We start from the raw sequence: 70,563 nt of genomic DNA, 5'->3' as shown, positions 1-70,563 counted from the left end.
TGATAGGCCCCCTGAAACGAGCCCTGGGAATTCACCATCGGACCAGCAACATGGTCATTGCTGGTGACTTAGGAAGAGCCGTGTGGTGAAGTTCTGGGAGTGAGTCTGGCTGATCGGAATGTGTATCAAAGTCCCAGTGGAAAAGAGGTGGGCCCGTCAAATTGTAACTCAAGGAGACTTTAATAAAGGGACTTTTGGCAAACATGTGGGCAGGTGTAGGGAAATTTGTTATGGTGGGGTAATTGTTCCCATGGCCGCATCTGAAAAGTCAAAGTCAAAGTTACTGGGCCAAGAGAGAGGGTGAGGGTCGGAGCCGGGGGTGTGGGCTTCAGTGGAGAGGGGCACACCCAGCCCACAGAGAGGGCCCCAGGGGAGTAAACACCCTGACCTCACTCTCCGCCCTCCCCCGATTCTCTTGCTGGTCCTCCCCGGGGCCAAATCCAACAGGAAGCAAGGGGATCTACTGATGCAGCCATGAAGGTCAGCCTCCCAGGAGGCAGGCAGGACAGGGAACAGAACTGGAAGGGCAAACAGAAAATTTCCAGGACGGAGCAGTTTTGAGGAAGTAAGATATGCTGTGTTTGTGTTTTCCCAGCATGTTTAATTCACTTGTGCCTGATATTTTCAATAGCTGTTAAGAGAAAGAATACCCTATGATTTAAATTAAAGGGAAGAGCTTTTCGAGGACGACGACCAAGTCTGTGGAGCTGCCCCAGGAATCAGACATGCTGTGTCCCCTCTTCCACTTCCCGTTGCAAACAATAAAGGCTATTGGTACCATAAAAAATAAATAAGTGAAAGGAAAGAGACTTTTTAAAGTTAAAAGTGATGAAGTCATGAGAAATGTTACATGTTTCTGTAGAGTGAATCTTTCAACAGAAGGTTTTTTGAAAACAGAAAGCAAATCAGGCAACAAGAGAAGGACACAGTAGCTCTAAACAGAAACAGATTATCATCTTTCTTGAAACTCTTTCCTCCAGTATGAACTATGATGTCCTGGTTTTTCCTCATCTCCCTGGCCACTCCTCCATATCCATTGCAGGCCTCCCCCTTGACTTGATAAGAGTTCCCCCAGGTTTGGTCTTAGGCTTGTACGTGGAACCTGGACATGATGGCTGGCACTCAAGCAACCATATTTAACCATGAGACACTACAGTTAGAATACTGGAGCAGCAAGACATAGGAAGCTCAGTGCCCCTTGACTGTGGACTCACTTTTACACTGAGGACTGCCTACTTCTGAACTTCTTTTCTGTGAGAGAAAAATAAACTTCCGTCTTGTTTAAGACACCATTATTTCACAGCTGAACCTAATTCTGATACATCACCCCAAAACCAAAGCTGAAAACCCATTTCACATTCTGCTTCCCATTCCATGTTTAGCCTCATTGTCTAGCATAGAATATGAGAGGTTCTGAAGTGAGCTCAAATGACATCAGAAAGATATTCCAATAACAAATTCCAACCATAAGATGCTCGTCATTTGAATATAAATCCTCTCCCATGATCAAATTACCAAGAAGAAAGTAAAATCTGAAAACTACCCAATTCTAAATTTATTCTAAAATGCACATTTCCCCCTTCATTTAAATGCATCTGGATTTAAGGCAATTCAGATACACCTTGAGCACAAGCTGGAATCAAGATTGCCAGGAGAAATATCAGTAACCTCAGATATGCAGATGACACCACCCTTTTGGGAGAAAGAAAAGAACTAAACAGCCTCTTGATGAAAGTGAAAGAGAAGAGTGAAAAAGTTGGCTTAAAACTCAACATTCAAAAATGAAGATCATGGCATTCAGTTCCATCACTTCATGCAAATAGATGGGGAAACAATGGAAAGAGTGACAGACTTTGTTTACTTGGGCTTCAAAATCACATGACTACTGGAAAACCCATAGCTTTGACTATATGACTTTTGTTGGTAAAGTAATGTCTCTGCTTTTTAACATGCTGTCTAGGTTGGTCATAGCTTTTCTTCCAAGGAGAAGCGTCTTTTAATTTCATGGCTGCAGTCACCATCTGTAGTGATTTTGGAGCCCAAGAAAATAAAGTCTGTCACTGTTTCCATTGTTTCCCCATCTATTTGCCATGGAGTGATGGGACCAGATGCCATGATCTTAGTTTTTTGAGCGTTGAGTTTTCAGCCAGCTTTTTCACTCTCCTCTTTCACTTTCATCAAGAGGCTCTTTAGTTCCTCTTTGCTTTCTGCCCTAAGTGTGGTGTCATCTGCATATTAGTGCCTAAAATTTTCAAATTGCATAGTTTTTATTTATCATCAGGATCTTTTCCATCTTCTCTTCCTTCTATATAATTTACTTTTAATTATATTTATTCATTCACTGTCTCCTCCCTCCTACCCATCCCCTCATCCCAGAGCAGGAAGCTTGGCCAGACATCTCTTTTATCTGGTGTGAGCTGAGCATGTGAACAGTGCTGGAACATAGCAAATGCTTAAGAAATGTTCACTGAATGACTGTACCAAGAATCTAGTAGATCTGATTCTATGCCCAATAAACAGAGGTTATTCTTCCTAGTCCAGTATGTGTGGAACGCAAACAAAAACTGATCATATGTTAGGTGCCAAAGAAAACATCGATTAGGGACTTCCCTGGTGGTGCAGTGGACAAGAATCCACCTGCCAATGCAGGGGACACGGGCTTGATGTCTGGTCCAGGAAGATTCCACGGGCTATGGAGCAACTAAGCCTGTATGCCACAACTACTAAGCTCACCTGTGCTGTAACTACTGAAGCCCATGGGCCTAGAGCCCGTCCTCCACAACAAGAGACGTCGCTATGGTGAGAAGCCCATGCACCGCAGCAAAGAATAGCCCCTGCTCGCCAACTAGAGAAAGCCCTCGCAAAGCCACGAAGACCCAGCACAGCCATAAATAAATGAGCAAACGAAGTTTAAAACATCAGTAAATTTTTTAAAAAAGTAGAAATAGTCTGGATTTGGTCTACAACACAATAGGAAGCAGTAATAACTAACAAAAGAAGAAAGAAAAGCATCCAGTCACTGGGAAAGGGAATTCTTCTAAATGACTCTCATATATATGAAGATATTCTTAATATTGCAGAATGCTGGAAATAATAATGAAAGCAGCATTTCATAGCTACCGGCTGCAGATTAAACTGTACACAGAAAATGGATAGCCTTAGATGCTTTCGTAAGTGAGGAAGAATGAAATGAATACATTAAGCATTCTGTGCAAGAAGTTAGAAAAAGACAAAACAGAAAGAAGTGCAGGAAGGATACAACAGAGACAGCAGACTGTAATGAGTAAAAAAGAAAAACAGTGGAACTGACAAGTCAAAGAGCTGATTTAAGAGGGGGAAAATATCTAATGATAAAATCTGTGCGTTTAATAAAGACAAAGGGTGTGTGGGCTTAGTCGCTCAGTCGTGTCTGACTCTCTGTGACCCCGTGGACTGTAGCCCACCAGGCTCCTCTGTCCATGGGATTCTCCAGGCAGGAATACTAGAGAGGGTAGCCATCCCCTTCTCCAGGGGATCTTCCCAACCCAGGGATCAAACCGAGGTCTCCTGCATTGCAGGCAGATACTTTACCACTGATTCACCAGGGAAGCCAAACGGGGACAAAGACAAAACAGGATCGAACAAATATGTACAAAGTCAGAAGAGCGAGGAAGTAACCATGGACAAAGCAGCAGTAGGTGTACCTTCTCTTCCCTTCTCCTAGGGCTGGGGGCTGGGTACCATTTGCCCACAGACCAGTCACCACTGACTCACGGCTGAACCACTGAGATGAGGTTGTCCAGCTTCTCAGGGGTCAGTTGCAACACTGGGGGTATATCCCGTTGTCCCCTGCAGGCAGCTGCGTGTGGCTTCCCCACGTTGAACAGCAAACCTGCGCCCTGCTTTGTCGTTTCTTCCACGGTCAGCAGTGGTCTCATTCTGGTCTTATACAAGGGCTCAGGTCTGAAGTCTTCTCCTTAAGGTCTGAGAGAGGCTTCCTGATTCCCAGGACAACTGAGCAGATGTCACTGGGTTTCTACCATGGTGTCGCCTCTTCCCTATGACCAGACAGGATCCTTCCACCCACCACTGCCTCCTGTCCTTGAGTCAGGGGGCAGGTAGGGGTCCTCTCTAGCCTGGCTGGGGGTTTTCCTGCTGCCCAGCCCTGGCTGTTTCTGTCTTGGGACTGGGTAGATTCTCCTTAGTTCTTTGGCCAGGTGATGGAGGATGGCTGAATTGGTCTGTGTGGTGGGGAGGAGATGTAACAGCTAGGGTGCAGAACACAGTGAAATTCACCGCTGCCAGCTTTGGGTGTTGGGGAGTCTGCTTAGTAGCCCTGGGAGTCAGGAAGTCTTTCCTCAGCCCTTGAGGCAGAGGAGTCAGAATTTGAGCCCATCCAAGACCAGACTGAAGCCAATGGTGACAGAGGAAGAGGAGGCAGAGCAGAGGTGGGGGCAGCGTCCAGGTGAACTTTGAACGGTGGCAAGAGGATTGGTCAGTCTACCACCAGCCATGGTGATGCTGTGTCCCCAATTCTCTGCACGGCCCAGTCTCTGGACTGCCCATCCAGGAAGCTGCCCAGGTGCCAACACCACCTCTCCTCATGCCTGCTGTTCTCGGTGGCAGTCAGCAGGCTCTGAACCACTGGGAACTGGCCTTTTGTTCAACCATCCAAGGCCTGCCATAATGCCAGCTGCCAGACAAGCACAGGGACCTCCCATCTCCTTCTTGCTCCTTGGGAGCTCTCTGTTATCTGCCTCTGTTTATCAGTCTCTGTATTTGCTTTCCAGTCCATCCTAAAGGAGATCAGCCCTGGGATTTCTTTGGAAGGAATGATGCTAAAGCTGAAACTCCAGTACTTTGGCCACCTCATGTGAAGACTTGACTCATTGGAAAAGACTCTGATGCTGGGAGGGACTGGGAGCAGGAGGAGAAGGGGACGACAGAGGATGAGATGGCTGGATGGCATCACTGACTCGATGGACGTGAGTCTGAGTGAACTCCGGGAGTTGGTGATGGACAGGGAGGCCTGGCGTGCTGCAATTCATGGGGTCGCAAAGAATCGGACACGACTGAGCGACTGAACTGACTGACTGACTGACTGATGTTTGCTCTCATTTCCTATGCCTGCTTGAAAATTACCACAAACTTGGTGGCTTGAAGACACCACTTTTTGTGGCATAAGATGGCAGATAAGAAGGACGTGCACTCATCTTCTCCTGCGAGAACTCTAAAACTACAACTCGCCGCTGAACAACCGTCCACTGGAGAATGTTGGATCCCACCAATAAAGATACCCCATGTCCACAGGCAAAGGAGAAGCCCCAGCAAGATGGCAGGAGGGGTGAAATTGCATCTAGAACCAAACCCCATACCCACCAGAGATGCTCAGAGGGCTCAAACAAACCTTGTGCACACCAGGACCCAGAGACCACAGAGAAACTGAGCCAGAACTGTGTTTGGGTGCCTCTTGTGAAGGTACGGGTCAGCAGTGGCCTGCTGCAGGGGCAGGGGCTCTGGGTGCAGCAGACCTGGGTATGGCACAAGCCCTCTTGTTGGAGGTCACCATTAACCCCGCCATAGAGCTGCCAAAACTTAGTCAGGAATGGGGAAATAGACTCTTGGAGGGCACAAACAGAACTTTGTGCGCACCAGGACCCAGGAGAAAGGAGCAGTGACCCCCCAAGAGACTGACCCAGACTTGCCTCTGAGTGTCCAGGAGTCTCCGGCAGAGGCATGGGTCGACAGTGGCTGCTGCAGGCTGGGGCACGAGTGCATGGGACCTTCTGAAGGAGGTCGCCTTTATCTTCATTACCTCCACCATAGTTTGGCTTCAAATCAAACAACAGGGAGGGAAACAGCCTTGCCCATCAACAGAAAATTGGTTTAAAGATTTACTAAGTATGGCCCCGCCCATCAGAACAAGATCCAGTTTCCCCCCCAATCAGTCTCTCCCATCAGGAAGTTTCCACAAGCCTCTATCCTTCTCCATCAGAGGGCAGACAGACTGAAAACAACAATCACAGAAAACTAACCAAACTGATCACATGGACCACAGCCTTGACTAACTCAATGAAACTATGAGCCATGCCGTGTAGGGCCACCCAAGATGGACGGGTCATGGTGGAGAGTTCTGACAAAACATGGTCCACTGGAGAAGGGAATGGCAAACCACTTCAGTATTCTTGCCTCGAGAACCCAATGAACAACTGAAAAGGCAAAAAGATAGGACACTGAAAGATGAGCTCCCCAGGTCAGTAGGTGCCCAATATACTATGGGAGATAAGTGAGAAGTAACTTCAGAAAGAATGAAGAGATGGAGCAAAAGCAAAAACAATACCTAATTGTGGATGTGACTGGTGATGGAAGTAAAGTCTGATGCTGTAAAGAGCAATGTTTCATAGGAACCTGGAATGTTAGGTCCATGAATCAAGGAAAATTGGAAGTGGTCAAACGGGAGATGGCAAGAGTGAACATTGACATTTTAGCAATCAGTGAACTAAAATGGACTGGAATGGGTGAATTTAACTCAGATGACCATTCTATCTACTACTGTGGGCAGGAATCCCTTAGAAGAAATGGAGTAGCCATTATAGTCAACAAAAGAGTCCAAAATGCAGTACTTGGATGCAATCTCAAAAATGACAGAATGATCTCTGTTCGTTTCCAAGGGAAACCATTCAATATCACGGTAATCCAAGCCTATGCCCTGACCAGTGACATGGAAGAAGCCGAAGTTGAACGGTTCTGTGAAGACCTACAAGACCTTCTAGAACTATGACCAAAAAAAGATGTCTTTTTCATTATAGGGCACTGAAATGCAAAAGTAGGAAGTCAAGAGATACCTGGAGTAACAGGCAAATCTGGCCTTAAAATACAAAACGAAGCAGGGCAAAGGCTAACAGAGTTTTGCCAAGAGAACATGCTGGTCATAGCAAACACCCTCTTCCAACAACACAAGAGAAGACTCTACACATGGACATCACCAGGTGGTCAACACCGAAATCAGACTGAATTATCTTTGCAGCCAAAGATGAAGAAGCTCTATATACAGTCAACAAAAACAAGACTGGGAGCTGATTGTGGTCAGATCATGAACTCCTTATTGCCAAACTCAGACTTAAATTGAAGAAAGTAGGGAAAATCACTAGACCATTCAGGTATGACCTAAATCAAATCTCTTATGATTATACAGTGGAAGTGAGAAATAGATTTAAGGAACTAGATCTGATAGACAGAGTGCCTGATGAACTATGGACAGAGGTTCATGATATTGTACAGGAGACAGGGATAAAGACCATCCCCATGGAAAAGAAATGCAAAAAAGCAAAATGGCTATCTGGGGAGGCCTTGCAAATAACTGTGAAAATAAAAGATGCAAAAGGCAAAAGAGTAAAGGAAAGATATACCCATTTGAATGCAGAGTTCCAAAGAATAGCAAGGAGAGATACAAAAGCCTTCCTCAGTGATCAGTGCAAAGAAATAGAGGAAAACAATAGAATGGGAAAGACTAGAGATCTCTTCAAGAAAATTAAGAGATACCAAGGGAACAAATTCATCCAAAGATGGGCACAATAAAGGACAGAAATAATATAGACCTAACAGAAGCAGAAGATATTAAGAAGAGGTGGCAAGAATACACAGGAGAACTATATAAAAAAAGATCTTCATGACCCAGATAACCACGATGGTGTGATCACTCACCTAGAGCCAGACATCCTGAAATGTGATGTCAAGAGGGCCTTAGGAAGTATCACTATGAACAAAGCTAGTGGAGGTGATGGAATTCCAGTTGAGCTATTTCAAATCCTGGAAGATGATGCTGTGAAAGTGCTGCACTCACTATGCCAGCATATTTGGAAAACTCAGCAGTGGCCACAGGACTGGAAAAGGTTAGTTTTCATTCCAATCCCAAAGAAAGGCAATGCCAAAGAATGCTCAAACTACCGCACAATTGCACTCATCTCACACGCTAGCAAAGTAATGCTCAAAATTCACCAAACCAGGTTTCAACAGTATGTGAAACATGAACATCCAGATGTTCAAGCTGGTTTTAGAAAAGGCAGAGGAACCAAAGATCAAATTGCCAACATCTGCTGGATCATTGCAAAAGCAAGATAGTTCCAGAAAAACATCTGCTTTATTGACTACACCAAAGACTTTGACTGTGTGAATGACAACAAACTGTGGAAAATTCTTCAAGAGATGGGAGTACCAGACCACCTGACTTGCATCCTGAGAAATCTGTATACAGGTCAAGAAGCAACTGTTAGAACTGGACATCGAACAACAGACTGGTTCCAAATTGGAAAAGGAATACGTCAAGGCTGTATATAGTCACCCTGCTTATTTAACTTTTATGCAGAGCTCATCATGGGAAATGCCAGACTGGATGAAGCACAAGCTGAAATCAAGATGCTGGGAGAAATATCAATAACCTCATATATGCAGATGACACCACCCTTATGGCGGAAAGCAAAGAACTAAAGAGCCTCTTGATGAAAGTGAAAGAGGAGAGTGAAAAAGTTGGGTTAAAATTCAACATTCAGAAAACTAAGATCATGGCATCCAGTCCATCACTTGATGGCAAATAAATGGAAAAACAATGGAAACAGTGACAGACTTTATTTTCTTGGGCTCCAAGATCACTGCAGATGGTGACTGCAGCCATGAAATTAAAAGAGGCTTGCTCCTTGGAAGAAAAGCTATGACCAACCTAGACAGCATATTAAAAAGCAGAGACATTATTTTGCCAAGAAAGGTCTGTCTAGTCAAAGCTATGGTTTTTCCAGTAGTCATGTATGGATGTGAAAGTTGGACTATAAAGAAAGCTGAGTGCTGAAGAATTGATGGGTGTTGGAGAAGACTCTTGATGGTCCCTTGGACTTCAAGGAGATCCAACCAGTCCATCCTAAAGGAAATCAGTCCTAAATATTGATTGGAAGGACTGATGCTGAAGCTGAAACCCCAATACTTTGGTTATCTGATGTGAAGAACTACTCATTGAAAAAGACCCTGATGCTGGGAAAGATTGAAAGTGGGAAGAGAACAGGACGACAGAGGATGCGATAGTCAGATGGCATCACTGACTCGATGGACATGAGTTTGAGTAAGCTCTGGAGTTGGTGATGGACAGGGAAGCCTGGCATGCTGCAGTCCATTGGGTTGCAAAGAGTCAGACATGACTGAGCGACTGAACTGAATGGGTGGCTTAAAATAGTACACACTTGAATGAAAGAAGGCCATTTGCAGCAATGTAGATGGACCTAGCTATTATCGTATTAATCGAAGTAATCAGAGAAAGACAAACATCACATGGTATGTTAGTCACATTTGCTGCTCTTCAGTCGCTCAGTCCCCTGAGAAGGCGTTCCGAGTCTCTGAGAGTCACGCAGAGTCCTCTCCTGCTCAGTTTATTTATCTCCATTTCATTAGGGCTTTTTTTTTTTTTCCCCTAGGTTTCTCACCTTGTTCTTTCACTTTGAACATATTCTCTGTCATCTTATTTTGTATGATTGCTCCGTTTGTGTCTGTGAATTTTGGAGGGCCAGTTTACTGCCTGAGTCTTGAAGGAGCGTCCTTGTGTGAGAGAGTCAGTCTGCAGTCTGTGTGTGCCCGGTGGCTTTCGTGGGGTCTCAAGAGAGCATGGGCAGTGTCTTCTCATGGGGGGCACTGGTGGCCAGCACCCTGGTGGGAAGTGGGGCTGGCGCTGGAGAGACTACAGGTGGAACTTAGTGCGAGATGCGGGAGCTTCTCTCAGGCTCAGAGACAGCGCCTGCCCTGTAGGGGGTGTGTTTGAATGGTCCCTGAGGGTCTAGAGGAGGAGCCCCAGGGAGATGAACTTCTCCCTGGAAAGATGGAGATTTCTGCTTTGCCTGGAGGTGGGGTGGGGGCGGGGTCCTAGGGCTAGAGCAGCAGTTCTGAGCTGTACCCCTTCTCCCTGGGCAGGTGATGGCAGTCTTTGCCTTGGCTGAGAGGGTGGGGGTAGCACCAGCCTGGGGGGCTAGAGCTGTACTTCTGAGCTGGCTCTCCATCTCTCTGGTGTCTGTGATGATGGTTATTGCCTGGATGGGGTGCAGGGCTGGCATAGGTGGGGCTGGAGTAGGAGGCTGGTGTGGGCTGGGGAGGGCACTGGCCTGGTCCTGGAAGGCTAGCCAGAGCACTGAGAGTTTCCAACCTGCTGCCTCTGTGCTGGGCCTGGGAACAAGCAGATCTGTGTGCCCAATCTTTAAGAGCAGCGTCTCAGCTTCTTGTAACCCTCGGGTAAGCCCCACCAATTTTCAGACCAGCCTAAAGAGGGTTCATTTCCCAGGGCCAGACCCCAGGGCTAGGATGCCTAATATGGGGCTCGAGGGCCTCAGTCCTTAGGGAGGGTCCCCAAGCCTCTGACACCTCCGTCCTGTTCTGGGGTGCTCATTAGGGGTGTAGGTCCTGACTAGATTATCTTCTCCCCTCCTACAAGACTCTGCGTGATTCCGTATTTATAACCTTGATTGTGGAAGAGCCATTCTGCTAGTCTTCAGACTGTTCTCAGAAAGAGTTTCTTTGTGTGCAGATGTAGTTTTGATGTGTTCATGGCGGGAGGTGAACTCAGGGTTTTCCTACTCTGCCGTCTTGATCCCTCCTTTGTTATTGTTATTCAGCCGCTAAGTTGTGTCTGACTCTTTGTGACCCCATGAGCTGCAGCACGCCAGGCCTCCCTCTCCTTCACTGTGTCCTGGAGTTTGTTCAAAGTCGTATCCGTTGAGTCAGTGATGCCATCCAACCATCTCATCCTCTGTCACCCACTTCTCCTCTTGCCCTTAGTCTTCCTCACCACAATTCAAAAGTATGAATTCTTCGGTGCTCAGCTTTCTTTATGGTCCAACTCTCACATGACTACTGGAAAAGCCATAGCTTTGACTATACACCTTTACTGGCGTTTCTGCTTTTTAATACGCTGTCTAGGTTTGTCATAGCTGTTCTTCCAAGGAGCAAGCATTTTTTTATTTCCTAGCTGCAGTCACTACCCGCATTGATTTTAGAGCGCAAGGAAAGAAAATACGTCACTGTTTTCACTTTTCCCCTTCTGCTTGCCATGATAGCCTGACTGGCTTTTGTTAAATCCTTAGTGCCTGGTTTTATGCCTGGAACACTGAACGCTCAATAAATGTCTTATTGAATAAATGGATGAAAAGTGGAAATAACAATATTATCTACCTCATAAGGTCGCTAAGGGGACTAAATGAGGAAATGCAGTTAAAACGCTTGGCCGAGGATGTGACTCAGAGTGAAAGGCAGGGAGTGGGAGCTGCCGAGACGCGTTGCTTTTGCTGCCCTTGTCACTGTGTTGTAGCATCCTGGCTTCTGAGCACCTTCCTTCTCATCACGCCCTCCTTCAAATGGAAACCGCTTCCAGGCCGTGACCCAGTTGCAAGGCGGGAAAGTCCCTCTGCCAGTCAGCTGGCTCTTTCAGCTCCTCCAGGCCGCATAGTGCGGCTGATGTGACTTCTTTCCTTTAGGGAATGGAATTCATCATGGAACGAAGCTTTGCCCTTGAAAAGTTTCCTGGGCTAGGCTTGAACTAAATGAGGGAAGCTCAGATGGTCTAGACTTGATTTTCTAGGTCTTCAGAGACCAGTACGGTCACCACTTCATTGGCTAAAAAAAAAACCAAAAAAAACATGGAAATATAGTAAAGACGTGTTTTGGGGAAGGTGACTAGAAAAGGGGCTGATTTTTTTCCTAAATGTTCAGCCTCTCCCGAAAGAGCCTCTTCTTTGAGACAAATCCATTTCTCTGAGTCCATTCTCAGAGTTTCATGAGCCAAGACAGGTAGCAGTCCCATTATCAGACCTGTGTAGACCAAGCCCCCCTCTTTGGGATGAGGACTCGGCAGCCAAGCCAAGTGCCTGCCCAGAGCCTATGGTCGTCCTTCTAGATTATGATCTGAATGCCCGTGACTCTCGATTTCCTTGCCCAGGTGGCCCTGGGTCACCTCTAGGATCAGTGGGTTGCTTGCTCAGGGTTATCCTTTTGAGTAAAGGTGACATTTGCCACATGAGCAAAAATAAGCCAGAGAGACTGAGGAATATCTGAAATGGGTGCAGGGGAAGGGCATGACGGGTATCAGTTACGATTTTAGAAGTAACTGCAGCTGTGGCTATTTCACTGACCTTTTGGAAACTGTGAACGTCTTTTTGGCTTCTCTGGGTGTGTGTCGCTGCACTGGGGCGGTCATCAGCTGCAGTGATCGTGCGCTCCTCTCTGGTTGCGGGGCGCTGGCTGCTCACTGTGGCGGCGTCTCCTGCTTCAGATCACAGGGTCTGGGGCACTCGGGCTTCTGTAGTTGGGGGCACACGAGTTTAGTTGCTCTACGGCATGTGGCATCTGCTCAGAGTGGTGAGTGATGGAACCCATGACCCCTGCATCGGCAAGTGGATTCTTAACCACTGGACCACCAGGGACGCCCTTCATTAACCTTCTTAATGAAAATGTTTTAGGAGATTTGGATTTGAAGGACTCTGACCCACTGGCCTTCTGCCTCCCTTTCAGTGTAGAAGTGGGGCATCTTCTTATCACAGGAAAACAGGCCACATGCTGTGGAGGGAAAGCTGGATATAGAGCAAGGGCTCAAGTGGATCTGAGTGGCCCAGGGTGCTGACTGTGGTCGGCACCTTTTATGTGTCTCCCTGAATTCTTGCAGCCCCACCCGTGTCCTGGACCCTCTGCGGTTGCTGCATGCAGGCCAGGCCCCTAGCTAACAGTGGGCCAGGAGAGGTTTCTATTACCATTCACTCACTTATTCACCTAATTAATGGCCTGTTACAATATATATAGACTATTTTAAGTCTCAGATGGTCACTTTTCAGCCACTCAGCATGAACCTGACTTTACTTACTATCCGGCAGCGTGTGCCCATTTAATTCCATCTTAAAACTGAAGACAGATGTCAAGAACAGACTTTTGGACTCTGTGGGAGAAGGTGAGGGTGGGATGATCTGAGAGAATAGCATTGAAACATGTATATTATCATATGTGAAATAGATTGCCAGTCCAGGTTTGATGCATGAGACAGGGTGCTCAGGGCTGGTGCACTGGGACGACCCTGAGGGATGGGATGGGGAGGGAAGTGGGAGGGGGGTTCAGGATGGGGCCACACGTACACCCATGGCTGATTCATGTCAATGCATGGCAAAACCCACCACAATATTGTAAATTAGCCTCCAATTAAAATAAATTAAAAAAAAACCCAAACTGAAGACAGAATCAAAAGAAGAATGAGTTTTGAATTAGGTACAATCTGTGTTAATATAACCAAGAGATAGCAATACTTGAGAAATGGGTGTTTATGCTGGTCAGATGATATAAACTAGGACCCAGGGGCCCAGCTGAGCTGTGTGCCAGCAGGCACTCACACCAACACCCCAGGAAAGATTAAATTATCATGGACAGTGGACAGAACAGACTTTGGATCAAGATAGCTCTGGGCTCGAATTCTCATTCTGTCACTTACATGCTGCTCAGGCATCACTCCGTGTGTGTGTGTGTGTGTAGGTATGTGTGTGTATAGGGGAGATTTCCAGAAGCTGTTTTGCTGATCAAAGGATTAATGCTTTTATAATTGACCATGGTTTCTCCTCATAGCACATTGGTTTGTGAAACACCAGTTTTGTTTTATTTGATTCCTTTCCCCCATTTCTTCTTCCATTTCCACCACCAAGTATCCTTCATATATTTTCTTTTTTAGATCTATGGTTCCTTGAAAAGTATTTAGTGTCTCTGTGTGTGTGCTTTTAAATTATACACAAGAGAGTGCACTGTATATTTCCCCTTTTCTTCTGCCAAGATTGAGAAATGGCATAGGCTGCTGGCTTCCTTTGCCAACACTAGTCTGGCAAAACTACAGATCTGAGGGAGAAACGTGGATTTGAAGAACTAACAGAACTGACGCAGGGTCCTGCGAGGAGGCGTGAAGCTGATCTCGGCTACTCAGCGTGGGTGTGTGGAACTGGCCAGCTCTGCCCTGGAGCAGGGGATGCCTAGTCCTGGCAAGGACCGGGATGGTTCCTAAGCTCTTCCTCTCCCTTCGCCTCTTTACCTCAGAAGCCAGAGATGAGGCGCTCCTGTTCTGGAGGTCATAGTACGTGCGTGCTCAGCTGCTCAGTCCAGTTCTTTGTGACCCCGTGCACTGTAGCCCGCCAGGCTCCTCTGGCCATGGGATTTCCCGAGCAATAATACTGGAGTTGGTTGCATTTCCTTCTCCAGGGGATCTTCCCGACCCAGGGAGGTAATAGAAGGGCTGTCCAAAAACCCTGCTGGGGTGCGAAACTGTTGAAAACAATACAGGCTGCTCAGCGACCAGAGAGCATTCATTCTTTCATCTCATCTTTCACTACGCCCTCCTCCACCGCATCGCCCAATCCCAGGGATGGTTGACTTCAACGTCAGGACGTGACTTCCTGCCACGGCTGCTTTTTCCCAGGTGTTTAATGAGGAAAGCACCTGAGCAGAGCACCTTCCGGGGTGGTGGCAAATAGCGACCATCAAAACTAGGACTCACCCCTCCTCTTGCCCTAAACTCACCTCGAGGCACACAAAGCCACACCCACTGAAGAAAAGGATCTGAGGAGAATTATCAGGATGCATGAGCAGAAAATTAAAATGAGCATGTTAGACATATGTAAGTAGATAAGGGAAGATATTCACACTGTAAGTCAAGAACAGGAAATCATTCAAACAAAATCTAAGTGTAAATGTTAGTTTTGAAGAATATAGTGGTGGAAATGGGAGAACCAGATGAAAAATGACACAGGGTTTTTTATTTGCTTATTTTTAAAGTGTTTATTAAATTTGTTACAATATTGTTTCTGTTTTGTTTTGTTTTTAGCCACAAGGCATGTGGGACCTTAGCCCCCTGGTCAGGGATTGAACCCCGGTGAAGTCTTAACTGCTGAACTGCCAGGAAAATCCCTGACACAGGGATTATAGATTGAGCAATCCTCCTAGGAAGAAATGCAAAGAGAAAATATTGAAAATAGAAAATAAAGTCCAAGAGATGTGGAGGATAGATGTGTCAATATTCAGATAATAGAAGTCTCAGAAGAAAAGAGGAAAAATGGAGGAAAGGAAATATTCAAAGAAACAATATAAAATTCTTGTACTTAAAGGTGAAAGGACCTAAGGATGCATATAGGAAAGATAAGGGAGAACTGATAAACCGACATATTGCAGTGAAAATTAAGACCATCAAAGACGAAAAGGGAAATTCTTTTTCTTAATTGTAGTACACTGTGTTGGCTCTAGGGGCACCACCTGCTGACTTGATATCACTGTACATGACTAGATGAGCACCATCTACTCACCATCTGTGCCCACAGTTATTGCAATATTACTGACTGTATTCTCCATGCTGTGTATTTCATCTGAATGACATTTATTTTGTAAATGGAAGTTAGTTTGCACCTCTGAGCCCCTGTTCTATTTCACTCATCTCCTATTGAAACACACTCCTGCCCTCTGGCAATCTTTGTATATAAGTCTGCTTCTGTTTCTATTATGTTTGTTCACTTGTTTTGTTTTTAGATTCCACTTTCAAGTGAAATCACATGGTATTTGTTTTTCTCTGTCGAACTTATTTCACTTAGCATAATACCCTCTAGGTTCATCGATGTTGTCAGAAATAGGAAGATTCTTTCTTAAGGCCAAATAATATTCCATTGTATGAGTAAACTGTATCCTTTTTATCCACTCAACTCTTGATGGGAACTTTGGTTGCTTCCGTCTCTTGGCTATTGTAAGCACTGCTGCAATAAACATAGGATGCAAGTATCTTTTCAAATTAGTCTTTTTGTTTTCTTCAGAAAAATACCCAGAAGTGAAATTTCTGGATTGTATGGTAGCTCTATTTTTAATATTTTGAAGAACCTGCGTACTATTTTCCATAGTGGCTGCCCCAGTGTACATGCCCATCAGTAGTGTACAAGTGTTGCCTTTTCACTACATTCTCACCAACGCCTGTTATTTGTTGTGTGTCTGATAACAGTCATTTTGCAGATGTAAACTGATATCTCACTGTGGTTTTGCTTTGCATTTTTGTGATGAGTAGTGATGTTGGCTGTCTGTATGTTTTCTTTGGAAAAATGTCTATTCATGTTATCTGCCCATGTTTAAATCAGGTTGTTTTCTATGACATTGAGTTTTATGGGTTCTTTGTATATTTCGGATATTAACTCCCTATCAGGTATGTCATTTGCAAACATCTTCTCCCATTCAGTTGGCTGTCTTTTCATCTTGTTGATAGTTTCCTTCGAAGTGCAAGAGCTTTTCAGTTTGATACTTATTTATTTTTGCTTTTGTTTTCCTTCCCCAAGGACACAGATCCAAAAAAGTTGCTAAGACTGATGTCAAAGAGCATACAGCCTATGTTTCTTTCTAGGAATTTGGTTTCAGGGCTTACATTTAAGTCTTTTATTCATTTTGAGTTTATTTTTGTACATGGTATCAGAGAGTAGTCCAGTTTGATTATTCTGCACACAACCGTCCAGTTTTCCCAGCACCATTTATTGAAGAGTCTTTTTCCCCATTATATGTTCTTGTCATCTCCACTGTGGATTAATTGCCCATATAAGCGGAAGTTCACTCCTAGGCTCCCTGATACATGAGTCTGTGTTTGTGCCGTATCATATTTTGGGAACATATGGTGTTTATCCTCTGTAACTGTAGTATAGTTTGAAATCAGTGAACCTGACTTCTCTAGCTTTGTTCTTCTTTCTCAAGATTGTTTTGACCATTCAAAGTCTTTGTGTTTTTCGTAAATTTTAAAATTATTTGTTCTAGTTTTGCGAAAAATTCTATTGGTGTTCTGATAGGAATTGAATTGATTCTCTGTGTTGCCTTAAATAGTATGGTCATTTTAGTAATATTAATTCTTCCAATCCAGTGGGCACCACATATTTCCCCCTTTTTTTGTATCACCTTCAATTTCTTTCATCACTATCTTATAGTTTTATGACTACAGGTCTTTTACCTCATTGGTTAGATTTATTCCTAAGTATTTTATTCTTTTGATGCAATTGTAAATGGGATTCGTTTTAATAATTTCTCTTTCTGATAGTTCATTGTTAGTGTATGGAAATGCAACATATTCCTGCACATTAATTTGTATCTTGCAACATCACTGAATTCATTTCTTAGTTTTGATGTTTCTTTTTGTGGGATCTTTAGGGTTTTCTAGATATAGTATCATGCTATGTGCAAACAGCAAAACTTTACTTTTTCCTTTCCAGTTTGAATTCCTTTTGTTTCTTTTTCTTGTCTGATTGCTGTGGCTAGAACGTCCAATACTGTTTTGAACAAAAGTAGTGAGAGTAAGCATCCTTGTCGTATTCTTGATCTAAGAGGAAATACTTTCAGCTTTTCACTGTTGAGTATGATGTTAGCTATAGGTTTGTCATTGTTCTTGTTGTTTAGTTGCTAAGTCCTGCCTGACTTGTTTGTGACCCCAAGGACTGTAGCCTGCCAGTCTCCTCTGTCCATGAGATGTCCCAGACAAGAATACTGGAGTGAGTTGCCATTTCCTTCTCCAGGGGAATCTTCCCAACCCAGGGATTGAACTTGCATCTCCTGCATCAACAGGCAGATTCTTGACCACTGAGCCACCAGCGAAGCCCTGTAGGTTTGGCCATTATTATGTTGAGGTTTCAGTTAAGTTCAGTCACTCAGTCATGTGCGACTCTTTGTGACCCCATGGACTGCAGTACACCAGGCTTCCCTGTCCATCACCAACTCCCGGAGCTTGCTCAAACTCATGTCCATCGGGTCGGTGTTGCCATCCAACCATCTCATTGAGAAGATAACAGGCAGGAAGGCTTGCTTTGCTATGTTGTTGCTAAGTCGCTTCAGTCATGTCTGACTCTCTGCAACCCCATAGACGGCAGCCCACCAGGCTCCCCCATCCCTGGGATTCTCCAGGCAAGAACACTGGAACGGGTTGCCATTTCCTTCTCTAATGCATGAAAGTGAAAAGTGAAAGTGAAGTCGCTCAGTCGTGTCCGACTCTTAGAGACCCCATGGACTGCAGCCTACCAGGCTCCTCTGTCCATGGGATTTTCCAGGCAAGAGTACTGGAGTGGGGTGCCAGTGCCTTCTCCAGGCAGGAAGGCTAGGAGCCCCCAAATGGAGAAAATAGGCTGCAAGTGTCAGATTTTTTTCCATTCTCTATACAAAATTAAAAGGAAGTTTCTTTTAAAATTCTGTGTTGCCATGACAACACTTGGTTCCTCCTGAGCTTAACTTTTTTCAAACCTTGCACTAAGCAATAGGCTTTTCTTATGAAATGCTTTTCTTAAGCTCTGTTAGTGAGCTATGTATTTACCTTAGATTCTGTCTTTCTTCAGGTTGGTTGCAACTAAGACTCAGAATTGACTTGACAAACCAGTATGTTTTACTCAACAAACCAGTACGTTTTACTCTTGCAAATGTTCTCTTTAGCTATGTTAGTGAGACTATGTATTTGCTTAGATACCTGCCTTTCTTCAAGATTCATGTCAATCATTTTATGGCCCATGATGACTCACCTTGTGCCAATTTTATCTCAAAATGCATGTTGTTGGTGAGGGGCCTGGTGCCACTCTCTGAGTTTTGAGACATTTCCTTTCTCTAATTAGCAGCCTGCTAGTAGGTATATAACTTCCTGCTAAAGACTAGTAGGGCACTCTTTCTACCCCCTTCTGGTGTAGACGTCAGGAGCTTTCTCTATCTCTTTTATACTTTAATAAAACTTTATCACACAAAAGCTCCGAGCAATCAAGCCTTGTCACTGGCCCCAGATTGAATTCCTCTCCTCCGGAGACCAAGAATCCCAGCATCTTTCACGGCTCAGCACAATCTTTCATCATCCTCTGTCGTCCCCTTCTCCTCCTGCCTTCAGTCTTTCCCGGCATCAGGGTCTTTTCTAGTGAGTCACTTCTTTGCATCAGGTGGCCAAAGAATAGGAGCTTCAGTTTCAGCATCAGTCCTTCCAATGAATATTCGGGACTGATTTCCTTTAGAATGGACTGGTTAGATCTCCTTGCAGCCCAATGGACTGTCAAGAGTCTTCTCCAGCACCACAGTTCAAAAGCATCAATTGTTCACAGTCAAAAGCATCAATATGGTGAGGTATGTTCCCTCTATGCCCACTTTGTGGAGAGTTTTTTTTTAAATCATCAATGTTGACTTTTGTCAATAGGTTTTAATGCATCTATTGAAATGATCATATGATTTTTATTCTTCAACTGTTAATATGGTATATCACCTCCATTGAATTTCAAATATTGAACTATCTTTGCATCCCTGTGATAAATTCCACTTGATCATTGTGTATAATCTTTTAAATGTTTTATTGAATTCAGCTTGCAAATATTTTGTTCAGGATTTTTGTATCTATGCTCATCAGTGATATTTGCCTGTAATTTTCTCTTTTTGTGATATCGTTGTTGGGGTTTGATATCAGGATGATGCTGCTGGTCTCATAGAATGTGTTCAGAAGTATACCTTCCTCTTCAATTTTTTGGAATAGTTTAAGAAGGATAAGTACTAACTCTTCTATAAATGTTTGGTAGGATTCACTTGTGAAGCTATCTGGTCTTGGCAATTTGACAGAGGAATTTTATATTCATTGGGTCAAATAGTAGAACATTTGGGTTTATATTTTGTAAGTGTTTTATTTTGTGAAAGTAGTAATCTGGGCAGATCAAAGACCAAAAGGTCTGGTCTTTCACCAAAGATAGTTTGGGAAGCACCAGGTTTGACTAAGGATTGGCAGGCTTTTCCTGCAGAAGGCCACACATTCTCTGTTGCAGCTCTTCAACTAAGCTGTTGTAACATCTAAGCAGCCATATGAAATGGATTTTGGAAAAAATGAAACCAAACGAGACTATTGCCACTAAAATTTAAATTTTATATCATTTTAATGTATCACAAATACTATTCTTCTTTTGATGTTTTTTCAACCATTTAAAAATATAAAAATCATTCTTTGCTTGCAGGCTGTATAAAAACAGGCAGTAGATAGATTTGGCCAGGCTGTTTTCCAATCTCTGGATTAGACTATATTGTCTCTAATAATTGGTGTTTGTCTTAGGGAAAGAAATGTTTGTATGTGTTTGATGATGCTAATTTTTAAATGGGAAATACATTCATACTGCTAACAAATAAAAAAATATGAAAAATTATATACTGAGAGGTCTCTCCCCTCTGTGCCCACCACATTTCCCTCCCTGACAGTGCTGCTCTTTACAGGCAAGCAATGAAATTAACTTCTGGTCTTTTCTTTAAATGTTTATGTCAATATTAGCAAACCCATATTCATATTCCCACCCTTTCCTACATAAATGTAGCACACCATTTATATTCCCCCACTCTGCTCTTTTTGCTTGCCACCATATCCTGGAGATTTTCTGTATTGTAACAGAGGAAATGCCTGTCATTAAACAGGTATATTGTATTCCACTTGAAGCTGTACCCTTGTTTATCTAACTCTTCCTGTCTACGTGGACACTTGGGGGTATTTCCAACCCAATTAAGAACAATGTAGAAATGATGAAAGTTGCTCACAAATTACTGTGCGTGTGCTTGTGAACCTTCATAAGGTATATTTCCAGAAGTTCTTTGCTGAGCCAGAGAATAACTGCATATCTAATTTTGATAGATACTGGCAATTTAGTCTCTGTGGGCATTGCACACTCCCACCAGCCATCCATGAGAGGGCTGATTCCCCACACAGCCTTGCCAATAGAACATTGTCATACTTTGTGATTTTATCCATTCTAATAAATAAAAGTAGACCCGGGAATGGCATAAGCCCTCTTGGAGGAGGTTGCCGTTAACCCCACCATAGAGCCGCCAGAACTTACACAGGCCTGGGGAAACAGACTCTTGGAGGGCACAAACAAAAGCTTCTGCATGCCAGGACCCAGAAGAAAGGAGCAGTGGCCCCTAAGAGACTGACCAGACTTGCCTGTGAGTGTCCAGGAGTCTCCGGTGGGGGCATGGGTTGGTGGTGGCCTGCTGCAGGGTTGGGGTCACTGAGTGCAGCAGTGCATGCTTGGGACCCTTTGAAGGAGGTCACCATTATCTTCATTATCCCCAATGTAGTTTAGTCTCAGGTCAAACAACAGGGAGGGAATACAGCCCTGCCCATCAACAGAAAATTGGATTCAAGATTTACCGAGCATGGCCCCAACCATCAGAACAAGACCCTATTTCCCCCTCAGTCTCTGCCATCAGGAAGCTTCCATGAGCCTCTTATCTTTCTCCATCAGAGGGCAGACAGACTGAAAACCATAGTCACAGAAAACTAACCCAACTGATTACATGGACCACAGCCTTGTCTAACTCGATGAAACTATGACCCATGCCACAAAAGACAGATGGGTCATGGTGGAGAGTTCTGACAAAATGTGGTCCACTGGAGAAGGGAATGGCAAACCACTTCAGTATTCTTGCCTTGAGAACCCCATGAACAGTTGAAAAGGCAAAAAGATAGGACACTGAAAGATGAACTCCCCAGGTCGGTAGGTGCCCAATATGTTACAGGAGATCAGTGGAGAAATAACTCCAGAAAGAATAAAGAGACAGAGCCAAAGCAAAATCAGCACATAATTGTGGATGTGACTGGTGATGGAAGTAAAGTCTGATGCTGTAAAGAGCAATGTTTTGTAGGAACCTGAAATGTTAGGTCCATGAATCAAGGAAAATTGGAAGTGGTCAAACAGGAGATGGCAAGAGTGAACATCGACACTTTAGGAATCAACGAACTAAAATGAACTGGAATGGGTGATTAATTCAGATGACCATTATATCTACCACTGTGGGCAAAAATGCCTTAGAAGAAATGGAATGGCCATCATAGTCAACAAAAGTCTGAAATACAGTACTTGGATGCAATCTCATAAATGACAGAATGATCTCTGTTCGTTTCCAAGGGAAACCATTCAATATCACAGAAATCCAAGCCTGTGCCCTGACCAGGAATGCTGAAGACGCTGAAGTTGAACGGTTCTGTGAAGACCTACAAGACCTTCTAGAACTAACACCGAAAAAAAAATGTCCTTTTCATTATAGGGGCCTGGAATGCAAACGTAGGAAGTCAAGAGCTACATGGAGTAACAAGCAAATTTGGTCTTGGAGTACAGAATGAAGCAGGGCAAAGGCTAATAGGGTTTTGCCAAGAGAATGCACTGGTTATAGAAACACCCTCTTCCAACAACACAAGAGAAGACTCTACACATGGACATCACCAGATGGTCAATACTGAAATCAGATTGATTATATTCTTTGCAGCCAAAGATGGAGAAGCTCTATACAGTCAGCAAAAACAAGACTGGGAGCGGACTGTGGCTCAGATCATGAATTCCTTTTTGCCAAATTCAGACTGAAATTGAAGAAAGTGGGGGAAAACCACTAAACCATTCAGGTATGACCTTAATCAAGTCCCTTACAGTCATATAGTAGAAGTGAGAAATAGATTTAAAGGATTAGGTCTGATAGAGTGCCTGATGAACTATGGACAGAGGTTCATGACATTGTACAGGAGGCAGAGATTAAGACCATCCCCAAGAAAAAGAAATGCAAAAAGGCAAAATGGTTGTCTGAGGAGGCCTTACAAATGGCTGAGAAAAGAAGAGAAACTAAAGGCAAAGGATAAAAGGAATGATCCATTTGAATGCAGAGTTCCAAAGAATAGCAAGGAGAGATAAGAAAGCTTTCCTCAGTGATCAATGCAAAGAAATAGAGGAAAACAATAGAACAGGAAAGACTAGTGATCTCTTCAAGAAAATTAGGGATACCAAAGGAACATTTCATGCAAAGATGGGCTCAATAAAGGACAGAAATGGTATGGACCTAACAGAAGCAGAAGACATTAAGAAGAGGTGGCAAGAACACACAGAAGAACCATATAAAAAAGATCTTCACAACCCAGATAACCACGATGGTGTGATCACTCACCTAGAGCCAGACATCCTGAAATGTGATGTCAAGAGGGCCTTAGGAAGCATCACTATGAACAAAGCTAGTGGAGGTGATGGAATTCCAGTTGAGCTATTTCAAATCCTGAAAGGTGATGCTGTGAAAGTGCTTCCCTCAATATGCCAGCAAACTTGGAAAACTCAGCAGTGGCCACAGGACTGGAAAAGGTCAGTTTTCATTCCAATCCCAAAGAAAGGCAATGCCAAAGAATGCTCAAACTACTGTACAATTGCACTCATCTTGCATGCTAGCAAAGTAATGCTCAAAATTCTCCAAGCCAGGCTTCAACAGTACATGAACTGTGAAATTCCAGATGTTCAAGCTGGATTGAGAAAAAGCAGAGGAACCAGAGATCAAATTGCCAACATTCTGGATCATCAAAAAATTAAGAGAGTTCCAGAAAAACATCTACTTCTGCTTTATTGACTACGCCGAAGCCTTTGACTGTGTGGATCGCAAGAAACTGGAAAATTCTGAAAGAGATGGGAATACCAGACCACCTGACCTGCCTCCTGAGAAATCTGTATGCAGGTCAAGAAGCAACAGTTAAAACGACATGGAACAACAGACTGGTTCCAAATAGGGAAAGGAGTACATTAAGGCTGTATATTGTCACCATGCTTATTTAACTTCTATGCAGAGTACATCATGGGAAATGCCAGGCTGGATGAAGCAAGCACAAGCTGGAATCAAATTGCCAGGAGAAATATCAATAACCTCTGATATGCAGATGACACCACCGTTATGGTAGAAAGCAAGGAACTAAAGAGCCTCTTGATGAAAGTGAAAGAGGAGAGTGAAAATGTTGGCTTAAAACTCATCATTGAGAAAACTAAGATCATGGCATCTGGTCCCATCTTCATGGCAAATAGTTGGAGAAACAATGGAAACAGGGAGAGACTTTATTTTTCTGGGCTCCAAAATCACTGCATTTGGTGTCTGCAGCCATGAAATTAAAATACGCTTCCTCCTTAGAAGAAAAACTATGACCAACCTAGATAGCATATTAAAAAGCAGAGACATTACTTTGCCAGACTTCCCTGGTGGCTCAGACTGTAAAGCGTCCACCAACAATGTGGGAGACCCGGGTTCGATCCCTGGGTTAGGAAGATCCCCTGGAGAAGGAAATGACAACACACTCCGGTACCCTTGTCTGGAAATTCCCATGGATGGAGGAGCCTGGTGGGCTACAGTCCATGGAATTGCAAAGAGTTGGACACGACTGAGAGACTTCACTTTCACTTTACTTTGCTAACAAAGGTCCATCTAGTCAAAGCTATGGTTTTTCCAGTAGTCATGTGTGGATGTGAGAGTTGGACCATAAAGAAAGCTGAGCACCGAAGAACCGATGGTTTTGAACTGTTGTGTTGGAAAAGACTCTTGAACGTCCCTTGGACAATAAGAAGATCCAACCAGTCCATCCTAAAGGAGATCAGGCCTGAATATTAATTGGAAGGACAGATGCTGAAGCTGAAACTCCAATACTTTGGCCATCTGATGTGAAGAACTGACTCATTGGAAAAGACCCTAATGCTGGCAAAGATTGAAGGCAGGAGTAGAAGGGGATGACAGAGGATGAGATGGTTGGATGGCATCACTGACTTGATGGACATCAGTTTGAGGAAGCTCTGGGAGTTGGTGATGGACAGGGAGGCCTGGCGTGCTTCAGTCCATGGGGTCGCAAAGAGTCAGACACTACTGAGTGACTGAACTGAACTGAATAAATAAAAATGATGTCTCAGTGGAGACTTCATTTGCCAGTCTCTTATTATGAGTGAGAGTAAACAGCATCAGGGCTACAACTAGCAAGGGTAGCCTCTTTCTGCAGAATTACAAAAAGGGTCCCATTCTTAGAAGATGTATTACAGAAGGCAGTCTCTCTGGGTGAATGCAGAACTTGCTAAAGTTCAGCTCCTATCCATGCCCCATAAACCCGGTGCCTTTGTGGGACCCACAGCCAGCAACTCTGATGATGATTATTAAAGAATTAGATGTGTCTGGGTCCAGGTGGGAATATCTCAGAGGAGCCTTGGATGACAAGAGGGGATGTAGCATCCAGGTGAGGGCAGGACCAGCTACGTAATTTGTGGGTCCCCGTACAGAATAAAATGCTGGATTCCCGTCATTAACAATTTTGCAATGGCTGGGACAGAGCTGTAAAGTAGGCGCAATGCCCACTGGGACTCTGCCTGGGTCACAAGCCCAGGAAGCCAGCCCTGGGCGAGGGAGCAAGTGCCCTGAGAGTCGCACTGGTGGCCAGCGTTACACTGACCCACCTCTGGGCGGCAACATAGAAGAACGTACCTCACAGGAGGCTTGGACTATAGACCCCAGACACCAGGAACAACACTTCTGTTCTTTCCCAACAGGCCAGAAGGGCTGCTCTTATCCAAGGTGGGAGAGGTGGAAGGCTGGGTTTTACTTGTAATAATAAGGACAGATGGAGACAAGCTAGATCTGGTACTTTACACCCATTATCGCTTTTGTTTTTCCCTCAAGCCCATGAACTTGGGACCAAAGTGATCTCCATTTAGATGAGGGTGTTAAGGCTTAGGTGGTGGTGGTGGGGATTTGACTCAGCATGTCTGGTACAAAGTCTGTATTTCTAAGCCTGTATACTCCACTCTCTTGTACTAGTTTGTTCTTACACTAGAAGCACCTGTGATCACCCCCACCCCCACCCCCCCCCCCCACACACACACACACAGTTTGCCAAATGAATTGCTTTATTCAGAAGAGCCAACCAGGAATGCAGCTCCTGCGGTTAAACATGGCGTTGGACTTGATTCAAGAATAGGAGTTGGGAAAAAGTCTCTGGCTGCCCAAGGAGGCAGGGGGAAGGAGCCAGCATCATGCCAGAACTTTGAGCTTCTCATTCTGGATAGAAAGCTTCAGTCTGGGGAAGAGATGGGCTCCTGGCTGGTCTCTAGGGTGGGAGAGGGGTTTTCTGTCATTTGCTGGTGAACGTGGCTAGGGTAGGAAGTGGGGTGCTAGAGAAGGAAACTCGGCATTGGTTGGCAGGGCTTCCAGGATGAAGGCTTTTCAGCACTTGGGGGTACTCCCAAAGCACAGAAGGTTGTTGTAGTATTGGAGATTTTTATTGTAGGTCTTCAGGTTTCTATCTAAACAATCGGCAGCTCTTTTATCACATTGACACAGCCGACGCTTACAGTAGTCCTGATCGCCTGAAATCACAATAAAATAAATGCAGGATGGGGGTTTGTTAAAATTCTATGGATTCTTGTGTGAATTCTAGGGGAGAAGACACAGCCCCTGTTTTCCCAGTTTCTAGTTTGAGACAAGCACCGATGTCCAGATATTTCTGACTGATGGGGAGACAGAACTCCTGCCCTCAGGAAGCCCACACCCCGTCTCGTGGGGACACCAGAAGTCATGCACTGGGATGCTGTGAAAAGCCTTGCTGTTAGACACTGTCTCTTTCTTCTCCCCAGCAGATGTGTTCAGGTGCATAGCCCCTGGCCCCTGGGGTCTGGGAATGGGTCTTGATGGGTGAAAGCCAGTCATAGTCATCTCTGTTTCCTCTGTAGTGATGAGTGTCCGGGGAGCATGTGCTCTTGCCCTGACCAATGAGCCACAAGGGAAAGTCTGCTGGACACTTCCAGGAAGGATGAATTTCCTCTCTCAAAAAGAAAGATGTACAAAAGGAAAGCCTCTTCTGTAGAGTGAAGCAATAACTCTTGGAGCCCTAGACTGTGCCTTGGAATCACACAGCCAATGTGGCAGAGCAGAAGGTTGGGAAAGGACTGGATCCCTGGCAACACAGCTGAGAAGCTGCCGTCGCCCTGGCACTGCCCTCTCCCAGACTCTGTTACAGGAGAGTCAGATTTCCTCACTCTCTGAGCCTCTGTTGGGTGGGCATCTTGTTGCTTGTCACCCAGAGCCTGCTAAAGCCACAGAGCCCTGTGGAAGGTCATGATGGGAAGACATGATTTCTGATCTTAGAGACCTCAGGCTGTTGAGGAATAGTCTGTGGTTTTTCAAAATCTCACTCATGGGTCAGTAGGTCTGGGGCACTAGGCAATTCCTTCTAGCCACCACCCATCTCTCTCCTCCCCTCCACAGCCAAACTTGCTCCAGAACTTTGTCCACACTCACGATCTCTCTTCACTTCCCACCCACCTTCCAACCCGCTCTAATCTGGCTTTGCCCTCACAGATCCATGGGAGCAACTCCCACTGAGGTCCTCAGTGGTCTTTCTGCCTCTAAACCCAAGGAGCCCAGTCAGCCCTCATCCTGGAGGACCCCTCTGTTAAACCGGCTGCTGTTAATCCTCTCCTCCTGGCCCACTCCTTGGCCTTCTTGTCTCCCCCCTTCCTTCTCTGACTGTTCCTCCTCTGTCTCCTTTCTGGGACTTTAAACACCAAATGAGTGGGTACTTCCAACTCTCCTCTCTCTGCGGCCACCTCCTGCATCTGTATCCAGACTCTCCCTTGAACTGCCAGTTCCTTCATCCAGCTGCCTTCTGCCCATCTCCCTGGATGTTCTGGAAGCTTCCAAACTCAACACACTCCAAATGGAATGCCTCCTGCCCTCTTCTACCAGGCCCTCCTTGGTAGAACCATCCACACCATAACCAGTCCACCACGAAGCTCTACCAATCCGATTTCAAATGCATCTCGATGGCACTCTCCCCCCCTTGCATCCTGACCCACCATTGCTAAAGCTAAGGGCTTCCTGTCTCTCCTCTGCATTATGACAATGCCTCCCCGCACCCCCCGCACCCCGCCAGTTTCATCTGTCAGCATCTACCCTCAAACAGAGCAAGTGTGAAATGCAAGTATGATTATACCACTCCTTTCGTTAAGAGCTCCCTAATTCTTTAGGACATAATCTAAATACAATATGGCCTGGAGACTTGACCTAGCCCCTTCCTGTCTCTCCAGCATCATCACTCACCACCCTGTCTCATCCTCACCTTTTCCTTCAGCAGCACAGAATTGTTGCAGTTCCCTCTGGCCCCTTGTCCCTGATGTATCCTCTTGTAGGGATGCTCCCAATGCTCCTTCCTCCGACCCCTCTCAGCCTTGAAGACTCAGCTTGGAGACCACCACTTTCAGGAAGCTTCCAGGCTTCCATGACTCTCAGGCTGTGTTCAGAGCCCTGACCTTTTTCTTACTTCCCATCTGAGACTATCATGTTAGATTTTGATTTTCTTTTCTTCTCAGTCCACTATGAACTCCTTGGGGTAGGGACATGGTCCCTTTTTTCTAGCTTGGGTGCCCGGCGCAGTGCCTGGCCCAGTGGACACTCAGTAAGATGAACAGGGGAGGCTGGGTGGTGTTGTAGGTCTCTTTTCTTACCACAAACGATTTGGCCCCGTTGGAAAATAAAGTTGTAGCTCTGGAAGCTCGTGCGGCATCCACGTTTCCGTAGGTTTTCATAGCAACAGTCATGTGCCCTGCAGCACCTGTGACAAGCCTGAGCTACTGGGGCTGCCTCCCAGAAGCTCCAGGGAGCCCCGTGCCCTGTGGTCCCAGCCCCTTGGCTCTGGGACATTGGAATAGTTTACAGCAGAGTTTCCAACAAGCTGGCTGCTTTTTAGGCGGGACTTCCTGGGTTCTCTGCTGATGGGACTAAAGCAGGAGGCTTTAGCTCCCACCCACCTTGGGGCCACAAGTGGGCAGAGGGCAGGGAGGGCTGGGGTGGCCTCACCAATCTGTCGCATCCTTGGGGGCTCCTCTGTGACCCGCACCACAGTGGCAACCGTAGAAGCCATAACTGATCACAGGTTCCTTTCCTGTCGTGAACTTAACCATTTTCCAGAAATCTGCCAAACCTCCATGGACCTGCAGCAGGCCTGGAAGGACAGCAGCTGGTGATGGGGCCTGGGACTCTATGAGCTCCTCCTTCTGCCTCTCCCTGCCACCCCTTGCCCCCACTTCTGAGAGAGGGCCAGATGCGGTGGGAAGGGAAGCTGGGGGAGGAGGGTGCCTCCCTCCCGGGGCTGTGCCCCTCATGGCCAGAGGTCAGGTTCAACTCTTACCGATGGCCATGATCACTGCCAGCAGCAGGAGGGTCTTCATGCTGAGGGTTCTGTGGGGGAGAAATGCAGACAGACCAACCTAGATCCTTTAACAGGCAGTCCAGCCTCTACCCTGGCCCCTGCTGTCCTGCTCACATTCAATGATCTTGATGAAGAGAGTCTTTAAAGGAGATCACAGACATGCTCTTCCATCCCAGGTGAGGTCCAGCATGACTGCCTTCATCGGGCATGCAGGACACATGCAGGGGGTGCCTCCCAGCTTTGTTACACGACTCACTGGGCGAGACCACCTCTCTCCCCATGGTATGCTGCTGAGACCTCCGTGCTCCTCACCCTCCTGAGAGTCCCTGGGAGGCTGTGACCAGGCCATCCCACCAAACTGGGAGATCCAGAGGTCGTAGGCTGTGTCCCCCAGTATACGTACCTTACTCACCCCCACACTGGAGTCAAGGCTTGGGAATTCCACCCATGGAGTTGGATCTGAAGTGTTTTTCTCCAGAACTAAAGCAGCACCATCTCTTTTACCCTTACACTTGTATATGCACAAACACACACTCACACACACTTCATGAATACACACACATATACTCTGTGCTCATCTACTAGTGTGGGCATTCTTTAAAGAATATATTCAAGTTCAAACACAACACACCTGTGCACACATACCCTCTTGTCATACCAAATCAGGCACGTGCAGGCCTGTGCTCATGGGTGCCTGCATGTGCATGCAACACCTGTACACACACACACACACACACACACACACACACACACACACACTCACACACTATAGCCACTCTTGAACTTAGCCAGTGATCAGGGACTGAGTATTCATTTCTGGCTATTTACTTCTCAGAGGATTCCAAGTTAAAATCGCCTTGTTTATTCTGAGCTCCAGTTAAATAGCTGATCCCTCTGGAAGCTTGGGGGTTGGTTGGGTGGGAAATAGGGTGGGTGTACAGCCCATTATTGGTCTCAGAGTTTGGCATCTCCCTCCCCCTAGAGAACCCTCTGTTTTTCCTCTCAGTTGGCCTTATAGAGCTGAGGTTTTTCCATTCTTATGTGCCATTAGCTGATGCCAAAATTGTGGATTATTTTGTCATCTTTCCTGTGGGTGTCCCTCCTGAGTGAATAAATTCCCATAACCAGGTCCAGGTGTGACCCTCCTGAACCCACTTCCAGGAGAGGGCAACGGCCATCTGCTGCTGACCAAGGATTTTTCCTTTCTGCTGCTAAGCCAGCCGTCTGGGGATAAGAAACACGGTATGTACTGGTATTCATTCATTCCATAAGCCAGTCATTCACAGGAAGTACGTACTAAGGCTCTTCAAAGTGGGAGGAATCATGTAAGCCTCTCAGGAGGCGATGAGAACTTGTCCTGTGACCTGGGACCCTGGGGACCCCGGGGACCCCAGCAGGGAATGGACTGCAGGGGAGCAGGCGGTCCCTTCCTCCGACTGGGACCAGCGCCTCCACCCTCTCCTCTCGCTTCTCTATATTCTCCCCCTCCACCCCCCCACCCATCTGGAGAAAGCCAGAGGATTTCCCCTCCACACACAGCTGCCACCTTCTCTCCTGTCCGTACCTGTTTGGAGATGGAGCTGGTTGAGTCTCCTCGGATCTATTGCTTCTTCTTTTTCAGTCTTAGGCAGACAGTGACTCTAGTTTTCACTTCTGAAACTCTTTTCCAGCCCTTTCATAGTGCTTGAATTCAGCTCCCAAGGCCTTCAGTTAACACTTTCCAACACCCATCCCCTCAAAAGCCAGTGTGGCACGGCTATGTTGCCCATCATCGTTCTGCCTGCTCCCCGCACCCACACATTCCCCAGGTCCCCCTCCAGGTTGGGCCCAGGAGACTGGATCTGGCTGAGAAGATACGGGCATCAGTGCTGAGGGCCACTGCCAGGCTGCACTGAGGTAAATATGGGCACCATGCCCCAGTGTTTCTGTGCCCCCCAGGATGGGACCCGAAGCTGGGGGCAGCTTGGGTCCCTGGGTCACAGCATGGGGGACACCCATCAGAGAAAGGCCCGCAGACCCTCAGTGGTCTTTGTCTGCATGAGAAATACAAGTTTCTTGTGTTAAACCACTGGTCCTTAAGATCAGTGACCAGGAAAAACTGTTGCGTGGTGATCTCAACCCCTCAATAGCTAGGGCCGTGGCTGGACAAGACCGTAGGGTTGTTACTACTGCAAGATGCCCTTCAGCAATAATCATCAGACAACTTTGAAAGAATAAAGGTTTATTACTTACAGGACCTGGAAGTTACACGGCGCACCTGGGACCCCACAGGGAGGTCAGAGTAGAGAGAAAGCTGGAGATCTTGGGTCTGGGGTTCTGTTTTTATTGGGATTAAAGGCGGGGCCTAGGGTTTTGTTTGCTCACCCTTTATTGGTGAATCTAAACCACGTGAGCATCAGTGTAAAGCATGGGAAGAGGAACAGCATGTGGCCCAAAATAGTCAAATAACCCAAAATCTCCAATACAAAGGCGCCTTAGTGAGGGGAGGTATATGGCTCTTTATGTAGTCATGTGGCTGGCAAGGTGTTTATTCTAGACAGTGGTCTTTGAAGTGGGTGGCTGGCAATCAGAGGGTATCAATCTCTAAGGTTATCAGGAATTTACTTTACCCAAAACTAAACAAACCCCCAAACAACTATCAGGATGTTATGGAACTGAGGTCCGGCTGCTCGGCACTTGAAAGACAATAAAGAGGAGATGTTGGTGGAAAGGAGTTTGTATTATGTTGGATGCCGGCAAATGGGTGGGACAGGGTTGCGGAGGACAGCTGCCTGTCCAAAGCCAGACTCCTGAGAACAGTCAGATATGGGCTTTTATAGAGAGGAAAAGCGTTACATGTGTAAACATGTATGTCAGCTCTCAGAACCATCTTGAAATAGATCATCAGTGGTTTAACCAGCATCATCTTGATTGTTTTAGGAACATTTTATCTTTACTGTTTTAGGAGCCCACAAAGCCTTCCCTCATGGCTCAGCTGGTAAAGAATCTGCCTGCAATACAGGAGACCTGGGTTTGATCCCTGGGTTGGGAAGATGCCCTGGAGAAGGGAAAGGCTACTCATTCCAGTATTCTGGCCTGGAGAGTTCTATGGACTGTCTAGTCTATGGGGTCGCTAAGAGTTGGACATGACTGAGCAGCTTTCTTTTTTATTTTCTATAGTCAAAGCTATGGGTTTTCCAGTAGTCATATACAGGTGTGAGAGCTGGACCATAAAGAAGGCTGAGAGCTGAAGAACTGATACTTCAAATTGTAGTGCTGAGAGTCCCTTGGACTGCAAGGAGATCAGAACAGTCAATCCTAAAGGAAATCAACCCTGAATACTGAAAACACTGATGCTGAAGCTGAAGCTCCAATACTTTGGGCAACTGGTGCGAAGAGCTGACTCATTGGAAAAGATACTGATGCTGGGAAAGATTGAGAGCAGGAGAAGGGCATGACAGAGGATGAGATGGTTCAGTAGCATCGCTGACTGAATTGACATGAATTTGAGCAAACTCCGGGGGACAGTGAAGGACAGGGAATCCTGGCATGCTGTAGTCCACAGTATCACAGAGTTGGACGTGACTTAGTGACTGAACAACAGCAAGGTGTTCATCTTCAGTTCTGTGGTTGGTTTGTTTCCCTTTCTGTGAAGCCAAATCTTGGAACTGTGGACGCTTATGTCATAGTACAGTCTGGTCACCGTGTGGTTAGCTTCTTCCACCTGGTGGGAGTTTCAGCATCTGTAAGACAGCCCTCAGGAGATGGCTCAGGATGTTTCCTACAGCCCTTGAGGAGGAACTAAAGATCCTTGACTTGCTTAATGACTACATTATTATTATTTGGTCTCCTTTGCCTGGAGAAGGCAATGGCACCCCACTCCAGTGCTATTGCCTGGAAAATCCCCTGGATGGAGGAGCCTGGCAGGCTGCAGTCCATGGAGCCGCAGAGTCAGACACGACTGAGCGACTTCACTTTCTTTCTTTCTTTGACTGTTCTCCTTTGTTTCTGCACATTCTCACTTCTCTGGTTAAACTTACTCCTTGGCTCAGATTTTTCCACAGACAAAAGCAGGTAGGGGACGTAGAGGGGGCCAGGACCGCAGGGCCCAAGGCTTTCCCCATCATAGTCGATCCACACTGACTCACAGCCACCTCAGGTAGTGTTTGTCTTGAAGACACAGTTTCCCTGAAGAGCTAGGCCTGTGTTAAGCACTGACTTGTGTCCCCGCCAAATTCCTGTGTTGAAGGAATTTGTTTACTGTGTTTACTCTCCTCTGTCACCTTCATCAGGAAGCTCTTTAGTTCCTCTTCACTTTCTGCCATAAGGGTGGTGTCATCTGCATATCTGAGGTTACTGATATTTCTCCCGACAATCTTGATTCCTGCTTGTGCTTCATCCAGCCTGGCATTTCGCATAATGTACTCTGCATATAAGTTAAATAAGCAGGGTGATGATATACAGCTTTGACAGACTCCTTTCTCAATTTGGAACCAGTCCATTGGTCCATGTCTGATTCTAATTTTTGCTTCTTGACCTGCATACAGGTTTCTCAGGAGGCAGGTCTGGTATTCCCATCTCTTGAAGAATTTTCCACAGTTTGTTGTAATCCACACAGTCAAAACCATCTGGGCAGTGGTCAAAACTATCCCCAGGAAAAAGAAATGAAAAAGGCTAAATGGCTGTCTGAGGCGGTCTTACAAATAGTTGAGAAAAGAAGAGAAGCTTTACAATAGCCAGGACATGGAAGCAACCTAGATGTCCAGCAGCAGACGGATGGATAAGAAAGCTGTGGTACATATACACAATGGAGTATTACTCAGCTATTAAAAAGAATGCATTTGAATCAGTTCTAATTAGGTGGATGAACTGGAGCCTATTATACAGTGTGAAGTAAGTCAGAAAGAAAAACACCAGTACAGTATATTAACGCATATATATGGAATTTAGAAAGATGGTAATGAAAACCCTATATGCAAGACAGCAAAAGAGACACAGATGTAAAGAACAGATTTTGGACTCTGTGGGAGAAGGCGAGGGTGGGATGATCTGAGAGAATAGCATTGAAACATGGATATTACCATATGTGAACTAGATTGCCAGTCCAGGTTCGATGCATGAGACAGGGTGCTCCGGACTGGTGCACTGGGATGACCCTGAGGGATGGGGTGGGGAGGGAGGTGGGAGGGGGTTCAGGATGGGGGACACGTGTACACCCATGGCTGATTCATGTAAATGCATAGCAAAATCCATCACAATATTGTAAAGTAACTAGCTTCCAATTAATATAAATAAATTAATTTAAAAAAAAAGAAGAGAAGCGAAAGGCAAAGGAGAAAAGGATAAGCTTCCATGGTGGGCCCTTCACGGATCACTGCCTTGTTGTGGCAAGGGGCCCACGAAATTCAATGGAGCTATGAGCCGTGTCATGCAGGGCCATCCACAACGGACGGGTCATAGTGGGAGTTCTGACAAAACGTCGTCCACTGCAGGAGGGAACGGCAAACCTCCCCAGTGCTCTTCCTGTGGGAACCTCAGGAACGGACAGAAAGGTTTGACACCAAAGGATGAGTTCCCCAGGTTGGAAGGTGTCCAATGTGCTACTGGGCAAGAGTGGAGGATAACTACAAACGGTCCCAGAGAGAGTGCAGTGGCTGGGCCAAAGCAGAAATGATGCTCAGCTGTGGATGAGGCTGGTGATGAAGGTAAAACCCGATGCTGTGAGGAGCAGTATCTCATAGGAACCTGGAATGTTAGGAACATGAACCAAGGTAAACTGGACGTAGTCAGCAGGAGAGGGTAAGAATAAACATTGACATCTTAGGAGTCAGTGAACTAAAATGGACGGGAATGGGTGAATTTAATTCAGATGACCATTATACATAATACTGTGGGCAAGAGTCCCATAGAAGAAATGGAGTAGCCCTTATAATCAAAAAAAGAGTCCAAAATGCAGTGCTTGGGTGCAACTTCAAAAGTGACAGAATGCTCTTGGTTCGTTTTCAAGTCAAGCCATTCAACACCACAGTAATCCGAATCTATGCCCCTACTACCAATGCTGAAGAAGCTGAGGTTGATCTGTTCTATGAAGACCTAGAAGAACTCGAAGAACTAATACCAGAAAAGAGATATTTTATTCATCACTGGGGATTGGTATGCAAAAGCAGGAAATCAAGAGATGCCAGGAGTAACAGGCAAGTTTGGCCTTGGAGAACAAAATGAAGCAAAACAAAGGCTAACTGAATTCTGCCGAGATAATGCATTGTCAGAGAAAATACCCTTTTTCAAGAACACAAGAGATGACTTTACACATGGACATCACCAAATGGCCAATACCAAAATCAAATTGACTACATTCTTTGTAGCTGAAGATGAAGAAGCTGTATACAGTCAGCAAAAACAAGACTTGGAGCTGACTGTGGCTCAGATCATCAACTTCTCATAGCAAAATTCAGACTTAAAGAAAGGGAGGGAAACCAGTAGGCCAGCCAGGTATGACTTAAATCAGATCCCCTATGAATAAGCAGCAAAGGTAATGAATAGCTTCAAGGGATTAGGTCTGGTAGGCAGGGTGCCTGAAGGACTATGGATGGAGGTCTGTAATATCATACAGGAGCCAGCAAACAAAGCCATCCCAAAGAAAAAGGAAAGCAAGAAGGCAAACTGGTGATCAGAGGCTCCTCTGTCCGTGGGATTCTCCAGGCAAGAATGCTGGAGTGGATTGCCATTCCCTTCCCCAGAGGATTGTCCTGACCCACGGATTGAACCCAGGTCTCCTGCATTGCAGGCAGATTCTTAACCAACTGAGCTACAGGGAAGTCCTAGCTAAAGAAGGAAGAGACTTGAAATGCAAGGGAGAAAGGGAAGGACTAATTTATGTAACTAAAGGACTAGTTTATGCAACTAAACGCAGATTTCCGAAGAACAGTACGCAGAGAAAAGAAGGCCTTCAGTGAATGGTGTATAAAACTAGAAGAAAACACCAGAAGGGGAAAGACTAGAGATCTCTTGGGGAAAACTGGAGATATCAAGGGAATATTTTGCCCAAAGATGGGCACAATAAAGGACATAAATGGTAGGGGCCTAGTAGACAAGGAAGAGATCAAGAAGAGATGGAAAGAATACTTGGAAGAACTGTATAAGAAAGATCTGATGAACCGGACTGCTGCGATGGTGTGTTCAGCCACCCAGAGCCAGACATTCTGGAGAGCAAAGTCAAGTGGACCTTCAGAAATACTGCTGTTAATAAAGTTAGAGGATGCTACGGAATTCCAGAGAACTATTCAGAGCCCCAAAGGATGATACCCTTAAGTGTTGCGTTCATTATGTCAGCAAATCTGGAAGACCCAGCAGTGACCACAGAACTGGAAAAGGTCAGTCCTCATCCCAGTCCCCAAGAAGGGTAATACTGAAGAATGTGCTAACCGTTGGACAATTGCACTCATCTCCCATGCTAATAAGGTCATGCTTAAAATCTTGCATGCTAGGCTTCAGGCTTATGCAAACCAAGAACTTCCAGATGTCTAAGCTGGCTTTAGAAAAGGAAGAGGAACCAGATATCAAATTGCCAACATGCGCTGGATCACAGAGAAAACTAGGGAATTCTAGAGAGACATCCACCTGTTTCTTGACTACGCCCAAGCCTTTGACTGTGTGGATCATAATAAACTATGAAAAGCTCTTATAGACAGATGGCAATAGCAGACTATCTTACCTTCTCCAGAAAAACCTGTATGCAGGTCAAGATGCAACAGTCAACCATGCATGGAACAACTGATTGATTCAAGATTGAGAAAGGAGTATGACAAGGCTGTCTGCTGTCACCCTGTTTGTTTAACCTATACGCTGAGCACGTCGTGAGAAATGCCAGGCTGGATGAGTTACAAGTTGGAATCAAGATAGGTGAGAGAAACATCAACAACCTCAGATATGCAGATGATATCACCCTAATGGCAGAAAGTGATGAGCAACTAAAGAGCATCTTGATTAGGGTGAAGGAGGAGAGTGAAAGAGCTGGCTTAAAACTAAATATTAAAAAAACTAAGATCATGGCATTTGGTCCCATTACTTCATGGCAAATAGAGAGGGGGAAAATGTAGAAACAGTGTCAGATTTCCTTTTCTTGGCCTCTAAAATCACTACAGGTGGTGGCTGCAGCCATGAAGTCAGAAGATGTTTGCTTCTTGGCAGGAAAGCTATGACAAGCCTAGACAGTGAGTTGAAAAGCAGAGACATTTCTCTGCCAACAAAGGTCTGCACAGTCCTTTGTTGTGAGAGCTGGACCATAAGGAAGGTGGAGCACCGAAGAATTGATGCCTTCAAACTGTGGTGCTGGAGAAGACTCCTGAGAGTCCCACGGACTGCAAGGAGATCAGATCAGTCAACCTTAAGGGACATCAACCCCGAATACACATTGGAAAGACTGATGCTGAAACTCTAATACCCTGGTCATCTGATGCTGACAGCTGACTCATTGGAAAAGTTCCCAGTGCTGGGAAAGATTGAGGGCAGAAGGAGAAGAGGGCATCAGAGGATGAGATGGCTGGACAGTATCACTGACGCAATGGACGTGAACTTGGACAAACTTCGGGAGATGGTGAGAGACAGAGAGAGACAGTCCATGGAGTCACAAAGAGTCGGACACGACTGGGTGACTCAACAACAACAACAACGTGGGATGACTGGTGTCTCTAGAAAGAGGAGACATTTGGACACACACACACACATCTTCACTGGGAGGATTCCAGGTGAAGGTGAAGGTAGAGATGGAGGTGGGGATGTTTTATAAACCAAGGAATCCTAAAGATAGACAGGACACCACCAGAGCCTGGGGAGAGGAAGGGACAGACCCTCCCCAGAGTCCTCAGAAGACACCAACCTCGCTGGCACCTTGATCTGAGACTCCTGGCCTCCAGAACTGAGAGAACAGGAATTTCTATTGTAGCTTTCTATTAAGGTACTCAGGTTGTGGTACCTGGTACAAATTCCTACCAAATAAAAAACGCTCAGGTCATCTCCGGGTCTCTGCAATCTGGGATTTGGTTGCGGCCATTAAACCATCAGCCACCCCTGACAGTGCGCCCTGACGGGGTTCAGGATGGAGAAAAAAAGAGGATATGGGCTCTGCCAGGTAAGGGGCTGATCATAGGAGTGATTGCATTAGGCCCAGACTCTTGCATCTTCCCATGCATAGAAAAGTGACAAATTCATTCATTTGCGATATCTGGTTTTCCTTTAGTTGGACTAATCTTTTGACGTTTGACTCCCTGGGCATTTTTGTTTGTTTGCTTGTTTTGCAAAAGCACCTACATATCCTGGCTCCTCCCTTACCTTTGAGGACAGTCCTCAGACCTACCCGAGAGGCTGTATCCAGGCTGAAGTCCTCAGTAATGCCCCAAATAAAACATAATTCTCAACATTTAGGTTCTGCATTTTTTTTCCCATCAGCAGACTTTTGCTTCTCATACCCATTTGTTTTAGGCCTAAATGAAGTTTAGAGGTCGTGGCCTTTTTTTTTTTAGAGAACTTGGCCTTTTGATAAGCACCTCGGATCCAGAGTACTGTCGCTTCTACGGCAGGCAGACCGCCCCACCCCGCACATCCTGGGGGCCCCGATACCATGTCCAGGTCCCCGCACTCAAGGGCTCTGGTGACGTCACACTGCCTCTCCTTTTCCATCTTTGCATGATTTTCCCTAAGAATTAAAAGTCCCTGGTTTAGCTTCTTGTTGTGCTACCTTTATCCAAGGACTAATTTAGCACTTGGAGTACATTACTGTAAAAAGAAATACTCTCACAGGGCTTGCCTTTTAGTGGAGAGAGACAGACAAGAAAACAAAAGATACAATAGGCGAATGATATACAATTGGTCCTTGAAGGGCTCTGTGGTTAGGGGCACTGATCCTCTGCACAGTCAGAAATCTGAGTGGGCCCTCGGTATCCACGATTCCCCACATATATGGATTCAACCAACCTTGGGTTATGTATCACTGTAGTGCCTATGATTGAAAAAAATTCTATGTGTAAATGGACCTGTACAATTCAAATCCTTGTTACTCAAGAGTCAACTGTGCATCCGAGAACGAGCTTATGGTTGCTGGGGAAGGTTGGGGATAAGGAATAGTTAGGGAATTTGGGATGGACATGTACACTCTGCTATATTAAAAATGGATAACCAACGAGGGTTTACTGTATAGCCCATGGAGCTCAGCTAAATGTTATGTGGCAGGTTGGATGGGAGGGGAGTTTGGGGGAGAATGGATACATGTATATGCATGGCTGAGACCCTTGCTGTTCACCTGAAACTACCACAATATTGTTTGTTAGTCTGCAAACCCTTATAGAAAATAAAAAGTTAAAAAAATAAAAGAGTCAACTGTGGAATGTTTGGTGAAGCTGAGAGAAAGGGACATCTCTGCTGGGGCAGTGGGAGTGTCATGGGGGAAGAAGGCTGCTACTTCACATGGGATGGACAAGCCCCAGCGGGATAGTGAGCGCTCAGAAAAGTTTTCCTAAGTTTTAATAATTAGAAGAGTCAGCCTATTATCAGCGGTCACTTCCAATGGCAGTATTATGGATGAACTTTTTCTGTACTCTGTTTCCTAATCTTCCCTTTGTGAGGAAAAATTATTCATGACTCTTCTTTTTTTAGAAAATCTTCTAATTTGAAAATACATTTACAAGAAAGTAAAGAAACTCTGGGCTTCCCTGGTGGCTCAGCTAGTAAAGAATCCACCTGCAATGTGGGAGACCTGGGTTCGATCCCTGGGTTGGGAAGATCCCCTGGAGAAGGGAAAGGCCACCCACTCCAGTATTCTGGCCTGGAGAATCCTATGGACTGTATAATCCATGGGGGTCACAAAGAGTCAGACTCGACTGAGCGACTTTCACTATGTAAAAAGAATAACCAGAAGCCTCATTGAAATACAGTCAGGGGACCAGAAGGGGGCGCTCTCACACCCTGTAAGGACAGAAGAGCCCAAGAAAGAAGGAAAGAAAGACTCCCTTCTCAGAAAAGACTCAGCAAATGAAAAGACAGGGACTCTGCTTCCTAGAGCCCTTCCCCACTGTACACAGCCAGTGACCCTGATGGCAATTATTAAAGAATACAGGTCCAGGTGGGAATATCTCAGAGGAACCCAGGATAACAAGAAGGGAAGTAGCATCCCAGTGAGGGTAGGACCAGCTACCTACTTTGTGGGTCCCAGTGCGGAATTAAATGCAGGATTCCACGTCATGAACAACATCGTGATGCCTGGACAGAGCCATGAACCAGGCGCAGGGCCCACTGGGTCTGCCTGGGTCACAAGCCAGGAAGCCAGCCCTGGGTGAGGAGACAAATGCCCTGAGAGTCCCGGTGGTGGTCTGAATTCCCAATACACTGACCCACCTTCAGCAGGCTGGCAACGTGGGAGACCATGCCTTACAGAAGACGGGCCTGTGCCTCCCCCAGATCAGGAGCAGGCCTGCTGTTTGCCCCCAGCTGGCCAGCAGGAGCTGCTCTTGCCCAGGGAAGGAGGCTGGAAGGCTGGGCTTTACTCGCAGTGAGAAGCACAGATGTGGACACGCCAGGCCCAGTGCTTCACACCTGGTGTCCCTTTTCCATCTTTAACAAGCCTGTGCGCTGGTACCGAAGTGCTATCTACTTAGATAAGGGCGCTAGGCGTATGGAAGCGGTGGTGGGCTCTGACTCAGCCCTTCTCACTCTAAGGCTGGTGTTTTTAACCCTTTACACTTGATTCCCTTGTACTAGTTTGTTCTTGCACTAGAAGAGCACCCCCCCCACACACACTCACACACGCGCACACACACACTCATACTCACACACACTCACTCACACTCACACACGTGCACACACACACACTGTCTCACACACACACGTGTGCGTGCACACACTCACACACACTCGCACACATACACTCACACACACACACACACACACACCACACACACATGTGCACAATTTGCCAAATGAATTGCTTGAATCTGAAGAGTCAGCCAGGAGTGTAGCTGCCGCAGCAGAACATGACATTGGACTTGACAAGGAGTGGACTTGACGAGGAGTGGACTTGACGAGGAGTGGAGCGGTGGAAAAATTGCCTGCTCCCCAAGGAAGCGGGGGGAAGGGGCTGGACATCCACACCCAGACTTGAGCGTCTCCTTCTGGACAGAGGCTCTGTTTGGGGCAAGAAGACCTCCTGACTTGTGTCTAGGATGGGAGAGGGGGTTTCCCTCATTTGCCAGGGGACGTGGCTAGGCTAGGGAGTGGGGTGCTAAGTGGAAACTCGGCTTTAGGAGGCAAGGTGTCCAGGCTCAGGGGCTTCTCAAGCACTTGGGTGTACTCCCTTTGCGCTGACGGTTGCTGTAGTCTTGGAGCTTTTTATTAGAGGTCTTCTTGTTTCTTGCAGAACAAAGGATAGCTATTTGATCACGTTTGCACCATTGACATTTAAAGTAGGTCCGATCCTCTAAAATCACAAGAAAATAAGCACGGATGAGCATGTGTGCTAAATCACTTCAGTTGGGTCCAACTCTTTGTGACCCTCTGGACTGTAGCCCACCAGGCTCCTCTGTCCAAAGGATTCTCTAGGAAGGATACTGTCCTCCAGGGGATCTTCCCAACCCAGAGATGGAAGCTGAGTCTCTTATGTCTCCTCTATTGACAGGAAGATTCTTTACGTCTCGTGCCACCCAGGAAGACCAAACACCAGATGGGGGTTTGTTATTATTCTAGGAATATTAACAATATTAACAATATTCTTGTGGGAAACCTGGGGGATAGACACATCCTGTGTTCTCCCAGGGTTTCTAGTCTGGAAAAGCACTGATGTCCAGATATTTCTGACTGATGAGGAGACAGAATTGCTGCCTGCAGGAAGCCCACACCCCGTCTGATCGGGACAGCAGCAGCTGAGCACTGGGATTCTGTGAAAAACCTCTCTGTCAGCCCTTGTCTTTTCATCGCCATAGCTGTGTTTTCAGATGCAAAGCCCCTGGCCCCTGGTGTCGGGGAATGGTTCTCGATAGGTGTAAACCAGTCATGGTCGTTCCGGTTTCCTTTGTAGTGATTAGTGTAAGGGAAGCACGTGACCTTGCCCTGACCAGTGAACCACGAGGCAAAGTCTGCTGGGGCTTCCAAGGACGTGTAAAGGGAAGGCCTCTTCCATAGGGTGAAGCCACAACCCTTGGAGCTCTGAGCGTGCCTGAGTGTCACATTGCCAGCGTGGCAGAGAGGCTAGGGAAGACTGGACTCTTGTCAACACAGCTGGGAAAGCTGCCCAGTCCTGACACTGTGTCTTCCATTCTTCTGTTACAGGAAAGTCAGACTTCCTCATTGTCTGAGCCTCTGTTGGGAATTTTGATGCTTTCTAGCTAGATCCTTCTAAGGGCACGTAACTCTATGGAAAGGTCATGACGGGGAGATAAAATTTCTGATTTTGGGGAACTCAGGCTGTTGGGGAATAGTCCATGGTGTCTGAAAACTGCACTCACGGGTCAGCTGTCTGGGGCACTGGGAAATCCCTTGCAGCCACCATCCCATCCCCCTCTCCTTCCCTGGCAAACTTGCTCTAGATGGCGGTCTACATTTCTTAGCTCTGCTTCACTTCCCACCCACCTTCCAACCCGCTCTAATCTGGCTTTGCCCTCACAGTCTCACGGAAACAGCCCCCACTGAGTCCTCAGTGGTCTTCTTGCCTCTAAATCCAAGGAGTCTGCTCAGCCCTTATCCTGGATGACCCCTCTGTTAAACTGGCTGCTGTTAATCCTCTCTGCCTGGCCAACTCCTTGACCTTCTTGGCTTGTCTCCTCTCTCTCTGACTGTCTTCTCTCTCTTCTTTCTGGGCCTTTAAGCATCAAATGAAGCATCAAATGGTGGGGGGTACATCCAGCTCTCTTGTCTCTACAGCCGCCTCCTGAATCTGTGTCCAGACTCTCCCTTGAGCTGCCAGTTGCTTCATCCAGCTGCCTGCTGCCCATCTCCCTGGGTGTTCTGGAAGCTTCCAAACTCAACCTGCTCCCTACAGAACTCCTCCTGCTCTCTCCTACCAGGCCCTCCTCAGTTCTACAACTGACACAGTCGTATAGCCAACCAACAGTCCCAGTCCACCACCAAGCTCTGTTGCTTCTATCTCAAAGATATCTCGATAGTACTTTCCACCTCTTGCATCCCGACCACCTTTGCTATAGGTCAAGCTCTTCCTATCTCTTTTCTGCATCATGACAATGCCACCCTCCGCTTCTGTTTCCATCCACCCTCAGCCAGAGCAAGTCCTCTGAAATGCAAGTCTGGTCATGTCACTCTTTTCCCCAAGAGCTCGCTAATTCTTGAGGACAAAATGTAAATAGAACATGAAGCCTTTCTTTCTCTCTGGCATCATCACTCACCGCTCTGTCTCACCCTCACGTTTCCCTCCCGCAGCACAGAACTGCTCCAGCACCCCGTGGCCTCCTGGACCCTGCTGTGTCGTCTTGGTGGGATGCCCCAACCCTCCTTCCCCTTGACTCCTCTCCGCCTTGAGGCTGCAGCTTGGAGGTCACCATCCTGAGGAGCCTTCCTTGACCCTCATTCTGAGGAGCCTTCCTTGACCCTCAGGCTGTGTTCAGAGCCCCGCCCTTTTCCTCACTGCACATCAGACTCCACCGAGTTGTATTTTCCTTTTCCTTACTTCCCACTCAACTGTGAGCCCCTTGAGGCAGAGACCTGTCCCTTTGTATCTAGCTCTGGTGCCTGGCACAGGGAACACAGGAAAAAGAGGAGAGGAGGCTGGGTGCAGTCGGTAGGACTTGCTCTTACCACACGTGATTTGGCCCCGGCGGATAGACACGTTGTAGTTCAGGAACTTGGTGCCACATCCATGATACTTCAGCTTTTTGTAACAGCAGTCATGTGCCCAACAGCACCTGTGACAAGACTGAGCTATGGGGGCGGCCTCCCCATGCTCCAGGGAGCCCAGTGCCTGTGGTTTCACCCAGCTTGACCCCGAGCAGAGACCCAGGGACACGGGACTAGTTTGGAGCACAGTTTCCACCAGGATGGCTGCTTTTTCAGCTGAGCCTCGCTGGTGTTCTTTGACGTGGGGCTTCGGCTCCCGCCCCAGCCGGGGCCACAAGTGGGCAGAGGCGGGAGGGCTGGGGTGGCCTCACCGATCCGTTGCATCCTTGGGGGATCCTCTGCCACCCACTCCACAGTAGCAGCCGTAGGCACCATAACTGAACAGGGCTCCCTTTCCTGTTGTGTGCGTGATCATTTTCCCAAAATCCACCATATCTCCATGGACCTACAGGAGGATTGGAAGCAGAATGCCTGGTGATGGGGCCTGGGACAGTGCGCACTCCTCTGCCTCTCTCTGCCAACCCCTTTCCCTCCCCACAGAGAGGGGGTTGGATGCAGTGGGAAGAGAGCCTTGGGACTGAAAGTGCCTCCCTCCCTGGGCTGTTCCCCTTCTGGCAGTAGGGTCAGCTCTTACCAAAGGCCATGATCACTGCCAGCAGCAGGAGGGTCTTCATGCTGAGGGTTCTGTGGGGGAGAAATACAGATGGAACGGCCTAGACGCCTCTTCCAGGGGAATTATAACTTCTGCCCAGAATACTACTGTCCTGCTCACATTCAACAGTTCAGATGAAGAGAGTATTTAAAGAACTTGCAGACTTGCTTCTCAGTCCAGGCAGGTCCAGCGTGACTGCCTTCACTGGACACAGAGTACGCGTGGAGGGGGTGCTTCCAGCTTCGGTAAACATTTCACTGCTCAAGACCACCCCTCGCCCCATGAAACACTGACACCTTCTTCTCATTTGAATAAGTGTTCCTGGGAGGTTGTGACCAGGTCATCAGAAGAAACTTGGAGATCTCTGAGGTCTAAGCTGTGTGTCCCCCATTAGATACATCTTACTCACCCTCCACACTGGAGTCAAGGCTTGAGAATTCCACTCATGGAGTCGGATCCGTAGTGTTTTTCTTCAGAAATAAAGCATCTCCCTCTCTTTGAACCCTTACACAGGTACATACACAAACACACACCTACTCATGCACACACACACACACACACAGAGTCTTGAGCTCATCTACTAGTGTAGACATCTTTTACATAATTTATTCACGTATGCACACAACACACTTGTGCACACCACACCTTCTTGTTTCACCAAATCAAGCATGTGCAGTCTTGCACTCACGTGTACACACATGGACACCACAGCCACTCTGGAAGGCAGCCAGTGATCAGGGACTGGGTGTTCATTTCTGACTCTTTACTTATCAGAGGATCCTGAGTTGACGGCTCCAAGTGACTGCCCTGTTTATTCCTAACTCCAGTTAAATAGCTGATCCTTCCGGGAGCTTGGGATTAGTGGGGTAGGGGACGGGTGAGGATACCACCAGTTCCTGGACTCAGACTCTGAAATGCCACTACCCCTAGACAATCCTCTTTTTCCCCCTCTCATCAGCAGTACAGAACTGAGGGTTTTTCCATCCTTATGTGACATTAGCTGATGCCAAAACTGAAGATTATTTTGTCAGCTTTCCTGTGGTTCTCTCTCTGAGTGAATAAATTCCCATAACCGGGTCTGGGTGTGACCCTCCTGAACTCACTTCCAGGGAAGGGCAAGGGCCATCTGCTGCTGGCCAAGGATTTTTCCTTTCTGCTGCTAAGTAAGCCAGTTGGGAATAAGAAGCAGGGCAGTTAGCGTTATTCATTCATTCCATAAACCAGTCATTCAAGAAGTATATACTAAGCCTCCACAAAGTGCCAGGACCCCTGTGAACCTCTCAGGAGGTGATGAGAACTTGTCCTGCCCCCAGGGGCCACAGCAGGGAAAGAACTGCAGTGGGGTAGGTGGTCCCTTTCCTACGACTTGGACCAGCACTTCCACCTTCTTGCTCCTCTTTCTTCTCCTCTCCTCCTCCTGCCCAAACTGGAAAAAGCCAGAGAGTGTTTTGGAATTTCCCCTTCAAGTACTGCCACCCCCTCGTCTCCAGTCCTTACCCATTTGGAGATGGAGTGGATAGACACTCCTGGGATCTATTGCTCTTTCTTCTTCAGCTTCAGACAGACAGTGACTCTATTTCCAGAACAGATGCCTTTTTCAAGCCCTTCACCACTGCTAAGAATTTAGCTGTGATGGCTTTCAGTTAACGCTTCCCAACACCCATCCCTCAAAGGGCAGATGGCAGAGCCTGTGATGCCCATCCCCTTTCTGGCTGGTTCCTCACCTTCTCCAGCCCCTGCTCCAGGTTAGGCCCTGGAGACTGAACCTGGTCAGGAAAGTGTGGGCATCAGTGCTGAGGGCCATGCCAGGCTGCAGTGATGGAAATGCATGTGCGATGCCCCAGGCTCTCTCTGCCCCTCATGTTGGAACCAGAAGCTGGAGGCAGCTTGGATCCCTCTGTCACAGCATGGGGGACACCCGTCAGAGAAAGGCCCACAGACCCTCAGTGATCTTTGTCTGGGTGAGAAATACAAGTTTCTTGTGTTAAACAGCTGATCTTTGAGATCAGTGATGAGGAAAAGTGTTGCATAGCAGTCTTAACCCCTTAATAAGCAACGTTGTGGCTGGACCAGACCATACGGTTATTACTACTGCAAGATACCCTTCAGCCATGATCATCAGAAAACTGAGAGAATAAAGTTTTATTACTTACAGGGCCTGGAAGTTACACAGCCCACCTGGGACCCCACAGGGAGGTCAGGGGTAGAGGAAGCTGGAGATCTCGGGTCTGGGGTTCTGCTGTTATTGGGGTTGAGGGTGGGGGCCTAGGGTTTTGTGTGCTCACTCTTTGCTGGTGAATTTAAACCAAGTGAGCGGCACTGTAAACTGCTGGAAGAGGAAAAACAAGTGGCCCAAAAGAGTAACCGAAATCTCCAATACAAAGGAGACTTAGAGGGGAAGCAATATGGCCCTTTATGTAGTCATGTGGCTGGCAAGGTGTTTATTCTAGATAGCCGTCTTTGAAGTGGGTGCCTGGCAATCAGAAGATATCAGGCACTAATCAAAGGCTGTCAGGCCCCAGGTAAAGGTCATCAGGCACTTAATTTATAAAAGACTAAACAAATCCTGAAACAACTGTCAGGATGTTACGGAACTGAGGTCCGGCTGCTTGCCACTTAAAAGGCCATGAAGAGGAGAGGTTGGTGGAGAGTTTGCTTTCTGTTGGATGCTGATGACTGGGTAGGGATAGGGTGCAGAGGGCGGATGCCTGTCCAACAGACAATCAGGCATACGCTTTTACAGGCAGAGGGAGAGGGCTACATGCAGAAACTGCACAGTCAGCTCTCAGAGTCATCTTGAAATTGGTCATTGGTGGTCTTACCAGCATTAACTGGATTGTTTTATGTACAGTTTATCTTTTGTAGTCAAAGAGATAGTTTTTCCAGTAATCATGTGTGGATGTGAGAGTTGTACCATGGAGAAAGCTTGAGTGCCAAAGAATTGATGCTTTTGAAATGTGGTGCTGGAGAAGACTCTTGAGAGTCCCTTAGACTGCAGGGAGATCAAACCAGTCAATCTTAAAGGAAATCAACACTGGAGATTCATTGAAAGGACTGATGCAGAGGTTGAAGCTTCGATACTTGGGTCATCTGGTGCCAAAAGCTGTTCAGTTCAGTTCAGTAGCTCAGTCATGTCCAACTCTTTGTGACCCCCTGGACTGCAGCATGCCAGGCTTCCCTGTCCATCACCAACTCTCATAGCTTACTCAAACTCAAGTCCATTGAGTTGGTGATGCCATCCAACCATCTCATCCTCTGTCATCCCCTTCTTTCCTGCCTTCAATCTTTCCCAGCATCAGGGTCTTTTCAAATGAGTCGGTTCTCCACATCAGATGGCCAAAGTATTGGAGTTTCAGCTTCAGCATCAGTCCTTCCAATGAATATTCAGGACTGATCTCCTTTAGGATGGACTGGTTGGATCTCCTTTCAGTCCAAGGGACTCTCAAGAGTCTTCTCCAACACCACGGTTCAAAAGCATCAGTTCTTCAGCGCTCAGCTCTCTTTATGGTCCAACTCTCACATCCATACATGACCACTGGAAAAACTATAGTTTTGACTAGATGCACCTTTTTTGGCAAAGTAATGTCTCTGCTTTTTAATATGCTATCTAGGTTGGTCATAATTTTTCTTCCAAGGAGCAAGCCTTTTTTAATTTCATGGCTGCAGTCACCATCTGCAGTGATTTTGGAGCCCCTCAAAATAAAGTCTGTCACTGTTTCCATTGTTTTCCCATCTATTTGCCACTAAGTTATGGGACCAGATGTCATGATCTTTGTTTTCTGAATTGTGACTTTTAAGCCAAGATTTTCACTCTCCTCTTTCACTTTCATCAAGAGGCTCTTTAGTTCTTCTTCACCTTCTGCCATAGGGGTGGTGTCATCTGAATATCTGAGGTTATTGATATTTCTCCTGGAAACCTTGATTCCAGTTTGTGCTTCATCCAGCCCAGTGTTTCTCATGATGTACTCTGCATATAAGTTAAAGAAGCAGGATGACAATATACAGCCTTGATGTACTCCTTTCCCAATTTGGAACCAGCCTTTTGTTCTATGTCCAGTTCTAACTGTTGCTTCTTGACCTGCATACAGATTTCTCAGGAGGCAGGTCACATGGTCTGGTATTCCCATCTCTTGAAGAATTTTCCACAGTTTGTTGTGATCCACACAGTCAAAGGCTTTGGCATAGTCAATAAAGCAGAAATAGATGTTTTTATGGAACTCTCTTGCTTTTTCAATGATCCAGCAGACGTTGGCAATTTGATCTCTGGTTCCTCTGCCTTTTCTAAATCCAACTTGAATATCTGGATGTTCATGGTTCACATACTGTTTAAGCCTGGCTTGGAGAATTTTGAGTATTACTTTGCTAGCATGTGAGATGAGTGCAATTGTGCGGTAGTTTGAGCATTCTTTGGCATTGCCTTTCTTTAGGATTGGAATGAAAACTGACCTTTTCCAGTCCTGTGGTCACTGCTGAGTTTTCCAAATTTGATGGCATCTTGAGTGCAGCACTTTCACAGCATCATCTTTTAGGATTTGAAATAGCTCAAGAATTCCATCACCTCCACCAGGTTTGTTCATAGTTATGCTTCCTAAGGCCTACTTGACTTCACATTCCAGGATGTGTGGCTCTAGGTGAGTGATCACACCAGTGATTACCTGGGTCATGAAGATCTTTTTTGTATAGACTTTCTGTGTATTCTTGCCATCTTCAGTGTTGAATATTCATTGGAAGGACTGATGTTGAAGCTGAAGGTCCAATACTTTGGCCACCTGATGCAAAGAGCTGACTCATTGGAAAGACCTTGATGCTGGGAAAGATTGAAGGCAGGAGGAGAAGGGGACGACAGAGGATGAGATGGTTGGATGGCATCACTGACTCAATGGACATGAGTTTGAGTAAACTCTGGGAGTAGGTGATGGACAGGGAGGCCTGGCGTCCTGTAGTCCATGTGGTTGGAAAGAGTCAGACATGACTGAGCGAGTGCACTGAACCTATCTATACTGACTCATAACCATTTCAGGCACATTCATCTTGAAGATACTAGACCTTGAAGAGCTAGACCAGTGTGAAGTATTGACCACCAAATTTGTCCCCACCAAATTCCTACATTGAATCCTGACCTTCGTTAAGACCTCAGGATGTCTTTGGGAACACAGTCTTTATGGAGGTGATGAGTTAAGATAAGGCTATTAGGGTGGGCCTAATGCAGGATGACTGGTGTCTTTAGAAGAAGCAGAAGTTTCGACAAAGACACACATCTTCATAGGGAGAATTCCACATGAAAGTGAAGGCCGAGATTGAGGTGGGGATGCTTCTATACACCAAGAAAGCCTAAAGATGGCCAGGATCCCCAGATATTGGGGAGAGTGAGGAACAGACCCTCCCCCACAGACCTCAGAAAGAAACCAACCTCACTGGCACCTTGATCTTAGAGTTCAGGTCTCCAAAATGAGAGCCCAGAAATTTCTATTGCTTAAGCTACTCAGGTACTTGTGGTACCTGTTACAAATTCCTAGGAAATAAAAAAACTTCCAGGGATCTCTGTGGGTCCTTGCCGTCTGGGGTTTGAAGACAAAGAATGCCCCCTTCAGTCTCAGTAAACAGAGGATGGCGTGGCCATCAAGCCAACAGCCGCCCCTGACAGTGCCCCCGAGGGGGTTTGGGTTGGAGGGAAACAGGATACCGGCCCCAGGTAGGTCAGGTGTCTATCACAGGAATGATCGCATCAAGCCCAGATTCTTGCCTCTTTTAATACACAGAAAAGTGACAAATTCGTTAACTTGAGATATCTGGTTTTCCTCTAGTTGGCAGATATCTTTTGATGTTAACTACCTGGGCTTTTTTGGGTTGTTGTATGTTTGCCTTTTTTGCAAAAATTCCTATATATCCTGGTTCCTCCCTGTCCCTGAGGACAGTCTTCAGACCTACCTGAGAGACTGTACCCAGGCTGAAGTCCTCAGTAAAGCCCCCAATAAAGCATAATTCTGAGTGTTTAGGCTCTGCATTTTTTTTCCCATCTATATTTTTGCTCTTACGGCCATTGGTTTTAGGCCTAAATGAAGTTCAGAGGTGATGGGCTAGACCTTCGCCTTTTACTAAGCACTTCAACTTGGGAATACTGTTGTTTCTATGGCAGGCAAACTGCCCCACCCCCGTGTATCCTGGGGGCCCCTGGTATCATGTCCAGGTCCCCGCCAGGTCCCCGCACTCGAGGACTCTGGTGATGTCACAGACTGCCTCTCCTTTTCCATCTTTCAGGATTTTCCCTATGAATTCAAAATTCATTGTCTGGTTTCTTGCTCAGCCTCCTTCATCCAAGGACTAATTTTAGCACTTGGAGTGCATTAGTGAAAAACAAAAACACTCTCACGGGGCTTACATTTTGGTGGAGAGAGACAGACAATGAAACAAAAGGCACAATAGGTGAGCGATACGCAGCTGACCCTTGAGGGACACAAGGGTTAGTGGCGCCGACCCTCTAACAGTCACAGATGTGCAGCCAGCTTGATAGTCTGCTCACGGTGTCATCCATTCCCCATATATGTCAGTTCAACTAACCTTGGATTATGTGTTACTGGAGTGCCTATTTATTGAAAAAAAATCCTAGTATAAATGGAATCCAAATCCTTGTTGTTCAAGAGTCAACTGTGATTTTGAGAATGAGCTTATGGTTGCCAGGGGATGGATGAGGGGCAGGGATAGTTAGGGAGTTTGGGGTGGACAGGTACACACTGCTATATTTAAAGTGGGTAATCAACAGGGACCTCCTCTGTAGCACATGAAACTCAGCTCACTGTTGTGTGGCATGCTGGATGCAGGGGTAGTTTTGGGGGAGAATGGATACATGTATATGTAGGGCTGCTCACCTGAAACTCTCACAACAGTATTTATTGATCACCAAGAGAAAATAAAAAGTTAAAAAAAGAGTCAACTGTGGAATATTAGGTGGTGATGAAGCAAGAGGGAATGAGGCAGCAGTGATGGGTGGGGGTGGCGGGAGTGTCACGGGGAAGAAGGCTGCTGCTTTGCACGGGATGGACTTGCTCACGCGGGACAGTCAGTGCTCAGAAAAGTTTTCTGAAGCTGTTGATAATTAGACGTGTCAGCCTATTGTCAGCGGTTGCTTCCAATATCAGGATCATGGTTGAACTTTTTCTATACTCTCTGTTTTCTAATTTTTTCTTTACTCTGCTTTTTAAAGAAACTAATTTGAAAATACATTTACAAAAGGAAGTGTCAGTCACTCAATCATGTCCAACTCTTTGCAACCCATGAACTCCAGCCCGTCAGGCTCCTCTATCCATGGAATTCTCTAGGTAAGAATACTGGAGTGGGTAGCCTTTCCCTTCTACAGGGTATCTTCCCAATCCAGGGATCAAACCCAGGTCTCTTGCACTGAAGGTAGATTCTTTACTATCTGAGGGACCAGGGAAGCCCCAAAGTGAAAGTATTAGTCGCTCAGTTGTGTGTGACTTTTTGCGACCCCATGGACTGTATCCCATCAGGCTCCTCTGTCCATGGGATTCTCCAGGCAAGAATACTGGAGTGGGTAGTCATTTCCTTCTCCAGGGGATCTTCCCAACCCAGGGATTGAACTCGGTTCTTCTGCATTTCAGAAAGATTCTTTACAGTCTGAAGCACCAGGGAAGCCTACGAAAAGAAAGTTATGTAATAAATGAATAAACAGAAACCTCAATCAAATACTATCAGGGGACCAAAACGGGGCATTATCACATCCTGTAAGGATAGAAGACCCCCAGTGGGAAGAAGGGAAGGCTCCTCATCCTTCCTGGTAAGGACTCAGCCCATGAAAAGCCATGGACTCTTTGTTTCCTAGAGCGCTTCCCCACTGTACAGAGCCAGCAGCTCTGATGATGATTATTAAAGACTTCTGGTCCAGGTGGGAATATCCGAGAGGTACCCTAGATTAGAAAAGTGGAAGTAGCTGTGAGGGCAGGACCGGCTGCCGAATCTGTGGGTCCCCGTGCAGAATAAAATGCTGGATTCCACATCATCAACAATTTGCAACGGTTGGACAGAGCCGTAGAATAGGTGCAGGGCCCACTGGGTCTGCCGGGGTCACAAGCCCAGGAAGCCAGCCCTGGGCGAGGGGACAAGTGCCCTGAGAGTCCCACTGGTGGCCAGTGTTACACTGACCCACCTCTGGGCGGCAACATAGGAGAAGAACATATCTCCCAGGAGGCTTGGACTATAGGCCCCAGACACCAGGAACAACACTTCCGGTTTTGCCCAATAGGCCAGCAGGAGCTGCCCTTACCCAGTGTAGGAGAGGGGAAGGCTGGGTTTTGCTTGTGATAATGACAGAGGCAGGCATGTCAGGCCCAGTGCTTTATCCGTTATCCCTTTTACTTCTCCAGCAAGCCTGTGCACTGGGTACCAAAGTGATCGCTACTTAGATGAGGTTGCTAAGGCTCAGGGAAGTGGCGGTGGCGGGGATTTGACTCGGGCAGTCTGACACTGAAGCTTGTGTTTTCAAGTCCTTACACTTGTACTACCGTACTACTGCTAGTATGTTCTCACACTAGAAGGGCCTGGGGTAGTGTGTGAACGCCTACACCCAGGTGTGCATGAGTACATATACAAACACACACATGTGCATATAGTTTGCCAAGTGAATTGCTTTATTCAGAAGAGCCAGCCAGGGGTGTAGCTGCTGCAGTTAAACACGACTTTGGACTTGAAGAAGAGTGGAAAATGAGGGAAAATCCTGCTGTCCAAAGAAGCAGAGGAAAGGGGCCGGTATATACACCCAGACCTTGAGCTTCTCATTCTGGATGGAAGCTTTCTGTCTGGGGAGAGGAGGACTCCTGGCTGGACTCTAGGATGGGAGAGGGGTCTTCCTTCCTGTGCCAGGGAACATGGCTAGGGTAGGGAGTCGGGTGCTAGGGAAGGAAAGAGCATCTGGTGGTAAGGCTCCCAGGATGAGGGGCCCTCAGCACGTGGGGGCAGCCCCTCGGCACCGAAACCTGTTGTAGAAGCGGAGCTTCTTATTGTAGGTCTTCAGGTTTCTTGCGAAGCAATTGGCAGCTATCTTATCACATTGACACACTTGACTCTTGCAATCATCCGTATCCTCTGAAATCACAATAAATAAACAGAATGGATGTTCGTTAATAGTCCATGGATTTTTATGGGAATTCTTGGGGGAAAGACAGCTCCTGTTCTCCCAGGGTTTCTAGTCTGGAACAAGCACTGATGTCCAGGTATTTCTGACTGATGGGGAGACAGAACTCCTGCCCTCAGGAAGCCCACACCCCGTCTCGTGGGGACACCAGAAGTCATGCACTGGGATGTTGTGAAAAGCCTTGCTGTTAGACACTGTCTTTCTTCTCCCCAGCAGATGTGTTCAGGTGCATAGCCTCTGGCCCCTGGGGTCTGGGGATGGGTCTTGATGGGTGAAAGCCAGTCATGGTCATCCCTGTTTCCTCTGTAGTGATGAGTGTCCGGGGAGCATGTGCTCTTGCCCTGACCAATGAGCCACAAGGGAAACTATGCTGGACACTTCCAGAAAGGATGAATTTCCTCTCTCAAAAAGAAAGATTTGCAAAAGGAAAGCCATGACTCCTGGAGCCCTAGACTGTGCCTTGGAATCACACTGCTAAAGTGGCAGAGCAGAAGGTTGGGAAAGGACTGGATCCCTGGCAACACAGCTGAGAAGCTGCCCTCGCCCTGGCACTGCCCTCTCCCAGACTCTGGTACAGGAGAGTCAGACTTCCTCACTCTCTGAGCCTCTGTTAGGTGGGCATCTTGTTGCTTGACACCCAGAGCCTGCTAAAGCCACAGAGCCCTGTGGAAGTTCATGATGGGAAGACATGATTTCTGATCTTAGAGACCTCAGGCTGTTGAGGAATAGTCTGTGGTTTTTCAAAATCTCACTCATGGGTCAGTAGGTCTGGGGCACTAGGCAATTCCTTCCAGCCACCACCCATCTATCTCCTCCCCTCCACAGCCAAACTTGCTCCAGAACTTTGTCTACACTCACAACCTCTCTTCATTTCCCACCCACCTTCCAACCCGCTCTAATCTGGCTTTGCCCTCACAGATCCATGGGAACAACTCCCACTGAGGTCCTCAGTGGTCTTTCTGCCTCTAAACGCAAGGAGCCTGGTCAGCCCTCATCCTAGAGGACCCCTCTGTTAAACCAGCTGCTGTTAATCCTCTCTTCCTGGCCCACTCATCGGCCTTCTTGTCTTCCCCCTTCCTTCTCTGACTGTCCCTTTCTGTCTCCTTTCTCGGCCTTTAAACACCATATGAGTGGGTACCTCCAACTCTCCTCTCTCTGCAGCCGCCTCCTGCATCTGTGTCCAGACCATCCCTTGAGCTGCGAGTTTTTTCACAAGCAGCCTGCTGCCCATCTCCCTGGATGTTCTGGAAGCTTCCAAACTCAACATGCTCCCCGTGGAACTGCTCCTGCCCTCTCCTACCAGGCCCTCCTTAGCTATACCACCAATGCAGTACTACAGCCAATCAACAACTCCCAGTAACCCTGCCCAGTCAACCACCAAGCTCCACTGATTCTATCTCAAAGCTGTTTTGACAGGACTTTCCACCTCTTCCATTCTGACCGCCATTGCTATAGGTCAAGTTCTCCTGTCTCTTTTCTGCACGATGGCAATGGCCTTTTCCTGGCTCCCCCTTCTATGTATCTCCATCCACACTTGGCAAGAGCCTCTGAAGTGCAATTCTGGGTTTTAACTCATTTCCTTAAGGACTGTCAAAAGTTATGACCAACCTAGACAGCATATTGAAAAGCAGAGACATTACTTTGTCAACAAAGGTCCGTCTAGACAAAGCTATGGTTTTTCCAGTAGTCATGTATGGATGTGAGTATTAGACCATAAAGAAAGCTGAGCACTGAAGAATTGATGCTTTTGAATTGCGGTGTTGGAGAAGACCCTTGAGAGTCCGTTGGACTGCAAGGAGATTCAACCAGTCCGTCCTAAAGGCGATCAGTCCTGAATATTCATTGGAAGGACTAATGTTGAAGCTGAAACTCCAATACTTTGGCCACCTGATATGAAACACTGACTCATTTGAAAAGACCCTGATGCTGGGAAAGATTGAGGGCAGGAGGAGAAGGGGACAACAGAGGATGAGATGGTTGAATGGCATCACCGACTCAATGGATATGGGTTTGGGTGGACTTCGGGAGTTGGTGATGGACACAGAGGCCTGTCGTGGTTCATGGGGTCGCAGAGAGTTGGACATGACTGAATAACTGAACTGACTGAACTGAACTGCTTTAGGACAAAAATCTAAGTACAACATGGCCTTGGGAACTTGACCTAGCCCCTTCCTGTCTCTCCAGCATCATCGCTCTTCACTCTGTCTCATCCTCACATTTCCCTTCTACCACCCAGATGGCTGCAGTTCCTTCTGGCCCGTTGGACTCTGCTGTGTCCTCTAGTTGGGATGCTCGCAGCTCTCCTTTCCCCTGACTCCTCTCAGCCTTGAAGACTCAGTTAGTATTCCCCATTTTCAGGGAACTTCCTTGACCACAGGCTGCATTCAGAGCCCCGCCGGCTTTCTTACTTCCTGGCGGAGTCTGCCGTGTTGTGTGTTGGCTTTCTTTACTTCCCCATCCACTGTGAGATTCTTGAGGCCGGGACGCTGTCCCTGTGTATCTACCTTTGGCCTCAGCAGAGTGCCCAGAGGAGAAAATGAGCCAAGGAGGCTGAGCGTTGTCAGCCTGTTTCTTACCACAGATGATTTGGTCCTCTTGGTAAGTAACGTTGTATTTCAGGAACTTGGTGCGACACCCGCGACTCTGCAGGCTTCTGTAGCAACAGTCATGTGCCCTGCAACACCTGTGACAAGACTATGCTCTTGGGGCTGCCTCCGCAGGCTCCAGGGAGCCCAGTGTCCTGTGGTCTCAGGCCTGTGCTCTGGGCAGAGACCCCCGGACATTGGTACAGTCTAGAGCAGAATGTCCAACAGTCTGGCTGCTTTTTCAGCCTGGACTTCCTGGGGTTCTGTGCAAATGGGATAACAGGAGCTTTCCAGCTCCTGGGCCCCCTGGGGCCACAAGTGGGCAGAGGGAGGGCTGGGGTGGCCTCACCAATCTGTTGCATCCTTGGGGGTTCCTCTGCCACGTATTCCACAGTAGCAGCCATAGAGGCTATAACTGGTCGCAGGTTCCTTTCCTGTCGTGAACTTGATCATTTTCCGGAAATTCAGCAAACCTCCATGGACCTGCAGCAGGCCTGGAAGGACAGCAGCTGGTGATGGGGCCTGGGACCCTATGAGCTCCTCCCTTTGCCTCTCCCTGCCACCCCTTGCCCCCACTTCTGAGAGAGGGCCAGATGCGGTGGGAAGGGAAGCTGGGGGAGGAGGGTGCCTCCCTCCCGGGGCTGTGCCCCTCATGGCCAGAGGTCAGGTTCAACTCTTACCGATGGCCATGATCACTGCCAGCAGCAGGAGGGTCTTCATGCTGAGGGTTCTGTGGGGAGAGATACAGACAGACCAGCCTAGATCCTCTAACAGGCGGTCCAGCCTCTGCCCCGGCCCCTGCTGTCCTGCTCACATTCAACGATCTTGATGAAGAGAGTCTTTAAAGGAGATCACAGACACGCTCTTCCATCCCAGGTGGGGTCCAGAGTGACTGCCTTCATCGGGCACGCAGGACGTGTGCAGGGGGTGCTTCCCAGCTTTGTTACATGACTCACTGGGCGAGACCACCTCTCCCCCCCATGGTACACTGCTGAGACCTCCATGCTCCTCACCCTCCTGAGAGTCCCTGGGAGGCTGTGACCAGGCCATCCCACCTAACTGGGAGATCCAGAGGTCATAGCTGCGTGTCCCCCAGCATACGTAGCTTACTCACCCCCACACTGGAGTCAAGGCTTGGGAATTCTGCTCATGGGGTCCGATCCGCAGTGTTTTTCTCCAGAACTAAAGCAGCACCATCTCTTTCACCCTTACACTTGTACACAGAACACACACCTACTCGTGCACATATGCACGTGTACCCACACACACTCTGTGCTCATCTACTGGTGCGGACATCATTTCACACAATATAATCACGTTCCCGCATGACACACCTGTGCACAGATCCCCTCTTGTCATACCAAACCAGGCACGTGCAGGCTTGTGCTCATGGGTGCCTGCATGTGCACACACACATGTACACACACACAGGACACAGCCACTCATCGAGGCGGGCAATCATCAGGGCCTGAGTATTCGTTTCTGGCTATCGACTTCTCAGAGGATCTCAGGTTGACTTCTCACAGTGACTGCCTTGTCTATTCTGAACTGTAGTTAAACAGCTGAGCCCTCTGGGAGTTTGGGGTTTGGTGGGATAGGGGATGGGGTGGGGATACCGCCAGTTACTGGACTAAGAGTTTGGCATGCCTCAGCCCCTAGGCAATCGTCTTTTTTCTTCTTATGAACTGGCAGGACAGAGCTGAGGAGAGAAGAAAGCTATGTGCCATTAGCCGATGCCAAAATTTTAAAATACTTTGTCCTCTTTCCAATGGGTTTCACTCCTAAGTGAATAAATTCCCATAATAGAGTCTGGGTGTGACCTTCCTGAACCCACTTCCAGGAGAGGGCAATGGCCATCTGCTGTTGAACAAGTTTTTTTTTTTTTTTTTTTTAAATATGCTATTTGGGAATAAAAAACAGGGCATTTACTGGTATTCGTTCATTCCATAAACCTGCCATTCACAGGAAGTACATTCTAAGCCTCAGCAAAGTCTCAGGAATCATGGAAGCCTCTCAGGAGGTGGTGAGAACTTGTCCAGCAGGAAGAGGACCGCAGGGGGCAGATGGTCCCTTTTGTGGATTCAGGGCAGCGTTTCTAGCTTCTCTTCTTGCTCCTCTTTCTTCTCCTCTCCTCCCCACCCCTGTCGGGAAGAAGCCAGAGGCTGTCCTGGCATTTGCCTCCCAAACTGCTGCCGGCTCATCCCCAGGGCTTCCTGTTTGGAGACTGGGCTGACTGCTGTCTCTTCCTCAGCCTCAGGGACACAGTGATTCTAGCGTTCATTTCGAAAACAGATGCCATTTTCCTGCCCTCTAACACTGCTAAGAATTTGGCTCCCATAACCTTCAGTTAACACTCCAATACACCTCCCCCAGTGCCAGTGTGCCAAAGCTATGGTGCCCATCCCCATTCAGCCTGCTCCCCCCACATTGTCTGGGTCCCCGTCCAGGTTAGACCCAGGAGACTGAATCTGGCCAGAACACATGTGGGCATCAATGCTGATGCCCACTGCCAGGCTGCAATGAGGTGGAAACCACATGTGTCGCCTCAGTCTTTCTCCTCCCCTCCTGGCGGAACCAGAGACGGAGGCAGCTGGGGTCCCTCAGTCATGGGAGGACGCCTGTGGGAGAGAGTTCTGCACAGCCTCAGTGGTCTCTGCCTGGGCGAGAAATACAAGTTGGCTGTGTTAAGCCCCTGATCGTTGCCATCAGTGACCAGTACAACTCTTGCATGGTGATCCTAACCTCTCAGTAACCAGTGTGGAGGCCGGACCAGACAGTAGGGTTGTTACTACTGCAAGACGCCCTTCAGCAGTAATCAGCAGAAAATTTTGAAAGAATAAAGGTCTGTTACTTACAGGACGTGGAAGGTACACGGCGCACCTGGGACCCCACAGCAGGTCAGGGGCAGACAGAAAGCCGGAGATCTCGGGTCTGGGGTTCCGCTTTTATTGGGGTCGAAGGCGGGGCCTAGGGTTTTGTGTGCTCACCCTTTACTGGTGAATCTAAACCACGTGCGTGTCAGTGTAAAGCATGGGAAGAGGAACAGCAGGTGGCCCAAAAGAACCGAATTACCCCAAATCTCCAATACAAAGGCGCCTTAGTGAGGGGAGGCATATGGCCCTGGCAAGGTCGCTATAGACATGTGGCTGACAAGGTGTTTATTCTAGATACCATCACTGAAGTGGATGCCGGGCAATCAGAGGACATCAGGCACTTATCAAAGCTTGTCAGGCACTAATTGAGGGTTATCAGGAATTTACTTTACAAAAACCCAAACAAACCCCCCAAACGACTGTTAGGATGTTATGGAACCCAGGTCCCGGGTGCTCATGGCTCAGAAGTGGACAAAGAGGCCAGTTGGGAGAAAGGAAAGCTTGCTTTATTTTGGGTGCTGACATCCTGGTGGTGGGTTGTGCAGAGGGCCTGTCCAAAATGCCCGCTGTCCCCACTGGACAGTCAGGTGGCGCAGAGGGTGGGTGCCTGTCCAAACGCCCGCTGTCCCCACTGGACAGTCAGGTGGCAGGACATCCTTAGACAAGGGAACCCAGTGCTGGTGGTCTAGTCACTAAGTCGTGTCTGACTCTTGTGACCCCAACGATTGTAGCCTGCCCGGCTCCTCTGTCCAAAGGGATTTCCCAGGCAAGAATACTGAAGCGGGCTGCCACTTCTTTCTCCAGAGGGTCTGCCCGACCCAGAGACTGAACCTGGGTCTGCTGCATTGTAGGCTCGTTTCTTTACGGACTGATCCCCAGTGAAGCCCATTAGGCAGAGGGAAGGGGCTACATGCAGAATCAGTACAGTCAGCTCTGACGCTCATCTTGAAACTGGTCATCGGTGATCTAACCAGTGTCATCTCGATTCTTTTAGGTGCAAGAAATCTTTAGTCCAGGCTTGGTTGGTTTCCATTTCCGTGAGGGCAGTTCTCAGAATTGTGGCAGCTGATATCACAGCTAGAGTCTGATCGCCATGTAGCTAACTTCTTCCACCTGGTAGGGATTTCAGTACCTGTACCTTGGGGCACAGGAGATGACTCAGAATCTCATCTACAGCCTTGAGGAGGAACTGAAAGTCCTTGGCGTGCTTACTGACTACATTATTATTATTTGGTCTCCTTTGACTGTTCTCCTTTGGTTCTTCATGTGCTCACTTCTCTGATTAAACTTATTTCTCTGGCTAAGATTTTTCCATAGACATAAGGCAGGCAGAGGATATAGTGGGGCGAAGACCAGAAGGTCCCCTTTGGGTTCAAGGCTTTACACTACAGTAACCTAGCTATTGGAGAAGGCAATGGCCCCCCACTCCAGTATTCTTGCCTGGAAAATCCCAGGGACGACGGAGCCTGGTAGGCTGCAGTCCATGGGGTCGCACAGAGTCAGACACGACTGAGGGACTTCACTTTTCTCTTTTCATGCACTGGAGAAGGAAATGGCAACCCACTCCAGTATTCTTGCCTGGAGAATCCCAGGGACGACGGAGCCTGGTGGGCTGCCGTCTATGGGGTCCAACAGAGTTGGACATGACTGAAGCGACTTAGCATAGCATAGCAGCCTAGCTATACAGACTCACAGCCGTCCCAGGCAGCATTCATCTTGAAGATACAGTTTCCTTGAAGAGCTAGACCTGTGTTAAGGGTTGACTCGTGTTCCCACCAAATTCCTACATTGAAGTCCTGACGTCCAGTAAGACCTCAGGATGCGACTGTATTTGGAAAGAGGGTCTTTGTGGAGGTGATGAGTTAGGATAAGGTCAGGGAATGGCAACCCACTCCAGTATTCTTGCCTGGAGAATCCCATGGAAAGAGGAGCCTGGTGGGCCACAGTCCATGGGATCACAAAGAGTCTAACACTATTAGGATGAGCCTAATGCAGATGACTTAGAAGAAGCGGAAGTTTGGACACAGACACACATCTTCACTGGGAGAATTCCGCATGAAGGTGAAGGCTGAGAGGAGGTGGGGATGCTTCTACACGCCAAGCAATCCTGAAGATGGCCAGGTCACCACCAGAGCCTGGGGAGAGGAAGGAACAGAGCCTCCCCCATAGACGTCAGAAGGAGCCAACCTCACTGGCTCCTTGATCTTAGACTTCTGGGCTCCAGAACTGAGAGAGCAGATATTTCTATTGTTTACGCTACTCAGTGGGAGGTGTGTGTGTTGTCACTTCAGTCGTGTCCAACTCTTTGGGAGCCCGTGGACTGCAGCCCGCCAGGCTCCTCTGTCCTTGGGATTCTCCAGGCAAGAATACTGGAGCGGGTTGCCATTCCCTCCTCCAGAGGATCTTCCTGAGCTGGGAACTGAACCCATGTGTCTTATGTCTCCTGCACGGGCAGGTGGGTTCTTTACCCCTGGCACCAGTTTGTGGTACGTGGACCACTACCCTAGCAAATGATAAAGCCTCTGAGGATCTCTGTAGGCCTGTGAAACCTGGGATGTTGGGCAAGGAATGCCCCTGCCATCTCAGTTAAATAGGGAGTGTACCCATCAAGGCAGCAGCCGCCACTGACAGGGCTTCCTGGGGGGACTCAGGAGGGAGCAGGATACTGGCCCCCATAGCAAGGTGCACATCACAGGGGCGACTTCCTGAAACCCAGACTCTCGCCTCTTCCCATATACAGAAAAGCACTAAATTCGTTAACTTGTGATGTCTGGTATTTCTTTAGTTGGGAGAATCTTTTTGAAGATTGACTACCAAGTTTTCTTTGCTGTTGTTTATTTATTTATTTTTGAAAAACCTCCTATATATCCTGGCTCCTCCCTTACCCCTGAGGACAGTCCTCAGCTACTGAGAGACTGTATCTGGGCTGAAGTCCTCAGTTAAGCTCCAAATAAAGTATAATTCTCAACGTTTAGTTTCTACATTTTTTTCCCATCAGCAGGTGTTTGCTCTCATGGCCATTTGTTTCAGGCGTAAATGAAGTTCAGAGGTGATGGGCCAGACCTTGGCCTTTTGATAAGCGCCTCAGCTTCACAACACTGTTGCTTCTATGGAAGGCAGACTGCCCCACCCCATACATCCTGGTGGCCTCTGGTATCATGTCCAGGTCCCCGCACTCAAGGACTCTGGTGATGTCACACATGCCTCTCCTTTTCCCCATCTTTTCAGGGTTTTCTCCTGAGAATTCAAAGTCCATGGTTTAGCATCTTGTTCAGCCACCTTCATACAAGAGCTAATTTAAACACTGGGAGTACATGAGTGAAAAAATAAAAATACTCTCATGAGGCTTACTTTTTAGTGTCGAGAGGCAGACAATGAAACAAAAGCCATAATAGGTGAATGAGATACAGTTGATCCTGAAAGACACAGGGGTTAGGGTCACTGAGCTTCTGCACAGTCAGAGATCTGTGCATAGCTTTACAGTGGGCTCTTGGTACCCATGATTCCCCATATATATGGGTTCAACGAGGCACGGATTCTGCATTACTGTAGAGTCTGTTCATTGAAAAAATCCTAGTATACATAGACCTGCACAATTCAAATCCTGTCGTTCAAGAATACCTGTGACTTCGAGAATGTGCTCATGGTCGCTGGGAGGAAGGATGGGGGAAGGGATAGTTGGGAGTCTGGGATGGACACGTACACACTGCTGTATTTAAGATGGATAACCAACGAGGACCTGCTGTATAGCACATGGAACTCAGCTTAAAGTTATGAGGCTGGACGGGAAGGGAGCTGGGGGAGACCGGGTGTGTGTGTATGTATGGCTGAGACCTTTCGCTGCTCACCTGAAACTGCCACAATATTGTTTGTTAGTCGGCTGTACCCCATAGGAAATAAAAGATGAAAAAAAATAGAGTCAACTGTGGAATATTAGGTGAAGCAAGAGGGCAAGGGGCAGCAGGGATGGAGAGGTGTGGCGAGGGCGTCACGGGGGAAGATGGCTGCTCCTTTACAGAGGATGGATGTGCTCACGTGTGACAGTCACCGCTCAGAAAAGGGTTCTTCAACTTTTAATCATCCGAAGAGTCAAGAGTCAGCGGATGTTTCCAATATCAGGATTATGGCTGAACTTTTTCTGTATTCTGTTTCCTAATCTTCCCTTTGTGAGGAAAAATATTCATTACTCTTCTTTAAAAAAAACACACACACACACAACAAACCTTCTAATTGGGGAATACATTTACAAGAAAGTTATGTAAGAAACGAGTGAACAGAAGCCTCATTGAAATACAGTTTGGTGACCAGAATGGGGAGCGCTCACATCCTGTAAGGACAAAAGAGCCCCAGAAAGAAGGAAAGACAGACTCTCAGAAAAGACTCAGCCAATGAAAAGACGCGGCTCGGTTTCCTAGAGCCCTTCCCCACTGTACACAGCCAGCGGCTCTGGTGACGATTATTAAAGAATTCTGGTCCACGTGGGAATATCTCAGAGGAAGCTAGAAGGAAAAAAAGCAGAAGTAGCATCCAGGTGAGGGTAGGACCAGCTACCTACTTTGTGGGTCCCAGTGTGGAATAAAATGCAGGATTCCACGTCATGAACAATATTGGTATGGCTGGACAGAGCCGTGAACCAAGCACAGGGCCCACTGGGTCTGCCGGGGTCACAAGCCCAGGAAGCCAGCCCTGGGCGAGGGGACAAGTGCCCGGAGAGTCCCACTGGTGGCCAGTGTTACACTGACCCACCTCTGGGCGGCAACATAGGAGAAGAACGTATCTCCCAGGAGGCTTGGACTATAGGCCCCAGACACCAGGAACAACACTTCCGGTTTGCCCCACCGGCCAGCAGGAGCTGCCCTTACCCAGTGTAGGAGAGGGGAAGGCTGGGTTTTGCTTGTGATAATGACAGAGGCAGGCATGTCAGGCCCAGTGCTTTATCCGTTATCCCTTTTACTTCTCCAGCAAGCCTGTGCACTGGGTACCAAAGTGATCGCTACTTAGATGAGGTTGCTAAGGCTCAGGGAAGTGGCGGTGGCAGGGATTTGACTCGGGCAGTCTGACACTGAAGCTTGTGTTTTCAAGTCCTTACACTTGTACTACCACACTACTGCTAGTATGTTCTCACACTAGAAGGGCCTGGGGTAGTGTGTGAACGCCTACACCCAGGTGTGCATGAGTACATATACAAACACACACATGTGCATATAGTTTGCCAAGTGAATTGCTTTATTCAGAAGAGCCAGCCAGGGGTGTAGCTGCTGCAGTTAAACACGACTTTGGACTTGAAGAAGAGTGGAAAATGAGGGAAAATCCTGCTGTCCAAAGAAGCAGAGGAAAGGGGCCGGTATATACACCCAGACCTTGAGCTTCTCATTCTGGATGGAAGCTTTCTGTCTGGGGAGAGGAGGACTCCTGGCTGGACTCTAGGATGGGAGAGGGGTCTTCCTTCCTGTGCCAGGGAACATGGCTAGGGTAGGGAGTCGGGTGCTAGGGAAGGAAAGAGCATCTGGTGGTAAGGCTCCCAGGATGAGGGGCCCTCAGCACGTGGGGGCAGCCCCTCGGCACTGAAACTTGTTGTAGAAGCGGAGCTTCTTATTGTAGGTCTTCAGGTTTGTTGCAAAGCAATTGGCAGCTATCTTATCACATTGACACACTTGACTCTTGCAATCATCCGAATCCTCTGAAATCACAATAAATAAACAGAATGGATGTTCGTTAATAGTCCATGGATTTTTATGGGAATTCTTGGGGGAAAGACAGCTCCTGTTCTCCCAGGGTTTCTAGTCTGGAACAAGCACTGATGTCCAGGTATTTCTGACTGATGGGGAGACAGAACTCCTGCCCTCAGGAAGCCCACACCCCGTCTCGTGGGGACACCAGAAGTCATGCACTGGGATGCTGTGAAAAGCCTTGCTGTTAGACACTGTCTCTTTCTTCTCCCCAGCAGATGTGTTCAGGTGCATAGCCCCTGGCCCCTGGGGTCTGGGAATGGGTCTTGATGGGTGAAAGCCAGTCATGGTCATCCCTGTTTCCTCTGTACTGATGAGTGTCCGGGGAGCATGTGCTCTTGCCCTGACCAATGAGCCACAAGGGAAAGTCTGCTGGACACTTCCAGGAAGGATGAATTTCCTCTCTTAAAAAGAAAGATGTGCAAAAGGAAAGCCTCTTCTGTAGAGTGAAGCCATAACTCTTGGAGCTCTAAGTGTGTCTTGGAATCAAACTGCCACAGTTGTGGAGCAGAAGGTTGGGAAAGGACCGGATCCCTGGCAACACAGCTGAGAAGCTGCCCCCACCCTGGCACTGCCCTCTCCCAGACTCTGTTACAGGAGAGTCAGACTTGCTCACTCTCTGAGCCTCTGTTAGGTGGGCATCTTGTTGCTTGTCACCCAGAGCCTGCTAAAGCCACAGAGCCCTGTGGAAGGTCATGATGGGAAGACATGATTTCTGATCCTAGAGACCTCAAGCTGTTGAGGAATAGTCTGTGGTTTTTCAAAATCTCCCTCATGAGTCAGTAGGTCTGTGACACTAGGCAATTCCTTCCAGCCACCACCCATCTATCTCCTCCCCTCCACAGCCAAACTTGCTCCAGAACTTTGTCTACACTCACGACCTCTCTTCACTTCCCACCCACCTTCCAACCCACACCAATCTGGCTTTGCCCTCACAGATCTATGTGAAGAACTCTCACTGAGGTCCTCAGTGGTGTTTCCGCCTCTAAACCCAAGAAGCCCGGTCAGCCCGCATCCTGGAGGACCCCTCTGTTAAACCAGCTGCTGTTAATCCTCTCCTCCTGGCCCACTCCTCAGCCTTCTTGTCTCCTCCCTTCCTTCCCTGACTGTTCCTCCTCTGTCTCCTTTCTTGGCCTTAAACATTAAATGGGTGGGTACCTCTAACTCTCCTCTCTCTGCAGCTGCCTCCTTCATCTGTGTCCAGACCGTCCCTTGAGCTGCGAGTTTTTTCACAAGCAGTCTGCTGCCCATCTCCCTGGATGTTCTGGAAGCTTCCAAACTCAACATGCTCCCCGTGGAACTGCTCCTGCCCTCTCCTACCAGGCCCTCCTCAGTTATACCACCAATGCAGTACTACAGCCAATCAACAACTCCCAGTAACCCTGCCCAGTCAACCACCAAGCTCCACTGATTCTATCTCATAGCTGTTTTGACAGGACTTTCCTCCTCTTCCATTCTGACCACCATTGCTATAGGTCAAGTTCTCCCGTCTCTTTTCTGCACGATGGCAATGGCCTTTTCCTGGCTCCCCCTTCTATGTATCTCCATCCGCACTTGGCAAGAGCCTCTGAAAGGCAATTCTGGGTTTTAACTCATTTCCTTAAGGACTGTCAAAAATTATGACCAACCTAGACAGCATATTGAAAAGCAGAGACATTACTTTGTCAACAAAGGTCCGTCTAGACAAAGCTATGGTTTTTCCAGTGGTCATGTATGGATGTGAGTGTTGAACCATAAAGAAACCTGAGCACTGAAGAATTGATGCTTTTGAACTGTGGGGTTGGAGAAGACTCTTGAGAGTCCGTTGGACTGCAAGGAGATTCAACCAGTCCGTCCTAAAGGCGATCAGTCCTGAATATTCATTGGAAGGACGAATGTTGAAACTGATGTTGAAACTCCAATAGTTTGGCCACCTGATATGAAACACTGACTCATTTGAAAAGACCCTGATGCTGCAAAAGATTGATGGCAGGAGGAGAAGGGGACGACAGAGGGTGAGATGGTTGAATGGCATCACCGACTCAATGGACATGGGTTTGGGTGGACTCCAGGAGTTGGTGATGGACACGGAGGCCTGGCGTGCTGCGGTTCATGAGGTCGCAAAGAGTTAGACACGACTGAATGACTGAACTGACTGAACTGAACTGCTTTAGGACAAAAATCTAAGTACAACATGGCCTTGGGAACTTGACCTAGCCCCTTCCTGTCTCTCCAGCATCATCGCTCTTCACTCTGTCTCATCCTCACATTTCCCTTCTGCCGCCCAGAATGGCTGCAGTTCCTTCTGGCCCGTTGGACTCTGCTGTGTCCTCTAGTTGGGATGCTCGCAGCTCTCCTTTCCCCTGACTCCTCTCCTCCTTGAAGACTCAATTTAGGATTCCCCATTTTCAGGGAACTTCCTTGAACCACAGGCTGCATTCAGAGCCCCGCCGGCTTTCTTACTTCCTGGCGGAGTCTGCCGTGTTGTGTGTTGGCTTTCTTTACTTCCCCATCCACTGTGAGATTCTTGAGGCCGGGACGCTGTCCCTGTGTATCTACCTTTGGCCTCAGCAGAGTGCCCAGAGGAGAAAATGAGCCAAGGAGGCTGAGCGTTGTCAGCCTGTTTCTTACCACAGATGATTTGGTCCTCTTGGTAAGTAACGTTGTATTTCAGGAACTTGGTGCGACACCCGCGACTCTGCAGGCTTCTGTAGCAACAGTCATGTGCCCTGCAACACCTGTGACAAGACTATGCTCTTGGGGCTGCCTCCGCAGGCTCCAGGGAGCCCAGTGTCCTGTGGTCTCAGGCCTGTGCTCTGGGCAGAGACCCCCGGACATTGGTACAGTCTAGAGCAGAATGTCCAACAGTCTGGCTGCTTTTTCAGCCTGGACTTCCTGGGGTTCTGTGCAAATGGGATAACAGGAGCTTTCCAGCTCCTGGGCCCCCTGGGGCCACAAGTGGGCAGAGGGAGGGCTGGGGTGGCCTCACCAATCTGTTGCATCCTTGGGGGTTCCTCTGCCACGTATTCCACAGTAGCAGCCATAGAGGCTATAACTGGTCGCAGGTTCCTTTCCTGTCGTGAACTTGATCATTTTCCGGAAATTCAGCAAACCTCCATGGACCTGCAGCAGGCCTGGAAGGACAGCAGCTGGTGATGGGGCCTGGGACCCTATGAGCTCCTCCCTTTGCCTCTCCCTGCCACCCCTTGCCCCCACTTCTGAGAGAGGGCCAGATGCGGTGGGAAGGGAAGCTGGGGGAGGAGGGTGCCTCCCTCCCGGGGCTGTGCCCCTCATGGCCAGAGGTCAGGTTCAACTCTTACCGATGGCCATGATCACTGCCAGCAGCAGGAGGGTCTTCATGCTGAGGGTTCTGTGGGGAGAGATACAGACAGACCAGCCTAGATCCTCTAACAGGCGGTCCAGCCTCTGCCCCGGCCCCTGCTGTCCTGCTCACATTCAACGATCTTGATGAAGAGAGTCTTTAAAGGAGATCACAGACACGCTCTTCCATCCCAGGTGGGGTCCAGCGTGACTGCCTTCATCGGGCACGCAGGACGTGTGCAGGGGGTGCTTCCCAGCTTTGTTACATGACTCACTGGGCGAGACCACCTCTCCCCCCATGGTACACTGCTGAGACCTCCGTGCTCCTCACCCTCCTGAGAGTCCCTGGGAGGCTGTGACCAGGCCATCCCACCTAACTGGGAGATCCAGAGGTCATAGCTGCGTGTCCCCCAGGATACGTAGCTTACTCACCCCCACACTGGAGTCAAGGCTTGGGAATTCTGCTCATGGGGTCCAATCCGCAGTGTTTTTCTCCAGAACTAAAGCAGCACCATCTCTTTCACCCTTACACTTGTACACAGAACACACACCTACTCGTGCACATATGCACGTGTACCCACACACACTCTGTGCTCATCTACTGGTGCGGACATCATTTCACACAATATAATCACGTTCCCGCATGACACACCTGTGCACAGATCCCCTCTTGTCATACCAAACCAGGCACGTGCAGGCTTGTGCTCATGGGTGCCTGCATGTGCACACACACATGTACACACACACAGGACACAGCCACTCATCGAGGCGGGCAATCATCAGGGCCTGAGTATTCGTTTCTGGCTATCGACTTCTCAGAGGATCTCAGGTTGACTTCTCACAGTGACTGCCTTGTCTATTCTGAACTGTAGTTAAACAGCTGAGCCCTCTGGGAGTTTGGGGTTTGGTGGGATAGGGGATGGGGTGGGGATACCGCCAGTTACTGGACTAAGAGTTTGGCATGCCTCAGCCCCTAGGCAATCGTCTTTTTTCTTCTTATGAACTGGCAGGACAGAGCTGAGGAGAGAAGAAAGCTATGTGCCATTAGCCGATGCCAAAATTTTAAAATACTTTGTCCTCTTTCCAATGGGTTTCACTCCTAAGTGAATAAATTCCCATAATAGAGTCTGGGTGTGACCTTCCTGAACCCACTTCCAGGAGAGGGCAATGGCCACCTGCTGTTGAACAAGTTTTTTTTTTTTTTTTTTTTAATATGCTATTTGGGAATAAGAAACAGGGCATTTACTGGTATTCGTTCATTCCATAAACCTGCCATTCACAGGAAGTACATTCTAAGCCTCAGCAAAGTCTCAGGAATCATGGAAGCCTCTCAGGAGGTGGTGAGAACTTGTCCAGCAGGAAGAGGACCGCAGGGGGCAGATGGTCCCTTTTGTGGATTCAGGGCAGCGTTTCTAGCTTCTCTTCTTGCTCCTCTTTCTTCTCCTCTCCTCCCCACCCCCGTCGGGAAGAAGCCAGAGGCTGTCCTGGCATTTCCCCCCCAAACTGCTGCCGCCTCATCCCCAGAGCTTCCTGTTTGGAGACTGGGCTGACTGCTGTCTCTTCCTCAGCCTCAGGGACACAGTGATTCTAGTGTTCATTTCGAAAACAGATGCCATTTTCCTGCCCTCTAACACTGCTAAGAATTTGGCTCCCATAACCTTCAGTTAACACTCCAATACACCTCCCCCAGTGCCAGTGTGCCAAAGCTATGGTTCCCATCCCCATTCAGCCTGCTCCCCCCACATTCTCTGGGTCCCCGTCCAGGTTAGACCCAGGAGACTGAATCTGGCCAGAACACATGTGGGCATCAATGCTGATGCCCACTGCCAGGCTGCAATGAGGTGGAAACCACATGTGTCGCCTCAGTCTTTCTCCTCCCCTCCTGGCGGAACCAGAGACGGAGGCAGCTGGGGTCCCTCAGTCATGGGAGGACGCCTGTGGGAGAGAGTTCTGCACAGCCTCAGTGGTCTCTGCCTGGGCGAGAAATACAAGTTGGCTGTGTTAAGCCCCTGATCGTTGCCATCAGTGACCAGTACAACTCTTGCATGGTGATCCTAACCTCTCAGTAACCAGTGTGGAGGCCGGACCAGACAGTAGGGTTGTTACTACTGCAAGACGCCCTTCAGCAGTAATCAGCAGAAAATTTTGAAAGAATAAAGGTCTGTTACTTACAGGACGTGGAAGGTACACGGCGCACCTGGGACCCCACAGCAGGTCAGGGGCAGACAGAAAGCCGGAGATCTCGGGTCTGGGGTTCCGCTTTTATTGGGGTCGAAGGCGGGGCCTAGGGTTTTGTGTGCTCACCCTTTACTGGTGAATCTAAACCACGTGCGTGTCAGTGTAAAGCATGGGAAGAGGAACAGCAGGTGGCCCAAAAGAACCGAATTACCCCAAATCTCCAATACAAAGGCGCCTTAGTGAGGGGAGGCATATGGCCCTGGCAAGGTCGCTATAGACATGTGGCTGACAAGG

At 47.6% G+C, this 70,563-nt stretch overlaps 3 protein-coding genes and 1 pseudogene across 3 annotated transcripts; all 4 read right to left on the bottom strand.

The window, feature by feature from the left end:
• Window positions 1-26,013: 26,013 nt before the first annotated feature.
• LOC129647966 (phospholipase A2, membrane associated-like) lies at window positions 26,014-29,015 on the bottom strand. Its single transcript, XM_055574876.1, has 4 exons — window positions 28,976-29,015; window positions 28,645-28,789; window positions 28,293-28,399; window positions 26,014-26,156 (listed from the first exon to the last, which is right to left on the bottom strand). The coding sequence occupies exons 1-4, from the start codon at window positions 29,013-29,015 to the stop codon at window positions 26,014-26,016; spliced, it is 435 nt and encodes a 144-aa protein (XP_055430851.1).
• A 12,271-nt stretch (window positions 29,016-41,286) lies between these two features.
• Window positions 41,287-44,481, bottom strand: LOC129647370 (phospholipase A2, membrane associated-like; annotated as a pseudogene).
• Window positions 44,482-53,412: 8,931 nt separating this feature from the next.
• Window positions 53,413-56,909, bottom strand: PLA2G2A (phospholipase A2 group IIA). The gene is made up of 4 exons (XM_055574875.1): window positions 56,870-56,909; window positions 56,539-56,683; window positions 56,181-56,287; window positions 53,413-53,555 (listed from the first exon to the last, which is right to left on the bottom strand). The coding sequence occupies exons 1-4, from the start codon at window positions 56,907-56,909 to the stop codon at window positions 53,413-53,415; spliced, it is 435 nt and encodes a 144-aa protein (XP_055430850.1).
• Window positions 56,910-64,361: 7,452 nt separating this feature from the next.
• On the bottom strand, window positions 64,362-68,130 carry LOC129647964 (phospholipase A2, membrane associated). The gene is made up of 4 exons (XM_055574874.1): window positions 68,091-68,130; window positions 67,760-67,904; window positions 67,402-67,508; window positions 64,362-64,742 (listed from the first exon to the last, which is right to left on the bottom strand). Exons 1-4 carry the CDS (start codon window positions 68,128-68,130, stop codon window positions 64,600-64,602), a joined length of 435 nt encoding a protein of 144 aa, XP_055430849.1. The 3' UTR covers window positions 64,362-64,599.
• Window positions 68,131-70,563: the final 2,433 nt, after the last annotated feature.

The sequence above is a fragment of the Bubalus kerabau genome, chromosome 3, assembly GCF_029407905.1.
Source record: "Bubalus kerabau isolate K-KA32 ecotype Philippines breed swamp buffalo chromosome 3, PCC_UOA_SB_1v2, whole genome shotgun sequence".
NCBI lineage: Eukaryota > Metazoa > Chordata > Mammalia > Artiodactyla > Bovidae > Bubalus > Bubalus kerabau.
The sequence above is the reverse complement of the archived record's forward strand: the minus strand, read 5'-3'. Positions and strand labels throughout refer to the sequence as shown.

Excerpts from the sequence above, each read along its gene's own strand:
- LOC129647966 (XM_055574876.1), bottom strand. The coding sequence starts at position 29,015 with ATGAAGACCCTCCTGCTGCTGGCAGTGATCATGGCCATCG. Across the intron at positions 28,790-28,975 it reads GGCAGTGATCATGGCCATCG|GCCTGCTGCAGGTCCATGGA; the intron begins GTAAGAGTTGAA and ends CTGTCCTTCCAG. Across the intron at positions 26,157-28,292 it reads ACGGGGCCAAATCGTTTGTG|GCGATCAGGACTACTGTAAG; the intron begins GTAAGAAAAGAG and ends TTGTGATTTCAG.
- PLA2G2A (XM_055574875.1), bottom strand. The coding sequence starts at position 56,909 with ATGAAGACCCTCCTGCTGCTGGCAGTGATCATGGCCATCG. Across the intron at positions 56,684-56,869 it reads GGCAGTGATCATGGCCATCG|GCCTGCTGCAGGTCCATGGA; the intron begins GTAAGAGTTGAA and ends CTGTCCTTCCAG. Across the intron at positions 53,556-56,180 it reads AGAGGACCAAATCATCTGTG|AGGATACGGATGATTGCAAG; the intron begins GTAAGAAACAGG and ends TTGTGATTTCAG.
- LOC129647964 (XM_055574874.1), bottom strand. The coding sequence starts at position 68,130 with ATGAAGACCCTCCTGCTGCTGGCAGTGATCATGGCCATCG. Across the intron at positions 67,905-68,090 it reads GGCAGTGATCATGGCCATCG|GCCTGCTGCAGGTCCATGGA; the intron begins GTAAGAGTTGAA and ends CTGTCCTTCCAG. Across the intron at positions 64,743-67,401 it reads AGAGGACCAAATCATCTGTG|AGGATTCGGATGATTGCAAG; the intron begins GTAAGAAACAGG and ends TTGTGATTTCAG.